The sequence below is a fragment of the Ambystoma mexicanum genome, chromosome 11 (genome assembly GCF_040938575.1).
Source record: "Ambystoma mexicanum isolate Mex_15411 chromosome 11, UKY_AmexF1_1, whole genome shotgun sequence".
Taxonomy (NCBI): Eukaryota; Metazoa; Chordata; class Amphibia; order Caudata; family Ambystomatidae; genus Ambystoma; species Ambystoma mexicanum.
Genome location: NC_090934.1, coordinates 77,289,562 through 77,361,650, shown reverse-complemented (window position 1 = coordinate 77,361,650; position 72,089 = coordinate 77,289,562). Strand labels below are relative to the sequence as shown.

General features: G+C 45.7%; 1 protein-coding gene and 1 long non-coding RNA gene across 2 annotated transcripts; both read left to right on the top strand.

Moving 5' to 3' along the window:
* Positions 1 to 41,113: 41,113 nt before the first annotated feature.
* Positions 41,114 to 62,893, top strand: SMIM12 (small integral membrane protein 12). Its single transcript, XM_069622567.1, has 2 exons — positions 41,114 to 41,240; positions 62,170 to 62,893. Exons 1-2 carry the CDS (start codon positions 41,129 to 41,131, stop codon positions 62,448 to 62,450), a joined length of 393 nt encoding a protein of 130 aa, XP_069478668.1. The 5' UTR covers positions 41,114 to 41,128; the 3' UTR covers positions 62,451 to 62,893.
* A 2,327-nt stretch (positions 62,894 to 65,220) lies between these two features.
* LOC138503079 (uncharacterized) lies at positions 65,221 to 65,991 on the top strand. The gene is made up of 2 exons (XR_011279570.1): positions 65,221 to 65,727; positions 65,767 to 65,991. It is a non-coding gene; the product is annotated as an uncharacterized lncRNA (long non-coding RNA).
* Positions 65,992 to 72,089: the final 6,098 nt, after the last annotated feature.

Below are 72,089 nucleotides of genomic sequence, written 5' to 3'. Positions count from 1 at the left end.
TGAAACAGGAGGGCGGGAGGATGTTTGCAAAAAGGTGAGAGAGTGCCAGGCTGAATTGAAACGTATAAACCGAACTGGGAAGCGGAGGATCTTAGGACGGGTAGATTGTTCAAAGAATTATTGGAAGTGTTTCTCCCAGGGGCCCAGCTGGTCCAAGTAATGGCACCACTGAGGGAATGTGCGCCCATTGTTACAGCAGCCCACGACCCAAGTGACAAGACCCTCACGGTAACCAAAACATATGTCTATGTACCCCTCACTAGAGCAGAACTGTTCAGTATAATAAAAAGCACCCCAGACCCTACGACCAATGCCGCGGGATTCTACAAAGAGTTGAGAGCGCTATTTAAAATGTCTACCCTGACTCTGCAGGACATTGATCATGTAATGTCCGCTGTGACCCCGGCTGATGTATGGGAACCTTTTAGATCTCGGGACCCCCCTGGGAATGCCATCAATTGGACAGAGTTAGAAAAACAGGATACAGACCGGAAACCAACTGACCCCATTCCAGAGGACCTAAAAACGCTAGGGATAAGAATATTAAGGGCACTGAGTAGCGTGTTGCCAGAGGTGGATGTGAATGTAGAAAAAATTGATGCAGTTATACAAGGCCCTGCAGAAACAGTTGGGGACTATTTTCTGAAATTTGAGAATGCATTTAAGGCACACAGTGGCCAGTCTGTTAGCAACCCCACGGGTCAGAGATATTTCGCCATGGGCTTTGTGAAGGGTTTACGAAAAGGAATTAAGAAACCACTTAAATTGGGCGAGAGTACTTGGCAGGCAAGCACCCCATCCCAGATCCTAGAGATGCTAAATATTACGAGCGACAGGAAGAGGAAGAAATGGAAGGTAAGAAACAGGCAGATAGGAATCTAAAAAATAAGGTGCTAATGCAACAATTGGTGCAACCACCTTACAGTAAACCAAAGGGCCAGAAACCCCAGGTAAGAAACCCTACAGGTAACACTACGCAATGGACACCCCCGCAAATAGACCAATGCTCATTTTGCAAGCAGACGGGACATTGGAAAAATGAGTGTCCCATATTGATGCCGCGGAATGGTCCACCGGCGGGTGGGAGAGGAAGGGGCTGAGGTGGGCCCCCCGCGGGACCACCTCAAGGCCAGGGAAGGTTTGTAAACCCCGAAAATAATGTATTCTCAAACAGCACAGCGCAGCGACAAATGGTTAGAGTGGATGGCAATGAGTTTGTGGAGGATGAACTAAGTGGAATGATGTTCTTTGATAACACAGCAGCAATGAGTTGAAACGCCCCTAGTGAACCTGAGGAGATGGTGTCTGTTCCTATAGACCAGAAACGACCGTATGTTAAATTGCAGATAGGACAGCACCCCACCGTTAGATGCTTGGTCGATACCGGAGCAGGTAACAGCTCGGTTGACGCCAAGGCCGTCCCCTCAGTTCCACTATCGGGTGAAAACAAAGTTTCCGTAGGGTTTGGTGGGGAACCCATATGTACTCCAGTGTCCCAGAGAGTTGAGACGTCTATATGTGGAGTGAAATTGACTAACAAATGGTTACTTACTAACAGGTGCCCCGAGAATATCCTTGGGTTGGATCTTTTGAAAGCTTTAAATGCGACTATCTATTGTTCCCCAACAGGCGTTCGTATGACCATATGTAAATCCAAAATTGGTGGTTGTTATTTGGTTGAACCATTGCCACCAGAGTTACAGGAACTGCCCGCAGAGCTTTGGGCTGCTGGTAGTAATGATGTAGGTGTTTTGAACATTCCCCCTGTTGTGATCAAGGTAAAACATGGGGTCCCTCTACCCCGAACCTCGCAGTACAAAATATCTCCAGAAGGGGAAGCAGCATTGGTAAGGATTGTACAGGATCTAATGCGACTTGGGGTTGTTGAAGAGTGTGATGACAGCCCATGTAACTCCCCGATTCTCCCGGTTCATAAGAAAGGAGATGAAGTGACCCCGTATAGATTTGTCATTGATCTTAGGAGAATTAATAAGGTTGTGGACCCCAGGTATCCAGTTGTCCCCAGTGTAACAAGTATTCTCACCATGGTCCCTCCCACGGCCACTCACTTTAGTGTCGTGGATTTAAAAAATGCCTTTTTCTCCATACCCATAGCTGAAGAATGTAGATACCTCTTCTCCTTTGTATTAGCACAGCGACAATACAGGTTTTGTCGAGCACCCCAAGGTTACAAGAGAGCCCGGCTATTTTTAGCCAAGCACTAAAACAGCAGTTGGATGAAATTCTGTTACCCTCTGGTGTGATGCTCATACAATATGTGGATGATATTCTCATTTGTGGAGATACTGAATTAAGTTGTAAAGAAGGTACCCTGATTGTGTTACAGCATTTGGCATACCATGGCCACAAAGTGTTGCTCAAGAAAATGCAGTATGTACAGTCCAAGGTTGATTATTTGGGATAGGTCCTCACTGCAGAGGGTCGATCACTGTCACCTGAGAGGGTACGGTTAATACAGGAAATGGCCTATCCCAGCACCTTTAAAGAATTGAGACGACTGTTAGGTAATACCTCATATTGCCGTCATTGGGTCCCAGAGTTCTCCCTGATAGCTAAGCCCCTGTTACAATGTTTGAAAACAGAAAAGGATCAGACACCCTTCACTTGCACGCAAGAAATGAGAGAAGCCTGCGATGCTCTGAAAAGCGCATTGTGCAGTGCCCCAGGGCTCGGGACACCCAATTACGGCAAGCCTTTTACTCTTTTTGTACATGAACAGCAAGGTTGTGCCCTATCTGTATTGACACAGGAACAAAATGGAAGGCAAAGGACTTGTGCTTATTTTTCTGGCACCTTGGGTAGTGTGGCTGCAGCGCTTCCCCCATGTATGCGATCAGTTGCTGCAGCAGCGGTAGCTCTTAAGCAAAGCGCTGGTTTAGTGTTGGGAACTGCCATCATTGTAAAAGTTCCCCATGCTGTGGACGTATTGCTCAATAGAACTCAGACTCAGCACCTCACAGCTGCCCGCTCAATGCAATATGAACTGACATTGTTTGCACCAAATGTAACTATCATGAGATGTAATACTTTGAACCCGGCTTCCCTTTTGCCCTTGCCGAGTGGGGAGGGAGATCAAGACATGCATGATTTCCTTATACGCACTGATGAACAGACCCGAGGTGGGGTCGATCTGAGTGACCTTCCCCTAGAGGGAGGTGATGGGATTCTATTTTGTGATGGCTCATGTTACAAACTGGAAAGTGGGTAGACAGTGGCTGGGTACGCAATAACAACTGAAAGTGAAATTGTCCATATGGAACACATACCCGAGTTATCAGCGCAAGCTGCAGAATTAAGGGCATTAACAAGGGCTCTGGAATTAAGTAAAGATTTAGCTGTGACCATCTATACGGATTCAGCTTATGCACATGGCGTGGCCTTTAATTTTGGTCTACTGTGGAAAGAGCGAGGGTTTCTTACCTCGCATGGAACAAAAATAAAACATGGCAATTTGATAAACAAACTATTAGCGGCATTGGCTGAACCCGCCCAGGTGGCTATAGTGAAATGCTCCACCCATAAAAAGGTGGTAGATTTTGTGGGGCAGGGGAACTATTTAGCAGACCAGGTGGCTAAATATGCTGCAGAACACTGTAAATTGACCGTTCCAGAGTGTAACATGCTGCAAAGGAATGTGGAAGGGAAAGGGGATGAGGGCGGTTTGGAAAAGGGCCCTGAGGAGATAGTAAAGGACATTCAAAAGGAAGCGGCAGATTGCGAAATTAAAGTTTGGACTAAAGACAGTAACAATGGACAAACTCCTAAAGGGGTGTGGCTGGACAAAATCAAAATGAGGTGGTTGCTCCCTGACAGTTATTTACCCATGGTAGTCGATATGGCACATGGGAATGCCCATGTTAATGCAGGTGCAATGGAGGACATTCTGAGCAAAGTATGGAAAAACCGGAAAATTGGATCCTATTGCAGGAGATGGGCAGCACAGTGTGCTGTCTGCCTCCAGCATAATGTGGGCAAATCTGTGAAAGTACCAGCAGGTCATAGCAGACTTCCTACGCAGCCATTTGAGGGGGTGTATATGGACTTCATACAAATGAAACCGGTTGCTAAATTAAAATATTGTCTTGTTATGAGGTGTGGGTTCTCTGGTTGGACGGATGCTTACCCCCTAAGAGACAACACTGCTATTTCCACAGCTAAATGCATCCTGAAATACTGGGTGCCCCAGTACACAGTGCCCAGCTTTCTGTATTCCGACAACGGAGTACACTTTACAGGTCAAGTTGTGAAGTAGGTATGTACTGCCTTGGGTATCGATCAGCGATTCCATTCCGTCTATCATCCCAAGAGTGCTGGGATTATTGAACGATCGAATGCCGTAGTGAAAAACAAACTGGCAAAAATATGTGCCTCTACAAACCTGAAGTGGCCAGATGCCCTTCCCTTGGCATTGTTGAGTATGCGGACCACTCCAAAGGGGACGCACACATTGTCCCCTTTTGAAATTGTAATGGGCCACCCTCCAAGTGCATGGTCCATCCCAAAGCCAAGAGTTATTGGTAATATTGAACAACCACTGTTGAGGGATTATTGTGCTGAGATCACGCATAAACTGTCTATTATCCATCAACAGGTGAAAGACGCAGCCCCGTCAGCTTTGGAAGGAGAAGGCCACGCAATCAAACCAGCGGACTACGTCCTTGTGAAGAGTTTTGATCGCACCAATTGCCTGCAGGCCCGCTGGAAGGGGCCATTTTTGGTCCTACTGGCGACGCAAACTGCTGTGAAGGTTGCTGGCCACAAAACGTGGATACATGCCAACCATCTTAAAAAGGCACCACCTCAGATAGTCCATCCCCCGACCAAGGACACAGACCACTTCGCAGCCGAACCTACGGAAGACACTCCCAGGTATCACCTATGCCCTAGGAAGCAACATTGATTGCCTATGTTTGAACTCTGACATCTGGCTGAGAAAGGACTTGGTAAAGGGTCGGAACAAACAAAGGACAACCGAGACACAGATGAAGTGGCCTCAGCAGCCCCTCCTGGGTATGAAGCAGCCCCACCGAGACACAGATGAAACGGCCTCAGCGTCCCCTCCTGGGTATGAAGTAGCCCCACCGAGACACAGATGAAACGGCCTCAGCGTCCCCTCAAGGGTAGGAAGTAGCCTCAACGAGACGTGTCAAGGTAAGGTGCCAGAAGCGGTGACTGCAGGACGGGTTATACTGTGCAACCCTTGCGATTTAGTGCATAAACGGACGGCACCGTTAGGGTAATTGTTAGGGACTTTTTGAACATTTTTGTGTAAATATAGAATATATATATAACGTGTGACATTTAACGGCCAAGTTCCGGAATTCAGCCATTTGGGATTAGCCCTGTGCGAGGGAACAAAACAGGTTGTTACAATGAATGACGAGGACGCAGGGCAGAGGCGTCCACGAGTTGACAGATATGCATGCACCCCAAAGGAAAAGCTCTTCTTATCCCTTGTCTGTATTGTTATAACAGTAGGGTCCGCAATATTCCTCTGGTACCTGGAGCACCATGATATTTATGCTGCCCATAATTGGCTGCCTCCCACGCCTCAGCCTCCAACACCAGAACTAGTAACTATTCCTCATATAGATCAGGAGTATCGGAAAAAGCATCCTAGGAATAGCATCCTCACATGGATGAATGAAACAAACCAGATACTAAATAAAACCAACTGTTACATATGTACATATGTTCCCCATAGCCATGAAAGCAGACCCGAATGGTACACGACTCCTGCTACAAGTGATACATGCGTGCCTTGGCGAGATTATCTTTTGCGTGCCTCCCGAAACTATACCGAAAATGTGACACTCACATTTGTGAATAGGAAAAATGAGACAAGCACTCAGACTAGAATACAGGGATGAATTTATATTCCTCTAACACCCAATGTAACTAGATATCTTAATAGATCCATTTCCTGCCCATCTAAAGAAATAAAAATGATTCCTCTAACCGACTATATGAGAGACAACAAAGCAGTACTACCACACCCAATCCCTGTACAAAATATAGTTCTTAGGGCCCCCTTTTGCTACCAGCGAAACAAGACACATGCTCAGGCTGTTTTCATAGGTAGACACAACTGCCAGAATATAGTAGATTTGAATAGTATATCCGCACCTTTTAGTGCCCCTAAGGGGGCAATGTTTATTTGCGGGGAGGAAGCATACCTCTGGTTACCCCGCTATTGGAAAGGTAGATGTACCGTTCGATACGTAATGTTGGGTTTGCATTACAAATCTGTGGAGGAAGTGAACTTAAAACCCAAGGCAAAGAGAATAAAAATGGGTACACGGGATTACCAGCGAAGGAAAAGAGGTGTTATTACTAAAGAAGACACCACTTGGGATGAATTCTTTGATTTCCTAAAGGGCATAGTGATGCCCATGGGAATAGTTATGAATTCCAGAAGCATTAGGCACTTGGCTAGATTAGTAGAAAAGGAACTAAATGTGACCGGTGACATACTGGCAAACCTCACTAAAGAAGTACAAGCAGTCCGGATGGTCGCATTACAAAACCGACTAGTATTAGATACAATGCTGGCAGAAGTAGGAGGGCTTGTAAAATAACTGGCACTTCTTGCTGCACTTTTATACCTGATTATAGCACCGATATCTTTAAAGGGATCGATGAAATGCATAAAATAGCAGCTCAAATACATTCTGAATTTGGGCCTGGGGATGGGACATCCTGGTTCTGGGATATATTACGGAGCTGGGGATGGAAGCTCCTCACCCCTCTTCTTGTCATAGGAGGATTAATAGCTGCTTGCTGCTGTTGCATTCAGTGCTTTCCCTTATGTATGTCCGTCATAGGAGATTGCTGCAGGAAAATGATGGGAGCACTGGCACCCAAACCCACTAATGCCATGCCCACCAACGAGATGATAAAGTTAGAGGAGGCAATCGAGGGGTTACAAAAGATTGATGTGTCGGACAACGACAATGAAAGAATGAATGAATACAAACTAAACCATGTGTATTACTGATAAAGTCTTGCTGACGCAAAAGGGTCGTTTGTAAATACCAAATTCATGTAATTGTCATGTTTCTTTGCCTCAGCAAGACTTAAACCCATTGCCCATGTTATAGCATTATTTCCATGTTAAACCAACTGCTTTTGTGTCCGCACACGAGGCCCAGGGTTTTCGCCTGGAACAGATATTACTCACAGGCTTAGGAATGTCCCCTCTGTTCTCCGTTCCTGTAAAGGCTACATAAATAATGTCTGTTAAAACTCTTGCACTTCCCGTCCTGTCTAAAGCTGCCGTGCGAGTCAGCATGCATTCATTGACCCTGGGGTCTCCTCTATGAATGATGATTGCTAGCATCCGCACTCTTTCCCGAAACATAAGCATAAAGCATATCTATATTCAGAGTTGTTATTCTCTGGGATATTTGGGAAGGGGAACTTGTGTCAGAGCTCGTGCGTCATTCTGTAAAAGATATGTCCTGCTATTGTCCAGCAGCCCATGAATGGATATTATTATCACTACCGCGGCAAGATATGTGTAGTTTGCAAATTCCCCACTGTGTCAAATGTGATGAATTAGCTTGTTTTTACCATCACGCATGTTAAAGATTACACGTGCATCCTGAAGGATATTTTGACTTGCTTAGATAAGCTATATGAGTAATGACCATTTGCAAATGTCCGGCCTTTGTAAATTGTCACCGCAAGGGCTGGAATAACAGCCAAAAGTGTTTTGGCAGGAAACTGTATGCCAGGACGTGCCTGGGCTTCGCACCAGTCATAAGACTCAATGTAAACGTTTTCCTATAAAAAGCCTGCTCACTGTAATGTTAGTAGCTCACTCTAGATAGCATCCCTATGGTGTATCTTGCAGTCAGCCCTTCCGCGGAAGTTTTGCATTGCAATAAATGATTGTTGAAACTCACTTACTAGTGTGTTTATTGATGGAGACCTCCGCCTGGTGAATTTTAGCATTGACTGGTTACCTCACACTCTGTGACCAAAGTTCCTCCTTTTGCGCAACGTTGAAGGGTCGGGAGCTTGGCACACAATTGAGTCCTGGTTGGATGGGGATGGTGGGTGCTGCAAGGCTGGATCGGGAGGCAAAAATGAAGGTGATACAGGAATGTCAGAGACACTAAAAGGCAGTTTTTGATGAGACTGATATGGTGAATTCACAAGACTGGGTGGTTGGTGATTTGGTCCTAATCAAGAACCCCAGGATCAGTCTGAAGTTTCTTTAAAGCAAATGTTTGGGTCTCAAAGGGATCACTGCAGTGAGGAAGGGACTGCTTGTGGTGGAAGGTAGTAAAGTGTGGTCAAAAGGAAGGTTGGCGCCATTCAAGGGCCTGCTGGTCTGGGTGCAAGTGTTGCTGAGGGGGAAGAATTCGAGTGGTAATGAGCCAAATGTTGTATTCACATATTTATTAATATTTGTACAATAAAACAACACAGGCAAACAGGTCAGGTAAATAGATCACAGTTCAATGTAAGTCACACTAATTCCAAAAACCTCCCCCAGATTCCCTCAAATTAATTTTCTTCTGCTTACATAAAATAAACCTTTCCAGCAGTGACATTTTGTGCAGGTCCTCTCTTCAAGCCGACCTAGATGGAAAAACAACACTCTTCCAATCTGAGCCAAATGTTATCATCACAGGGGATGAGTGGTAGAGAGAAGAGCACACCTCAAGGATTTCATGTGTTATTATCCATGATATGATATGATATGATATGGCATTTATAATACGCCTAGACACAAGTGTTTCAAGGCGTGACAAGGCAAGTGAGGGCAAACAGAGGGAAGACAGAGACAACGATCCTACTAGGGCAGGTGACATTGAGATCGAACAAGTTCAGGGGAGGGGGGAAGAGGAAAAGTGCAGGGGGAAAAGAGGGGGCAGTGCAGTACATAGGATAACCGTAAAATAAATAAGACAATAAATAAAGGTGCAGCCAGCTGGTGGCAAGTGCAAGGGTAAGTGCAGGCATCAGATGTCAAGTGCTAGCAGGGGCTGTAGAGATACAGAAGCAGCCCCTGAGTACCAAGGTTGCCATGGGGCAGTGCAGGTGTACAACTGGTGGGTGGGGGGTCTCCTGGGCCCGATATCAGAGGGTAGCCAGGTAACCAGTGCAGTTTCAGCCAGGGGAGCAGTAGGGGAGAGGAGGAGAAAATGCAGAAGCAAAGAGGAAGGTCTTGAGGTGCTTCCGGAACCGAAGATGGGTCTCCTCCATTTTCAGAGAGGCCGGGAGGCTGTTCATAGGGAGGCCGAAGAGAGCGATCTACCACCAATTCGCTGCTTGGAGAAGCGACCATCCCTGAGGGAGTTGGAGGCAGATGAGCGAAGTGTTCGAGAAGGAAGATATTTAGGAAGAGAGAGTTGAAGGTATTGAGGTCCCGGCCCCAGAAGGCCTTGTGGACAATGCAGACGTTTTTGAACTTTGAATTTCAATCCATGAATCATAGCTGTTCGACAAGCTGCTTGCGTTGCATCTTGGCTCTTGTAAAAAGTTTACCTGTTTGCTCTGCAGTTTTGCATCTCAGTTTTCTTTGTAAAAGGTTAACCTGCCTGCATTTTATTTCAATTGTGATGCGTTTGATTTATGGTTGCTCCTCTTTCTGGCCTTCCCTGTTCCCTGTTTCCTTTGCACTCCTTGTTGCTTTTTTCTTTTCTCTCTGCTGCTCTTCCTCACCTTTTCTTCTGTATATTTGTTAGAAATTGGGGGAGAGAGGGAGGGGAAATGTGTTGTGTACTAATGCTCAGCTCAAGCTGCGTTCGCCTCGGTGCGCAGGGCTTGTGTTTTAGGCGGTTGGTGGAAAGCAGTGGCATGGCACAAAATATGGGGGGTCCCCTGCGAGCCATGCTGAGGAGGCCTCCCCTGTGAGCCATGCTGAGGGCCCCCACAGCCCAGCTCGGAAACATTTCATGGGTCCCACCATACTCTGGGCCGACCTAGACTACCACGCCCAGAATTACCTCCACGTCCCTCTTCCTTGTCCCAGTGCTTACGTATGAGGTACCTTGCTCATAGGTAAGTACTGGGACGAGGAAGAGTGGGACTAGGAGTAATGAATATTATAGGTAAACCAGGAATTACCTCTGTGCCTCTCTACCTTGTCCCAATACTTGTGTAAGAGGCAAAGTGCCTCATACACACGTACTGGGACGAGGAAGAGTAGGGCTAGGAGTAATGAAGATTACCAACAAGAAATCCAGGCAAACAAAAGCACACAGATCATTCGCCATACACTCACACAACCCAGCCACCCGTATATTACATGTGCACCCTTTAACCATACACACCCAGGCAGCCACCCATACATCATGCATTCATGCACATTACATTATGTATGTATATACACACACACACTGACATGCACACACATTTAAACAAAATACATTTTCTTACCTTTTTGAATCTGTTGGTTCAGAGAATGAAAGGCTCTCTGCAGCAGGAAGCTTGTTCCTGGCATTGCAGAGCAGCTGGAGGCCTCCATGTCATGGGGTGAAGGGGTGAGGGCGCGAAGGGGTGAGGGCTATGACTGCAAAAAGAAATAGTCTCTTTTTGAAGTTACTCTGCCTTCTGAACAGAAATAATTTCCTTATGAATGCAGAATGACTTTAAAAAGAAACTTTTGATATCCTCCCACACGGCCCCATAGCGTTCTGGCAATTAAGAGCGGACACATAGAGAGAAGGACGCAACCAACTTATTTGCATCAGTCCTTAACCATTACTGACTCCTCCTTATCGTGTTCCTCCCCTTCTGCCCACCCGCAGCCCATGCCTGCAGGCTCCCTCCCCGCACATACAACCTCCTGTTATGCTTCACCTAGGACATTACAACCCCCCCGACCATTTTCAAACAACACGTTAGTTCTCAGTCCATTTCCTCATGAGTCTCTGTGGTCTATTCTTTGCCTCTGAGGCCTACTAGCACCTGTGAGAAACCAGAGGGTGTCTCACCGACTAGTCCCCGGGGGTCTCTCTCTCAGGTGGCCAGGGCACGGCCTTTGCCTTTGGATCCAGACCCTGGGGGTGGACCAGTGCGAGAGGATCACCTGGCAAGGGGTATTCGGGGAGTGAGACATCTGATGGTGAGGCGTGGTATCTCTCTCCCTGCAACACATTTACCCCATCCTACCTGATAGGATATATGGGACCTCTACCCCGCCCCTTTTTCCTTCACATACACTTTCAAACAGACAGCCCGCTCTGGGAGAAAACAGACTCACGCCAGAGCAGTGTACCTGACATGTCCCACCACTATGGTCAGGCAAGGTCAGGCAATTATTAGTAACCAGTCACACGTCAGGCCCTCTGCAATAAGAGATTGTCATTGGGGGAGAGACTATGGCAGAAGGTGCTGATACCTGTGCTTTGAACTGGTTCTTCCTGGCCAAGAAGCCAGAGGGTTGTAAAGCTCAAACGTGCCTCCTTGTACCGTGCTGAAAACGTGGGGAAGGGAAGCCAACTGGTTAACTATCCCGACATATCATTTCTTGAACACTTTTCTTTTGGCTACATTGTTATCCCATTTAGAAGTAAGGATTGGCAATGGGTTTATTAGTATATGCCCTTTTATTTTGACAGAGACTCCATTAGGACTGCGTTATTATTATTTAATGGTCGTAGCTTGCTCCCATCTTTAGACAGACCCTCCAGTTTATACTGATTTTGCGATTCTGCAAAATGCTGTGAAAAACTGCTGTTTTTTTTAAAAAGCGCAAAAACAGCCGTTTTTGCAAAAACACCCACAAAAATTGCTGTTTTGCAAAACAATTTATTTTTTTTTAAACCCAAGGGGCTAGTTTCTCAACTCTTTTTTTTTTACTCAAGAAATGAAATGCTCAAGCACATCTCATCACTTGCGCAAAAAAAAGAGCAGTCCAATCAATAAAGGACATCTGAATGGATGCTTCTTATATGCGCCCATTCAGATGTTCTTTTTCACCCCTTTGCGCAAATCAGGGGGTGTTTCTGCGCATTTAAAAACAGATCCCAAATTGACAAACATGATGCACTTTTAATCATTGTCACAGGCTTTCTGTGTGGTGTAGGCTCATCTCTTCATGTTCTCCTTAGCTCGTGTGCTTGTTCCCGCATTTCACTGTCTTTCTCCTATACCTCTTCTGGGATCATGACATGGGGAAGTTTTGTCTGAATGTTGCGACCAAACATTACTTCTGATGGTGTTTTTCCCATGGTACTCTGCGGGGTGTTTTGATAATCCCTCAATAGTTGATAAAGGAACCTCTGCTGGAGGACGTGGCCAGGCGGCATCCGAAGCAGTCGTGTCCGCCGTAAACTCTGTCGTCTGGCAGCACATAGCCCCGTAAAATGCTGAACTGGATTGCGATTACCCCCGGCAACTGAATTGCATCACCCGCTCAGCATCTGGAGCCGAAATAGTGGCGGTCTGGGCTCAGTATCGTGCTCCCTGCCACCGTTAAAGCTGCCTGCACCAAGAAAGAAAATGGCGGCTCCTGCCGTGGAGCAAACATCCAGAGGAGCACTCTGCCTTGTTTCCAGGGAGGCTGCTATAGTCTGTGTGGCCGCAGGTGAAAAGGAACGAGATCAACCGCCTGGTGGATGCAACCCGAGGCTGGAGTCAGAGTGCCTGCGGGTGACAGCAAAGCCTAGGCTAAATGAAACCTGGCATGCGACGTGCTCGATGACCCGGGAGCTCCGACATGACTGAAGCCTCCTAGTGTACAGAGGTAGGGAGAGGAGTGGAGGGGAGCACTAAATAAACAGCCCAGAATGAAAGGTACTAGCGCCCGGGGAATGGAATAGTAAAAGCCAGACATTGCATCATCTGCTATCGTGGGCAAGCAAAGGAATCCCAACACAGGAAGAAACAGACAGTTACATGGGCAGAGCATTCCATACATACAATCAGCTATAGCTGGTGAGCACTCGTGATTTTTAGAGAGGTCTGGACCCTGCCCCAATTTTCTTGGCAACAACACAACCCTAGGTGCAATCAATAACCTGGGACTTCCTGCTAACACCACTGGGTCCTGGCTAGTGGAAATTGGCTACACAGCCCATTGGTTAATACTACAGACCCAGACACCTTGGGGCTGGGTACTCTTACAGCTGGGACAATAGAGACGCAATATACCTAGGGAAATAATTGGGAGCAAGGCATATATGAAGAGGATGGCAGAGGCAGGAGCAAAACCTAAGGCGTGAGATATTAAATCACTACTGGGCATTCAGGAAAAAGAAAAAGAAAGGAACACCAAAGAGACTTGGGTAGAGATTAATTTGCCACCTCCGGGAGTGGTCAGTTTGAACACCCCATCCTCATTACCAAAGAGGACCTTAAGGAAATGCTCTCCACGCTGAAGCAGGATCTAACAATGGAGATCAAGGCTACGAAGGAAGCTATGGTCAAAACTGTTAAGAAGCTCAATTCTCATATGATAGGCATAGAATCACGAGTCAATGAGGTTGAAACCACGCCATAAGAACAAGCCCATGACCAAGCGGAACTCAGTAACATGGTGTTGGGCATTGAAGAGCAGCTGGAGCCGATATGGCAAAACAGGAAGACCTAGAAAACAGGTCGCACAGAAACACCATCCGGATACGGGGCATACCGCGTGACATCCAGGTTCAGACTCTTGCCGAATATGTGCATGATTTGTTCTGGAATCTCCTAGCCCTCCCAGACAATACAACTCTGGAACTTGACAGGAAGCATCACGTCTATTCTTGATGCAACAGTGCCGTAATTTGCTGCCCAATGTTCTATCCAGAGTCCATTACTGTCAACGGAAAGAAAGGATCATGGCCACGGCGCGACTAAAAGAGCCAGTGGACTTCCGGAGCTCAAGGATTTCCCTTTATCAGGACATGGCACTGCGTACCCTAACAAACAGATGGAAATTACGCATAGTAACGGCTTTGTTACAGTCGCAAGGGGTCAGATATCGCTGGTGGTTCCCCTGCAACCTCCTATTCGAATACAGAAACAGCGATACACGAATGGTTTAGAAGAAGAAGCGGCAGAGCTGATGAGTGGGATCCCAAGCAGTACTAAAAATTATCTGGGAGAGGCAAGGCCAAAAACAAGCTTGAGCTGGAGTAGCAAGAGTAACGCAAGGAGACCTAGAAGGGGGCGACTCACGGGGACAACACCGGCTGGAGTGGGGACCAAACTGGGTCAGAGCACCCCTTCTTGACAGACTGACTTATGGAACTTGCGGTTTCAGAATATCTATGGTCCAGGTACACCAGGCCCTTGGAACTGGCGGTAGCGGACTATGATCTCCTATGTTAGCAAAAATAGTGCAAACGTGTAAACATTTGTTTGCAGCTACAGGGGGTAACTGGAGAGGGGGTGGAGGGTTGCCATGATGAAATGGCACCCATGGGAATGTCATTGCGAGTAACAGAATGTTGGTTCTTTAGTGTTAAAGGTAATGGTTTAGTTCTAGGGGAATCGAGCATTTCAGGTTTGTTTATTTCTTTTGGTTCTGGTCACTCACAAGTTCTTAGGCATTACTTCTTCAAAGTGTTACTCAGAGAAACTCCTACCGATTCCCAGTTTCATTAGTGATGACATCCTGGCTCGAAATGACACGAGATGGCATCCCCTGATATCTCATATCTGACCCTGAATGTTCGAGTGTAGAGAACGTCCCAGATATGACCTGCACTCCAGCCACCCATTTTGAAATATCAGGAACATACTCGCCGAGATATGTGACATATGAGGAGCAAATAAACCAACAGAGAGCCACACTAGGGCTCTGCCCAGTGCCCATCGGAAGAGCAATATCTGTTGAAGTGCCAATAAGCAGACAACCATGGGTGGCACGGTACCCATTTAGACAACCATACCAACAGCTGACACGACATGAAAACTACTTTCAAACTGTCCCAGAAGAGACCCAAAGGGCGTTAATCGAAGGCGAATGGTGACGACACAAGGGCCGGACGAACATACAGACGAACGAACCGACAATCAAAAGATGACATGCAAAGACGAAATGTATAGAATAATGATGTAATGGACTTGGAAGAAGAAACGAGGTTGAAATATAAAGAAACATAACCAGTAAGTAAGATGAAAACATGCAACTAGCTAACGCCTGTATATAGGCTTGTAACGCAAGAAGCTAAGAAAACAGTGTGGCTTGCTATGCTTAGTAGAAGAATAGAGCGGCAAGCGCCAACTATATATATATCTAACTCAATGAAGCACATTAAAGTGCAGTCCACTTTAGATGAAAGTAGAATTAAGCCTAGGATGATAGAGGTCATACAGGCCAGGATTCATATGCAAGCACAAAGCAGACGAAAGAGCGGAATCGAAACTTAGCAAGAAGCAGGTCATGATTGGGAATTCAAGGTCAACCTAAGGAAGGGAGGAGAGCGGCAACTTTGCAGAATCGAAACTTTAGAGCATAGCAGCCTGCCCGTGAAGGTCGAGATAAGGAGGCCCAGGCAGGTGGCAAGGCCGAAGGGAGAATCAAATATGCAAATAGGAGGAAAATGGAGCAGATTCACGGTGTACTAACACGTGACCAGCCAAGCGCGAAGAGGTACCAACGTCTGATGTCACCCAAAACCAGAGGATGCCATAACTTTTCCTGATAAGAAGCTATAGTTTCGAGGCCAACCTCAGCCAACTAATTGACACATAGCCCTAAAGTATTGATTGATGGAAGGGAGGCAGGGTGAATCGTGGGGCACACTGCATCTGGGTGAACATTCTGCATGCTGCTAATTAAAGTGGAGATTTATGCTTGGGGGTGTAACTGACCCAATCACAATGGACCAAATAATCTAGGGTCCTATAGTTAGTAGAACCAATGAGACGTCAGACTTGTAGTGACGTCTAGCACGAGTGATGTAGAGGGATGGGCGTAGACGCCCACCCGATAAGAGTTATCCAATCCTCACACTCTGTTACCATATACAGATATAGCACCTATATTAAGTTTTCTTTTTAACCAATAGAAATGCATGACAAACTTTTCAGTGCTACACATCAATGATGACGAGAATTTACTATAACTACTGCTGTCTGAATGCAGAATTTGGAAGTTGAAGCGAGACGGGCGATCGCATTACTGTTGATTTCCTATTGTTTCCCCGTTTTCTGTACTTGTCATTAAACAGACTTCCGTTTGCCAAACCATTTGAGTTGTCCTTGTTTATTGGTGTTGGAGTAAGAGAATCCTGCACCCCGTCTACCTCAGGGTGCAACTAACTCATCTTAAAGTACTCAAGGGTGAGCTCTGATCCCATGGGCCCATCAGAGGTCGCTCTGCCCTCCTGTACACGGGGTCTAAACTCCCCAATGAAGCGGAAGGCCTTAAGACAGAGAATCTTCTCTCTGGAGGTGGATTTGGATTTCCTACAAGAGACCCATTTATTAAAAGGTGATGAAAAGCATCTCATTACTAAACTGTACCTGTGTGCATATTTTTTGACTAGTGGCCTTAAAAACGGGGAGTAGCCATCATGGTTCACAAGAGCCTACCATTGCGAATATTGGAAGTCTTGCGGGATGTAGAAGGGAGATATCTGCTACTTAAAGGTTACCTGGGGGCTCGCAAGCTCACATTAGGTGTACTATATGGGCCTAATAAACAAAGAAGGCTGGGTTTCTGGGAAAATTCTGAGACCTTGGCAGACTTCATGGAAAGGGAACTCATATTGGGTTTGGATTTCAAGTGTGTGGTAGACTCCACCATAGACAAAACACTAGCCCCCACTTCTAATGACAAAAATAACTTCTACGCCATGAAGAATCTTTTGAGAGAGTTTTCCTTAATAGGGACAAAGTGCTTTTTCCACTCAGGGGAGAGGGAATATACTTTTTACTCTGCTCTGCACAAGGGCTTCTCCAGACTAGATATGTACCTGGTCTCTTTAAAACACTCATACCGCTGGTTAAACAAATAGAGATCCTACCAAAAACGGTCACAGACCATTCTTCCGTAAATTTGGAGTTAGACCCAGGTCAGGGCATGCCACAGCAGAACCTCCATGGAGATTTAATGAAGTATACTAACAGATACGGTCATAAGGGCTTACGTAGAAGAGGCTATAGCCGACTACTTTCGGGATAATGTTGCAGAGGGTATGAATATGCAAACTCTGTGGGATGCAGGAAAGGCTGTCTTTCAGGAGGTCATAATCAGGCAATCTGTGGCTTGAGACAGAAGTCAGAAACTACATCGGTCCATGCTGGAGGGGATAGATCAAGACAAGGAGAAGGTGCATGCAGCAAAGGGGAATAGGGCTCATCACAGGACCTCAGAATAGCAAGACAAGCCCTGGAGACTCACATAATGGGGAAGGCGGCACAGTCTATTTTTAAGATGAAACAATATTTCTACTCTAGGGGCAACAAGGCGAATACATTATTGGCAGCCAAACTTAAGAAAGCGGCAACTCACAATTATATTGGAGCATTGAGGGGTGAAGATGGAACGCAAGTAGTTATGGAAATATGGAAGTTGAAGATTATGGAAGAATTCTCACGTAATTTGTCCACACCACATCAGGGAACCCCTACCCATATTCGAGAATTTATTGAACAGGCCCAACTCCCTGAATCCCTGACACTACGAGGGAAACATTAGAGAACCCCATATCCGCCAAAGAAGTAGCCCAAGCCATACATGCTCTCCCAGCAGCAAAGGTCTCCGGGCCAGATGGGTTTGCCAACAGATTTTACAAAGCATTTGCAGGTCCCTTAATCCCTCAACTCACCACTCTATTTAATTCCTTCTCCAAATATGGGAAGGTAACAGATTCCATGGCAGAATCTGCAACTACACAACTTTTGAAACCGAAGAAAGAACCTGAGATCTGCACTTCCTACCACCCCATAGCTCTCCTAAACACTGACGCCAAACTTTATAGCAAAATACTGGCTACAACGAGAGGTCCTTCCTCACCTGATCAACGAATACCAAACAGGGTTCATTAAAAATAGAGGTGCTCATGACAACATTCGGAAGGTGCTTGACTTGGTAGCATTGGCCCCTAAAATCCTGGGGGGATTATCACTCCTTTACTTAGATGCCCATTGAGCATTTGATAGCATGTCATGGGATTTTTTACAAGCATTACTGCCAACTTTTGGTTTTGGCCCCTTTGTTTAATAAACTAATGATGGCTAACTTCTAAATTCCATCCACCATAACCAAAGTAAATGCTGCTAGATCAGTTCCACTCCCTCTGGGTAGGGGCCCGAGGCAAGGATGCCCGTTGTCTCCCTTAATATCTCAATGTTTGCTTTGGCTTTGGAGCGCCTGGCACAAATGATACAAAGCAATCCACACATACGGGGCCCGACATATGAGGGTAACACGCATAAAGTGGCGTTATACGTCGATGATACTATCAGTTTCCTTCAGCAGCCTCTCTTTCGATCCCACCTTTACTTGATCTCCTAGAAAGATTCACCCAGGTATCAGGCTTCTGCATTAACCACCAGAAATAATGGGGCTGTCAATCATAGAACCACCTGAGACCCATCTGGCTCTGCAGTCATCCTTTCCTTTTCGGTGGGTGGATAATGAAATCGCATACCTAGGGGTTTGCATTACTAAATCATATAAAGCCCTGAGGGGAGCCAACATCCCCACTTTGTGGAAGGGGACCAAAAACACTCTGAAACATTGGGAATGTAAGAAATCTCATGGGTATGGTCAGTGCAATTAAAATGACAATTCTACCGAGGCTCCTATTTGTCTTGCAAGCACTACCAAGCCTCGTCTCAGGGAGAGACCTTCTAGAACTACAGAAAGCAAAGGTTCAATTAATATGGAAAAAGGGACCACCTATCATTTCGCGCCAAGTACTCCTGAGGTCGAAGGGGATGGGGGAATTGGGGGTCCCATCTATACAGCGCGCCTTCCGAGCAGCACAGATTGCAACATTGCTGGAAGGGGCACTAGAGGCCAGGCGTTAGAAATGCAAAACAATAGAGCAAGGATGCTCCCGCTTGTCCCGAGCCCAATTTAGCTTTGCTACCAAAATCTGCCAGGGTCCATTTGCTAGACTCCTCCCAAGCTACCCTCACTACCTGGGGAAAAAAGCTTGCTCGCAATTGGGATTTAAAACAGGGCTTGGGCCTTTATCGCTGGTGTTACAGAATCCAGAATGTGTCCCCGGAATGGTGAGCGGGGTCTTCGCACATTGGGAATCACTCAGGATTTTGCGACTCAGGGCCCTATACAAGGATGGGCATCCTCTCACATTCATAGAATGCAAAGAAAAGTTCAACATACTTGAAACTGAACGTTTTAGATACTTTTTGATCAGACACTGGGTGTCCAATGGGCGCGTTATCCAGGCAGGTTCACGTCTCCCTACAGGGATTGAACTTCAGATTGCGTAAGGGCAGGAGCTTCGGAAAATCTCTAGTTGCTACCGCCTATTAGAAAGAGCCTTCGTTGAAAACAATCTTCCATATATGACACACTGGGAAAGGGAATTAGGGATAGAGATCCCAACAGATTCTTGGCAGAAAATATGGGCCCAAACTCAAAAAAGCTCATTATGCACATTGTTCAAGGAGTGTGTGATAAAAATATGTTATCGCTCGTACATGACCCCACAGAGATTACATGCAATTCTACCCGCATATCCGTATCGCTGTTGCCAACGGGTGTGGACAGCTGGAGGTTCTCACACATATGTGGTGGATTTGCCCTACAATACGAACATATTGGCAAGAAATCCAGTCGAGGATATAAGATATAATATATATATATATATAATGCTGCTGGAGGACGTTCCTGACAATGGCACTTTCCCAGCATCGGCCCCGGGGCAGGGCTCATAACACAACTATTACTGGCAGCTGAACAAAACCTTGCGCGCTTTTGGAAAACAACTGAGGGGCCATGTCGGTCATATTGGTGGGTTAAGATATGGGAAATAGTGGCTTTGGAAAAGTTAACTGCACACATCACAGGGAACATGACTCGATTCTCTCGTATTTGGGCCCAATTCTTTGAATTTGTGCAAGACAAGGAGCACATGTTCGTTAGGCCACAGATCGTGTGCATTTATTTGAGAATTACAGTAATGCGACACAGGTGGGGACCCCTTTGGGAGATGGGAATGTTCAGAGAGGAAATGAGCACGTGAAGTGTTGTTTGAGATATATAGAGGAACACTAGAATAACTCGTAGGGCCAATTGTTACTAATATTGTCTGTTAATTTGTTTTAATATTTGGGGGGATTATGGTCATGAAAATGGAAAAGAAGCTTGTTCCCCTTTTGAATGTTATATCACAGTTCATCTCTTGCTATGCTCATCGAGATTTCACTAAAAAGACAAATTTGGAAAATAAATAGTTGATAAAGTATTTTCTCAACTGGTTTTCCTGTCAAATGGGCAATCTAAACGTTGCTCTTAATGTTGCTAATGAAACATTCCATCGTCCCATTAGCTTGTGGCCACAACGGTGTGATTCACCTGTGCTTAAATTCCATATACTACGGAAAAGTCTTGAAGTCTTGACCCGTGAACGGGGCCCATTGTCCGATTGGACTACTCTCTGCATTCTATATGTAGCTAACATCCTGTCCAGCGCTGGTTTGGTGTGGTTTGCGGCTGTTGAGTGCATCAGCTGAAGGTCAGGGAGACTAGAGTATCCATCCATTGCCACCAGTATATATTCTCCTCCCTCGATGGGTCCAAAGGGATCAATTGCTATCTCATGCCACGGCTTTTCTGGTAAGTCTGTCATGCACAGAGGATCAGGTCTGGTGCGAGGGCTTTTGACCACACATGTGAGACATTGCTTGAGACATGTTTCTACTTGCAGATCCAGTTGAGGGAACCATACCATTTGCCTTAGCATCCTCTTGGTGGACACTATTCCAGTGTGTCCTTCGTGCGCAGGTTCTAAGATCATTCTTTGCAAGGTTCGAGGAATGACAATCTTCAGCCCTTTTAGTAGTAGTCCATCTTCTGGCTTAGCTAGTTCTTCCTTGACCGACGCTAGGCTTTCAAAGACTTGTGCTTCTGGACTTGCGCTTTCTCCCACCCTTTTGGCTTGCTTCCATCGACCCAACTCAATGCACCTGAATATGATCAGGATAGCTTGGTTGTTCTCTGTCTCTTGTGCAAGGTGTGCAAGCTCGACTCCCTTCGGTGCAGCTGCCTGGACGATGTAATGTATGTATTGGTCAGCCACTGATGGTTTTGAGGCGGCGGATGTAATGGGATGTCGGGATAAGAAGTCTGCAGGATTCTCATCTTTTCCTGGTCGTTGGATGATACGGATACTGTAATGCTGAAGCCTCAAACCCCCTTGTGCAATTCTGGGAGGCATTCTTTCCTGAGTGTTACCGTATAAAAACACCAGAGCCTGGTGGTCAGTGACCACTGTGAATGGTTTACCATAAAGAAATAAATGATGGTGTTTGCAGGCCCATACCACTGCCAGGCCCTCCTTTTCGGCCTGTGAGTAGGCCTGTTCCGTTCTCGAGAGGCTTTTGCTGGCGTAGGAGACCTTGTGGCACTTACCGCTGTCAGCTGGGTCTATTTGTGTTAGTATGCCTCCAGTCTCACAGGGCTGTTGTTGACCACTAACTCTGTTTCTCTTGCAGTGTTAAAGTATGCCATATTTTTGGAGTCTGAAATGCACCAGTGAATTGATTCAAGAGCCTGTTGGGAGGAATCGGACCACACAAAAGGCACTTGCTGTTTTGCGAGAGCTCTCAATGACTCGCTCCACGATGCAAAATCTTGGATGTACCGGGTGCAATAGCTAGCAATTCCCAAGAAGGATCGTAGGTCCTACACGTTGGTTGGAGGGTCTGCAATGGTGAGGGCGGCTACCTTCTTGGGGTCATGCCCTGGGCTGAAAACAAGTGCCCAAAAAATCGAAGAGTGTCTTTCCAGAATTAGCATTTTTCTCTATTAAGCGGATGTTGGGCCGCTTCCAAACCCATACATACCCATGTCAGCGTGTTGTTCTTCATCTCTTCAGAACACTAGTGCATCGTCGCTATAATTGAGGCAGTTGGGAATGTGCTTGATGACGTGTATTTCTGCTTGAAATATTTCTGTAGCTAACATTACCCCAAAGCTGAGGCGTTTATACCTGTAAAGGCCCAGGTGTGTGACAAACTGTGTTATGTTTCTGGGCTATTCACTTAGCTCTATCTGGTGGCAACCCTTATTTAAGTCCAATTTTGAAAATACAGTGGCCCCATTCAGTAAATTGATCATATCTATAATCCGCAGGGCTTGGTAACGTTCTTTCAGGATGGCTTCAATTTGGCGGCGCATGTCTACACATATTCTGATGTCCTGCAAGTCTTTCTTGGGCACCGGAACAATTAGTGACACCCATGGGGTGGGCCCCACCGCCTGCTCGATGATATCTTGTTCCAGTAGTTTGTGAAGTTCTTCTTCAACTTGCTGCTGTATATTTACAGGAATGCTGTGGTAGTGTTGGGCCACTGGGGGTATTTCTTGGTTGATTTGTAGGCTGATCTGTCGGTTCTTGAGCTTTCCCAACCCTTTGAAGATTATGGCCAATAGCTGTTCTATTTTTGCTGATGGGTCAATATATTTGTGAGCCATGAGGCGCTATAGTACATGTATCAGTCCCAGGTCTAATGCAGTTTTGAAGCTTAGGATGCATCCACTGTCGGTGGAGGCCTCCAATATGTGCATGGGTATTCTTTTCGATTGTGTTTTGTACTTGCAGTGTGCATGAAGTGCCCCTCGCATGGTAGCGGCATCTTATATCCATACAGGTAAATGCTCACTTCTGCCAGTCCTAGTTTAGGGGCATTTGGGAGGTTGCTGTAGACTTCCTTGCTAATGACATTTACTGTAGCTCCCATGTCAAATAGGAACTCGGCTGACATGTCGTTCACTTGAAGCAGTAGTATCTGGCTTTTTACTTTCGCTGTTGGATTTCCTAAAGCATGTAGATAAACTTTTCTTCTTGGTTCTTCATGGGAATGTTCTCTACTTTGTGATTCTTCCACCGATGACAGACTGCATCCACTGCCCTTCTGTGACTGTTATACCAGGTAACTGACATACCTTTTGGGTATCCTCTTGGATCGCGATGCAGATGGCAGGATTGATCGCCATTCTGGTGGCTCACTTTCCTGTGCCTTCCTTTCTTCCATCCTCTCCTGGTGTCTTCGATAAGATGGTTCGCAGTACTGACTCATCCCTCCTGGGAGGGTCTGTGGTTGTTTTTCTAATAAAAATAATAATAATAATAATTTGGCATTTATATAGCACTACGAACCCTCAGGTATCTGAGCGCTGCTTAGTATTACCCACAGTGTGTGGTGTTAATTTATCGACCTCGGAAGGATGAAAGGCTGAGTTTGGCCCTTAGCAAGCTCTGCACGGATGTCAAAGCGAGCGCTCTACTCGCTGTGCCACTCGACCGGCAATTTCTATTGTGTGTATTGTTCTGCCACCATTCCCTTCACCCCACACCTGACTGCTTTACATGCAACATACAGCTTTGAAGTGGTTTTCTCCACCGCATGCTTAGCATTGTTGTCCTATGGCTGGGCATGCACCATCATGTGGAAATTCGTATCCCCAACTGTAGCAAAAGGTTTCTCCATTACCTTTGTGTGGGGCGTGTTTTCCATTTTGTTGACAATCTCCAATTCCCCATTGGAGATTGTTACGTTGCTCAGGACCTCTACCTGAAGGGCTAACGCCACATCTGATCTTGCTAGGCGCAGGATTTCTTCAGGCGACTGTGGTTTTTGGGGCAGCACATTCACAACCCGCAATGATTTTAGACCACAATGCTTCTTCGTTCGAATAATTGTTAAAGTCACAATGTTTGTGCCGGATGCGGAGATGCATTACAAAAGTATCCATGGATTCTCTTTTAGTTTTCTTTTTTCGTGTGGAAAACGTGACGTTCGTAGTCAACATTTGTGTGTGGCGTGAAGTAGCCTGTAAGAGCTGTTCTAAGCCCTGTATAAGTGTCAGTGGATTCTGCTTCAAACTCATCCACGATATCACGTACATTTGGGCCGATGGCTAATGCTAGTAGACTCTGCTTTTTCCATCTTCCAGGGGCCCTATGGCCTTGATGTATACCTCAAAGTCCCTTGTCCATCTTTTCCACCTGGACCGCAGACTGCTGGTTTCAGATAGATCGATATGGGTGGGTATTTGCATGACTAGGTTATCCTGAAGCTTTGAGGAAAGCTTTGAGGAAAGAGCCCCAGGCAGCATGATGGGCACCGTTAGATTCTCTGCATCAGACATGATGGCTGCGTGCACAGTAAAGATTGAGGCAGCACAACACTTGACAATCATTTTGTGTCTGGAAACTTAGTTTTCCAATGGTGAGTTGTGCTTTATGGTCAACTGGATATGAAGAAGCCACCACGTGAGTGCTGTTCCTAGAATTTGGGACACGTCCCTTGTGTGTCCCATGAATGTGTGCAGATTTGGGCCTCTGCACTCTTTTTGCCGCTGTGTTTGGCTGTTCGAGCAACCCTAAACCAATGCTTGATCTGAGTGTCCAAATAATTTGTTTCAGGTGGCACGTGTTTTGCACTCGCCAGATCGCCATATTTGCTCAGCTCTCCATAACTGAGCCACGTTGTGGTAACACGCGTGTGCCCTTTCTTCACCGGAGTGATACCATCCTCTCAGCGCGGCTCCACAGCAGGCGCCCCGCAGATCTTCACTCTGTCAGATGTGAGGACTGCTCTGCTTCATGTTGTACTGCTGCGAACAGCGGGGATATAGGCCGCCACACCGGCAGAGTCGTTCTCAGCGTCGGCACCCCTGATGACACTCTTGCTTGCTGAATCTCCGCCACCAGGTTTATGGCATGAGCAGGGCCGACCGCTCTTATCGACAGTTTAATATCCTCCCAAACGGCCCTGTAGCTTTCTGGCAATTAGGAGTGGACACATAGAGAGAAGGATGCAACCAACTTTATTGCATCAGTCCTTAACCATTACTGACTCCTCCTTATCCCGTTCCTCCACTTCCAAACACCCCGCACCCGCAGGCTTCCTCACTGCACACTATGAAGGGGCCCCTGAGGGACCCTTGGATGTGGAAACAAGGCACAATCACCACACATGAACTGATACACCAGACACGAGGTTGTATTCCCAAAATCTAGGGTTTATTGCAAAACAAATAGTCCCAGTTGGCCAAATGGTCCCACGCCCCGCGACGTGTGTCTAGCAGACCTTGGGGGATGCAAGAGAGCGAAAATTGTACATCAGTTACATATATACAAAATGAGCATCTTATAATCAGTAATGACACATTCAATGCCGCCCCTAATTCATTCCCTGTGAATTGGAGGCGATGATTGACCATGGTGACGAATATGACACCTTAAACCACCATAGTTAGTAACAGTTTGCAATCTCGAATTTACAGACACCATTCCTTATTTGAGAGAATGTCATGATGCCTACCCCCGGGGATCCAGACCAAGTCCAGCAACCCCGGAAGCAGGCATCAAGTTATTCCAAGCAAGCCCAACAACCCATGCTAGGGACTATTTGGGTGCAGTCTTGGCGCCATAGGCGCCAGGCTCATAGATTAAAACTTAACTGATGCAGACCATGCAGCAAGAGCTCCAAGCCAAAAGAGGCTTGGAAGGGACTACTTTACCTAGGGACTATTTTTTTACTCGGGTGGGGTCGGGAGGAATACTTACCTAGGACAACTTTGGAGGCTATTTAAACCACGCCCGAAGAGCAGCACACGCTTCGCGTTACTCTGCATCCAGCAGCGTAATGCTCACCGTGCCTGCAAGTCTGCATCCAGTCTTCTGCCACGCCCGCCTCGAGTCTGGAGCTCCTAGAAAAAGGGAGAAAGAAGGAGAAAAGGTTAGAACAAGAGCAATACCTTTGATCCTTACCTGAATTCCCGATCCACCACGCCTTCGAGCTGGAAGAAAGAAGTTATTTTATGCGCGTCGCCTCACCCGCTGCAGCGCCGCGCTGAACTCACCGGCCTTCGCAGCATCTTCACTATAAACCGCATCCTTCTGCATGTTCCCGTCGCACTCCAGCACCTAAGGGGAACACAAGAACAGCAAGGTGAGCCAAGGGAATAAACAGAGGCAATATTAGTTACCCCCCCATAGACTTACCTGATTTTACCGCTGGGAGTACTATTCCTCTTAACGGGTCGGCGCAGCCTCCACCGCATCTTCGCCGTACCCCGGCCCCTAAGGGGAACAAAAGGACAGCAAGGTGAAAAAAAGGGACAAACAAGGGGAATCCTTCTCACCAAAATAGACTTACCTAATTTTACCGCCGGAGGCATTATTCCCCGAAACTTCATAATTTCTCCAAGCACCTTGAATAAGGGAGAAAGCAACAGGTTACATACTGACATTATTTTATCGAACTGTGTTGGATAATACAAATCCTTACCTGAATGTTACCGGTTACCACGAGGAACTCTTCGCTAGGGTCAAGCTGCAGCCTGCAAGGAATCGGACAAGAGTGAAAGTCAGACATTTGAACTCTTATGAACTATATACTTACAGCGTATCACCGGAAATCTCAGAGTCAATATTGTTCTGGAACTCACCAATTCCTTCGAACCAGTGAAGCAACTGGTTATCTATGCGCCCCTGCGCTCAATGCAGGATGGAGAGCTCATCTTTCCAAACCATCAGGTGAGACTATAAGAGGGGACATTAATGGTGATCAGTGGGGAGAACAGCGGGGGTGGGGGTTAACACTCAACTCCACAGGCGGTTAATTCCCTTTCTCCATTTGCAGAAGAATACTCCTACGGGCCAAGCAAACAAAGCTAGGTGGGCCAGTCCAGTCTGTCATCTCGGCACTACGCGTCACATTGGTGGAGACCGCAGCTGTCCAGTTCAGATCGACGTCCCTGTGGGAGCCAGGTGAGTGTAACAGAGAACACAGCGCTTCTGTTTTCATGGGCAAGCTGCGCGTAGGGGACTGCCAAATTCCAGGCCTCACTATGGGCCTCATTCCGACCCTGGCGTTAACCAAGGCGCTATTAGCGCCTTGGTTGACGCCGTTATTTTTCCAACTCCGCCATGGTGAATATCGTAATTACCGCCCCATTCCAAGGTTGGCGGGGGCGGTAATTCCCCATTCACCATGGGCCCTTCCCCATTCCCATTTTTGCCCCATAGGGCTCAATGGGAATGGGGAAGGCGCTAATTACGGCACCGTAAATTACGGTGCCGTAATTAGCTCCTAGGTCCCTTTGCGGGTTGGTTTTTTTAATGCCTGCAAAAAGCAGGCGTTAAGTACCAACCCGCAAAGGGAACTCGGAATAGGGCGGTAAGGGTTTAACGGCACCGGTCTCGTTACCGTGACCGTTAACCCTTACCGCCCTACTCGGAATGACCCCCTATCTCCTGGTTTCGATTCACGCCCTAGAGGTCAGCTTGCTCCCTGGGGCCTCACAGTGCTCAGAAAGGGGGGCCGTAAGAAGAGCATAATTCAAACCTTTTAATATTAGTTTTGTACATTGCTATTCTTTTAAGGAGACTCGCTGGCATCCATACACTGATTAAAATGCCTTGCTCCTTGCCTTCAAGGATATGTGAGGTAGGGAACCAGGCATTTCTGTCTGGCTCTCCAGCGTAATGTTTCAACATGTCTTTAGTAACATTGGACCATTGAAGCGAAATAATATCTACAGCAAAGCAGTTTACATGAGGCAAAGTGGCAACGTTAGAGAGAGCAGAGAGAGAAAACAAAATGGTGATTCTGATCATCTTAAAATGCCCGCCCTCTAGTTGAGCTAATATCTACGTAATGACTAATGAGCATATGTTCTTAACACTTTAAATGAGGCGGTTGGTCTTCGGCCAACCAATTATCATGCATTACCTTCCGTTCGAGGGGTGTCTAGTTTTTCTAGACTGACAATCCCTTTCTTGGCCGTATGCCCAAACGCCTCATCCATACATAGCATCTTCTTCTGACCAAGTGTTTAGATTAGACTCGGAATCTGATTCGAACTCTGACTCACATTCACTCATTGTCTCCTCCTTGTTATTATCAATATCGATTGCCATGAATTCTTTAATGGTTTCGGATTCATTACTATTGTGAGTGTTTGGTCTAATAATGTTTTTTCGTTCTACCATTTGTACACATTCCTCACTAATTTCAGTGCATACTATGGGGAGACAATGTATGCAACAACAACATGTCAAGAATATTCCCAGAATTGCTACTAAAATTGCAAATAGCTTCCATCCGCAGGACCGCAACACTTCCCAGAACCAGGAGTTTATGTTCAATTCCCAGCCTCCTTCAGGGGGGTAAAGATCAGAGCTTAATACATGCAATTTTCTTATTGCTTCGAAAATCGTGGGGGAGGAGTCACTTACAAACACACAACACTCTGATCCCACAATTCTGCAAACACCACCGCAATCAACTGAGATTATATCAAGGGCCATTCTATTCTGTAGTGAGATCAATCTAATTCCTTTTTCCTCAAGTGTCATGTTATATAATATGTCGGTTGTTCCATTTATTGTTTCTTCTAATAGTCTGGACAGTCGTCTTATATTATAAGAGTTTATTGCTTGGCCCCAAAATGGTATAAATGGTTTTGCTATATCTTCTACAATCAACCCATCCTCAATATTCCGGTGAGGTCGTGACCTGGTCAATTTGGCTATATCTACTGTTTTTGAAAGACACACCCCAGGAAATAGAAAACCTAAATAACAAGTACCTCCCCAGTTTCTAGGTAACCAAGGATATGCTTTTTCCCCACATATAAAGTACACAGGATCTCCCACATATATTGGTTCCACTTCTTTATCAAGGAATGCTATATTTTTGCATCTAGTGAATGTCCCCATCTGAAAAGAGCCCTTTTTCTGTAAACAAAAAGGGACAGAACGTGGATTATAATTTACTGTATAGGAAGGGGGCGTCACATCCTTGTTTCCTTCTGGGTTCATATGAAACGTGATCACGGATGATTTATAGGGCACAGACAATCTATCCTGTGGCATTATTGCTGGTGTAATTAATCGTGTTTTATGGAATATGGAGCAACCCACCGGTTTCATAATCACTTCCTCGAATTCATTCATGTTTGTTTTGTCTAGTTGACCAGTTTCACTTCCGTTCCATTTCCCATAATATAAGGCACTCAGAGAGGCATAGCATCCAGAAGTCAATGGCAGGGGCTGTACATACCATCCTATTCCCTTACCACCATGCCGGGGCAAGTGGGCACAAACCCAACAGTTGTTTTTTCTTAGTATTGAGTGTGTCATGTTCATTATCAATAGTAACGTGTTGTTCCCATACCCTTCCATTTGTCTCTCTTCCATTGGGGACAAGGTATAGGAAATCACATGAACTGGGCTTTCTGTCGTGGAAATGTTCACAATAGGCAAGAGTACCTCTAGAGGGTGCATTTCCTTCAGGTACCACAATACTGATACGGTCAATATCGGGGCTAGTATACTCATTATATACATTATTATTGTTAGACCCAGCATACAATTCTTTCGACCATGTTCTTTTTTCACCTTTCTATGTACTGCGTTTAACTCATTATCAGCATTGGTGCAGGAGGGGACGTTTGCTGGTTCCGGCATCTTCTCTCGTCCTTCTTCTTCCGCCGTGCTCATCGTGGATATCTCCTGTCGATGCGCTTCTAGGAATGTTAGAGAGTTTGATAAATGTCTACAGTCTTTCCATGCCAGTTCTTATCAGTCTGGATTGCTTAGTCGCTTGGCAAGATCTCCGTGCATTTGCACATTGCTCTAGAGTTTCAGAGCAGTTGCCTTTGTACCATGTGCGCCCCGCTTGTCCGCTCGGGTTCTGGACACATGGATTTAGCACCTAGGAGTTGCGTTTGTTGAGCTGTCTGGCTTGCACAACCCTCACGCCACTCTCCTCTAGGCCTCTGGTTCCTACTTCATCCGAGAATAGGAAACAGAGGCGATAAAACCACAAAAAGATGAAGATGCGATCACTCCTTTTTTCTGCTCCGCAGATTATACCGATTTGCTCCCGGTATCGTGAGATCGACAAATAGTGCGGGTGCACTTCCGGTCTCAAGCTTGGAGTCAGTCTGGGGCACAATGGCAGATGATGATGGGTGCCCAGGCGACGATGCAGGCTGTGGCACAACGGAAGATGGTGGGCGCCACAGAGGTATGCGCTTGATGTCGGCCAGCAGTGATGCAGAATCTGCTGGACAACGTTGGGACACTGTTTGCCCTTCCTCCTTCATGGCAATCTCATCAGGCTTTGTTTCAGGATCAGACAATTTCTGTGGCAAAGAACTGGCAATTGTATTTTTCGTTTCTGGAACCGCTGTCTCTTTCTGGTCATTCTCCCTATCAGTCAAAGTGTCAAGTGGTGGTGGGACTTTCTTGGCGTGCGTGGCATGTATCCACGCCTTTCGCCCATCCACCCGTATTGCCGTCTGCGTAGTCAGGAGAATCTGGTAGGGCCCACGCCACCTGGGTGCTAACGATGTTTTCCGTTCCAAATGTTTCACTAGCACCCAGTTTCCTGGCTCCAATGCATGTCCTGGGCCAGTGTATCTGATAGGCAGCGCCTCCTGCACCTGCTGATGAATCAAATGCAGTTTTTGTATTAACAGCTCACAATAAATGCTGAGTATAGGATATTCCACTTCCCTCAGCCTTTTCGGCTGAGGTGCACACCAAACATTTGCCGGTCTCCCCATGATCATTTCGTATGGGGAGAGCCCAGTTCTCGCCTGCACAGATGTTTGCATACACAGTAACGCTATTGCAATGCATCTATCCAACTTAGCTTGCTTCCTGCACAGATCTTGCTAATCTTGGACTTCAAGATTCCGTTGTGGCGTTCAATAAAACCGGCCGACATTGGATGTCTCGAACAATGGAATCGCTTATCAATCTGTAAACCTGTGTAAATTTGCAGTATTACTGCACCTACAAAATGCGAACCATTGTCCGACCATATGACACAGGGCAGACCAAAGCGACAGAAATACTCTTTCAGCATTACTTTCGCCGTGCTCATGGAGTGTAGTCTTTCAATGGATATGCTTCCACCCACTTGCTGAACGCACATATGACCACCAGAACATACTTCAAGTTTTGGCATCTCTCCATTTCTATGAAATCAAAATGGATCACCTCAAATGGCATAGAGGGAGGGCCAAAACTGCCTGTTGGAGTCACCGTTCCCTTCCCTACATTGTGTTGTAGACATGTGATACAATGCTGTACCAACCTCTCGGAATTCTTTTTTATGAGTGGATTTTCCCAGACTGTGGCTAGATGTTGAATTATTTTCTTTGCACAAATATGTGTGGGACTGTGAGCCATTGTAACCATTGCATTTACATAGGCATTTGGCAACATCCAATTCCTGCTCTTCTTGTCCACCCAACAACCCTCCAGATCCAATTCTGCAGAGCCCTCAGCCCACCCTTGTATTTCATCGACAGTGGCTTCCGCCTGCATCTCTTTGACAGTGACAATTCCATTCTCTATCATCCAGGGTACTTCTTCCGATTGTACTGTTAACATTTTCGTGTTCAAATCAGTGGCAGTTTGTTTCGCAATTCTGTCTGCAAATGCGTTTCCCTATCCCACCTTGCATGTCACCTTTTTATGTGCTTCACACTTTACTATCGCCAAGTGCTTTGGACACGTAAGTGCAGACAGCAATCGTACAATCAAAGGACCATGTTGGATTCTAGCCCAATGTGATGTTAGAAAACCTCTCTCGGCCCACAGTCGGCCAAAATTATGAACCACGCCAAAGGCGTATTGGCTGTCAGTGTATATGTTCATGCTTAGATTTTCAGAAATCTCACAGGCTTTCGTTAAGGTAAGTATTTCCGCAGCTTGGTCGGAGTTGTAGGGAATTCTTTTACTCTCTACAATGCTTTTTAACGTGGTGATGGCATATGCGGCATTTGATGTGCCGTCAGGTAATTTAAAGCAGGAACCGTCACAAAACAGTTCTCCATCTGGTTCTTTTAGTGGAGTATCACTTAAATCAATTCTTCCTTTTGTATTTTCCTCAGTAACCATTAAACAATCATGGGGGGGTGATTTATTTCCACCAATGTCTTCCTCGGGCATTGGCATCAATTCTGCTGGATTCAAAGCGCTACACCTCATAATTTGAATGTGGGGTGCGAACAACACTATTTGATATCTAGTTAATCTAGCAGAGGTGAGGTGTTGCGTCTGCGTTCTATTGAGTAGAACGTCTATGGCATGTGGCACCATCAAAATTAAAGTGTGCCCCAACACCATCCCTTCTGTTTGTTTCACTGACGCAGCAGCCACTGCAACAGCTCGCAAACATTGTGGTAGCGCGCACGCTACAGGGTCCAGCACAGAAGAAAAATAACTGCACGGCCTATTTCTTCCACCTTGTTCCTGCGTTAAAACAGATAACGCGCAGCCTTCATTCTCATGCACAAATAACCTAAAAACCTTTTAATAATTTGGTGTGCCCCAAACTGGAGCAGAACACAGCCCAGTTTTAAGCCAATCAAATGCTTTCTGACATTCTTCATTCCACTGCAACGGCATCACTACATCCTTCTTTGTCAAATCCACCATTGGCTTCACAATTAATGCAAAATTCATAATCCACTGACAACAATAAGAAGCCATGCCAATTATAGCTCTAACTCCTTTCTGTGTCTTTGGAATAGGCATAGCAGAAATGCTCTCTATTCTCTCCGGCGTTAGTCTTCTCCCTTCTTTTGAGAGTAGGTAACCCAAATAAGCTACCTCCTTCTGACAATACTGAAATTTCTTTAAGCTTGCTTTATGGCCATGCGCAGCTAGATGAGTCAATAACAAGACAGTACCTTTTTTACAAATCTCTTCTATGTCAGCAGCAATTAATAGGTTGTCAATATATTGGAGCAATACAAAACCTGTCGGAAGTTCTAACATGTCTATCTGTTCTTTTAATGCTCTACTGTATATACTCGGACTTTCAGTGTAGCCTGGTGGAATGCGTGTGAATGTGAATGATCGCCCTCCTAACGTGAAGGCGAACAAATATCTGCTTTCCTTGTATACTGGAATGCTGAAGAAAGCATTCTTCAAATCAATGGGCCTCATTACGACCCTGGCGGTAAGGGGTTAACGCCAGCGTTAGCTGCGCCAACCCCTTACCGCCAATTCCGAGTTCCCTTTCCGCCATGGCGGATTTTACACCTGCTTTTAGCGGGTGTAAAAAACCATGGCGGAAAGGGACCTTGGCGTTAATTACGCCACCGTAATTTACGGTGGCGTAATTAACGCCTTCCCCACTCCCATTATGCCCTATGGGGCAAAAATGGGAATGGGGAAGGGTAAATGGGGATTGGGGATTTACCGCCCCGCCAAAGTCGGAATGGGGCGGTAAATCCCCTTACCGCCATGGCGTAAACGTAGTTTACGCCATGGCGGTAAAGTGACGGCCCTGGCGGTAACTTACCGCCAGGGTCGTAATGAGGCCCAATAACACTAAAGTATTCTGCTGAAGCAGGAATCATTGTCAAAATTGTGGTAACATCTGGAACTAACGGGAATTGGGGATCTACTACTTTGTTTAATGCACGCAAATCAATTATGAAACGGTACGGTACCTCATTACCCCCTTTCTTATACACTGGAAGAATGGGGCTGTTGCATGTGCTGCCTGTAATCTCTTCAATCACTCCCAATTTCACCAAATCAGAAACAATACTTTTCAATCCTTTCTCTCCTTCTGTTGAAATTTTATACTGCGGGATGCGCGGTAACGTTACTCCTTCTTTTAAAACAATTTTCACTGGCTCCATCTTCAAGCATCCCACATCATTGTCATTCACTGCCCAAATACAAGTTGGCACCTTACTCAATTCCCCTGTTAAAGGTTTAGACACAAATTCAGATGTTGGCATATTCTGAGGAGAAATCGTCAAGAATACCCCATCTGGTGTACAGTGGATAACTGCGCTTAGTTTTTTCAATAAATTCAATCCCAGGAGATTTTCCCCACAATTCTCTGTTAAAAGAAATGGACAATGTTCAGTAAAAGGCCCTATTGTCACTGCTACTGATTTGGACTTGGGATTTATTACTGGGGTACCTGCGAACTCTACTCAGATATTTTCCCGCCCTGACAGAGGTATATCTGGAACCAAGTGTTGGTCTATCGAGCACTTCTGTGCCCCGGTATCTACGAGGAATCTATGCTCTTCATTCCCGACTTTCATCTCTACGTAGGGTCCTTTCTGATTCACGGGAATAGACACTGGTTCCGACCCCTGTCGTGGGCTGTCCTATTGCGGTAACAACACATCATCCGAAGTGTAGTCACTGCTATTATTGTAATATGCACCCGATTGAGTATCAAAAATGTTCCCACCTCTTCCTCTATTTCCATTTTGTATACCCTGCTGATTTTGACTCTGGGTAAAAGTAGTTTGAATCGGAGCCTGGCCTTGATTCTGTACCCCATTCCCTTGATTATTCTGGTGCTGCTGCATATGGTTTCTGTTGTGGCCATTTGTTCCTGGGTGCCCTCTGTGAGGCCTTCTCTGACCATACCCGCCTCTATTTTGCAGATGTGGACATTGCGCTCGCCAGTGTCCTTCCTCTCTGCAATATGCACATTGATTTAATCCCAAAGGCCCTCCATGCATGTTTAAATTATTCCTGCCCTGTGCATTTACCCTTCCCCTATTGTGTCCCGATACTTGCTGGAGTAACACCCTAGTTTTCAAATTTGTTCTATCCTTCGCTTCTCTTTCTTTTTCGGTATTTACTCGATTCTCGTAATATTGGGCCATGTGTAATACTTCTCCTAGCGTTTTTGCTTGCCATGCACTTTCTGATGTCATTATTAAATTTTGAATCGGGAGTATTAATCCTTAAACAAATAACCTTTTTCCCGCTTCCGTGCTTACATCCTGCCCACTGAAATCTGTAAATATTTCTTCAAATCTGTTAAAATAATCTGTAGCCAGCTGGTCCTTACCTTGAACACACGCAGTCATTTTATCCCATTGAATTATTTTCTCTGGGACACATTCTTTTAATTTTTGTACTATTTGTGCCGGCAATGCTATCATATTCGGCCCTGGCTTTGCACCCACTTCTTTATCTTTATCCTCCTGTATTAAATTTGCCCAAGTGGCGCCATAGGCTGTCTCAACATCTACCTTCCTTATTCGTTTCCATATACCCGCTGGCAGAATTACGGGGAATATTAGATCTATATCACTCATAGTGAACACTGAGGATTGCAATAAAGACTCTACTTCTTTATAGAAACTCAATGGATTTTTTCGTATGTCAGGGATCATTTGTTTTATATTATCCACTTCCTGTCTAGAGAAGGGGATGTGCACATATTGGGCTGTGTAATGTGCTGGAGTTACCTGAGCTGGCATAGTGCCTACCACGGGAGTCTCTACCTTTGGTACAAAGATAGGGGGCACTTCTCTCATGGGGAATGCCACACTCATTGTTCCTCACCCTTCTCTCATATGCAACCATATCCCCAGATCGAGGGATAAGGCTGTTTCGCCCGTCCCTCGTTCCATTGCTCTTTTATATACTGCCATTGTCTCGGGGGGGCTGGCTTTCTCCTCGCTTATATCTCTGTTTATCAGATATTCAACCATCATCTGCAGTGCTTTCCTTTTCATCGGTAAAGAATATTCATCAAATATTCCATGTATTTCCATTGCGGGAATACTAGGATCTGAAATCCACTTTAAGGCTTCACGTGTGCATACTTTTAATACACCACTAACCTGACCTGTTGGCAGCGAAGATTTCTGCATATAAGGTCCCGCCGCTTTCTTCCTACCTCTCTCAATATCCTTCCTCCTATACCCTGGTGTAGCAAGTACTTCGGAATGTTCCTCATCAAGTTCATTCTTAAGTTCAAACAGTCTGCTCACATGTTCTTTTATTTCTTCATCTCTCCCTCTACAATGGGCTAATGTATTCAAATCCAACAATCGTTGCAGTGGTAACTTCCCAAGCAACTTTTTCCATTTTGCCGACAAATATTCCCCCATGCATTCCAACAATACCTGTCTTTCATTGCTCCTTCTGAAGTCATACAGTGACGATAGCGTGGATGCCCCATCATTCTCGTCTATATACATTTCTGCCTGTTCTTGCAGCTCACGCTTTCTCTCCTTGCTGATCGCGCTGCGGGTCACTCTCATACATTCACTTTGTTCAAATTCTCTCATGGGGGGGCGGTCGGGACAGAGGCACCCTCTTGACCGGGAGGCGCGGAGGGGCAGTGAGAGTGGAAGATGTCTGTTGGGGCTGTGGTAATTGCAAAACACTCGGGGCTGGTTGACTAGTGGGCAGTGCAGTTACTGATGCCGCCTGTGGCTGTGCTGGGGTTCGGAGGACTGAGCAACGGGAGGGGGTTGAGCGGCAGCTACTGACGTAGTCATTTTAGTCTCTCCCCTCGGGCCTTGTTTTGTTTCAGTTAATATTGTGTTTATTAATTTGTCTGATGAGTGTAGCTCTCTTTGTGGATATATTTTTTCAATATTCAATTGGTCGCGTCTATTTGCCTTCCTCAAACTATTACTCCACTCCTCCTCCTCCTTTTTCTCAGCTTTCTCCACTTTTGACTTATGCCTGTGCGCATGTTTCTCTCTACTTCTAAATCGGAGCATTGCTTCCCTCCGCCAGTCCCTAAGCATATCAAGTGCTGCAGGGCGTGCTTTCTTACTTATCAAAACCTTTTCCAGGTTATCTATCCGATCCATCTCAAAACTATCATTTGTCAGGATCGGCGGGTGGAGGCTTTGGGACTACTGGAGGCATTAACCTGTTCAGAGTCACGCTCTAGTCCTCATCCAGCATGGTGGCTTGCCCTATAACTTCCGGCTCTGCCCCCTCCTCCAGTGCGTTGTATCTGTGTACCCTCCCGTTACTTCACTCGTACTCTTGTGACTTTGCTAGTAATCTTTCTTGCGCTTTTTCCTTTTTCTTTTTCCCTGTGCCTGTGCATTTTCAGTCCTACGTTATTCTTGTGTTGCTAATCGTCCCTTTCACACGGCGTTTTGCCGTGTTTCCTTGCTACCGTTTTTTCTTGCCTTCACTTTTGTATTTACTTTCACGGCGCTCGCCGTTTTTTCCCTTCTGTAGCTTCCTTTCTTCCTCTGCGTTGCAGCTCTTGCTTCCTTTCTTATCACTATACCTTCACGGCGCTAGCCGTCTCACCTCTACTGCCTTTATTTTCTGTCCACTTAAGTATTTGTTTCTTAGGTTTATCCATCCTTTCTGCCATTCCCGGATGGCAAATTATCAGCCTTCTCACTAATTGGACTGTTACACTCGCTGGACTATTGGTCTTTGGAACTACCATCCATCCATCCGAATATTACCTTATCCAGGGTTTTTTCTGCCTTTCGGCTTTTTCCCTGGGGCGAGGCTGGCCCCCTGAGGGGCCCCCGGGGGCAGGTTCTCAACTCTGTCACGGTGGCCTCTGGAGGGGCCAGACCTTACATACACGACAGAAGAGGTGGGAAGCTTAAGGAAGACAATCCCAAGAAGAAGAAGAAGAACCCAAAGAAGTCTGAAGCTACATTTAAGGAGAGCTCTTCGGAAGACTCAGGTGAGGAGAAGGGGGAGTTTGAACCTGAGCCTGACACCATTACTCGGCCACTGAAGATCTTCCTGCTTTCTGGTTTGCTTAGCCCAAATTACACAAAACATTATTGCTCCCACACCATACTTCACATACATATCATAAGCCGGCGTTCCCCCCGGAGGCGCGACCTAGCCAGTTTCCACAGATTATTCGCCGCAGCGGAAAAACCCCACTAAGGTGGACAATACCCCAGGCATGTTTTAACCTTACCCTTGGCTAATCAAACTTACTCTGGGTGTTTGATTTTGCAAAATCAACTCTCAACCAATATCAGGATCACTTACGAATCGGGGTACGACTCACCTGATTAGTCAATTTGTCTTTTCAAGACACAATTCGTCCGTATACTGACGCAAAAAATGATGTTGTGTCTGCGTATCTTGGCTCGGCCTCGTTTCAGGACCCTCGCATCCTTGTTCGCTGGCCGGGGACGTCGATCAGGGATCAGCTGTGTGCAGATCTGCAGCAAGGAATCTCATCACTTACGCAGGGCGCCCTGAACACCTCTTGATCCCGGCTCGATCGCTCCGTCCTCGCCGTTCTTACCGCCTTCCTTCTTTTGCAACGTACACGATGGAACAAGTGGGGGAGGGTCGCTATTCGGGCGCCATCTTGGAGGGGCCCCTGAGGGACCCACGGATGTGGAAACAAGGCACAATCACCACACACGAACTGATACACCAGACACGAGGTTGTATTCCCAAAATGTAGGGTTTATTGCAAAACAAATAGTCTCAGTTGGCCAAATGGTCCCACGCCCCGCTACGTGTGTCTAACAGACCTCGGGGGACGTAAGAGAGCAAAAATTGTACATCAGTTACATATATACAAAATGAGCATCTTATAATCAGTAATGACACATTCGATGCCGCCCCTAATTCATTCCCTTTGAATTGGAGGCGATGATTGACCATGGTGATGAATATGACACCTTAGACCACCATATTTAGTAACAGTTTGCAATCTTGAATTTACAGAGACCATTCTTTATTTGAGAGAACACAGCGCTTCTGTTTTCATGGGCAAGCTGCGCCTAGCGGACTGGCACATTCCAGGCCTCACTATCTCCTGGTTTCGATTCACGCTCTAGAGGTCAGCTTGCTCCCTGGGGCCTCACAGTACTCAGAAAGGGGGGGCAGTAAGAAGAGCATAATTCAAACCTTTTAATATTAGTTTTGTACATTTCTATTCTTTTAAGGAGACTCACTGGCATCCGTGTACCGATTAAAATGCCTTGCTCCTTGCCTTCAAGGATATGTGAGGGAGGGAACCGGGCATTTCTGTCTGGCTCTCCAGCGTAATGTTTCAACATGTCTTTAGTAACCTTGGACCATTGAAGCGAAATAATATCTACAGCAAAGCAGTTTTACATGAGGCAAAGTGGCAACGTTAGAGAGAGCAGAGAGAGAAAACTAAATGGCGATTCTGGTCATCTTAAAATGGCCGCACTCTAGTTGAGCTAATAGCTACGTAATGACTAATGAGCATATATTCTTAACACTTTAAATTAGGCGGTTGGTCTTCGGCCAACCAATTATCATGCATTATCTTCCGTTCGAGGGGTGTCTAGTTTTTCTAGACTGACAACTACTTTCCCACCAAATGCAGTACGCCCATTCCATATGGTCTCATTTGTGCCCCACCGCCCACCTCTGCCCCAATCTACTTTTTTGGTAACATTAGTGGCAGATGGCATTTTAACACAACAACAAAAATAAAACTCTATAATCATTAGAGATGCAGAAAAGTCATCTATTAGAGCTCTGTCCAGGCGCTAGGGGGCAAAATACATACAACCTCCTCATTTGCATTTGGATTGCACCAACAGAAGTGACTTCATAGAAAAGGACATCACAAGGAGCATCATCAGTCTTTGATACTTGGAGGCACCATGGAAGTGACTTTAGAATAAGTTGCCATAAGTACGCCAAGTGGTAAATAACTTTGTGGTTCAAAATACATAAATTGCACTATTGTTATTAATGGAGCAACTCTATAGGCTTATTAAAAAAAATAAAAGCATGATATATTAACATAAGCTCTGAAGTGAATCACTTAAAGGGCTGCAGATAAGACACAGTGTGATTAAATGATCTGCCCAAGTATCACACACTTTGGTTAAACGGTGAAACCGGGATGTGGACAATTTAAGCATCTGAGCACATCTTCACAGGTTTAGTTTATATAGATATGTATTAAGGTTTCCCTTTGCATTTCATGTGCTTAAATAATACTTTATTTATAGCATGGCCTTGGAAGCAAAGCACATTACATAATAAACTACCCTTTTATAATTAACTTTACACTATATACATCATGATAGAAATATGTTGAGCAATAAGAGGTCGGCTTTAATTTTATTCTACCCATCCTGCATGCAAAGTCACAATAGCATCATGCCGATTAATGTTAGCCTAACAAATCCCCTTTGGGTAAAGCCATAGCCATTATTTCATAAATCCTCAGCATTATGCACCCTTCTCACTGCTGATCACTCCCTCCCATGCACATTTCTAAAGGGACAAATGTCCCTGCAAATAATCCCTCTTCCCTCCCATCGGTGCCTAATGGCTCACATTGAAATGCTCTGTTGACACAGAGCAACGTAAGAGTCCCTCTGCTGCCCAGAGCTCCTTGAGACATTGTCCTAGCAGTGGGATACCTCTCTCATTCGGAAAGGGTAAGGTGTCCTGCTGCCAGGACAATGACCGTGCTGAGCAGCAATTGCTCTGCACACATTGTCCTCCCAGCGGGACACCTTTCCATACATGCCAACACTCCCGATTTAGGCGGGAGACTCCCGATTTTTTAGTTAAAAATACTGCTATTTTTCACGTTCTCCCGCCTAAAATAATTATTTCCCCAATGCATTCCTATGGGGAAATTGTTGTCTCCCGATTTCTCTGTAGAAATCTCCCTCCCAGGCATGTCAGAATGTTGGCATGTATGCCTTTCCTGTTGGGCACCCTCATTGAGGTGCTGAACGGGATCGGTATCCCACTGACAAAGGTCCCAGTCAGGCTCTACAAACATTCAAAAATGAGTTCCTATTGACAACAATGGGACTATCCGCCCCTCAGCCACTAAACTTGAAATTGTCCCCCTCACCCTTCTTGGAGAGTCAATGGGTTGAGAGGTATGGGTACATGGCGTTGCCCTACGCCCTATATAAACTCTTAACACTGCCCACCACACAGAACACCGTCCATCTCTTTCGCTCTAATAATCAGCTCTTGACATGGACTCTTAGTGTGCCATGTTGGCACACTATGGATCTTCGTTATCATTTGTAGGAAGACTGCCCTTCCCCTTAGGCTTCACTAGATGGCGCTGTGGTTAGCGATGCAATATTGATACAGTTATTTTGAATGTTCTGATGGGATTCCCCGATGTTCCAATAGATGGCGCTGTGGAAAGGTCTTTCACCCGGCTCACACCGTGACCCTCCTCTTGCCAGCTACTGTTCTCGGTTGAAGGACAGTGGTAGTAGCCAATGGGGAGGCAGCTGGGAAAGTTAATTGGCAGGAAGTCAACTAACCAGGAAGCGGGTGACCAGGCAGGCTCCGCTCGCTGCTCTATCCCGTGTGCTAGCGGATCTCGCGCAGGTGGGTAAGGTTCTGGGGTCCCGAGGCCCGATAGAGTCAAGCCCGGGGTGCAGTCCTTGGGGGGCGGGGTAATGTGTCGCAGGCGGCAGCGCGCCTAGTGCTTTTAACCTTGGCACCGGCCAGCCCCTCCCCGCTTTCCTTGTGGGCGATGTTTGGACACAAGCACGTCACCAGGGCCGGTGTAAGGTCGGGATTTGCTATCCGTCAGAAAATGTTATCTCTTCTGACTGCGCATGCGCGATGTGTTTGCGCATGCGCAGTCGTTCATCCATCAACAGGCTAGCATTTTCACCTGTTTACATTTTTGTTGTTGTAATTTTAAATAAGAACACAATGAGGTACAACAAATCGGTGAACTGAGAAAAGTACATCAAATATTCAAATAACATCTGACAGCGTCCCAACTCTTTTCAAAGCATTTATCAGACTCCATTGTGGCACTGAAGGTTAAACCAAAGCCTCCTGCCAATGTTCCTTTAGACATATGGCATACTGTATTTTCAAGCAAGTACTCTGAATAGGCCGGAATTACATAGACACAATGCGCGACAGGGCAACCGCATGCATCGCGTTTTGGCATTTGCTCTAAAGTTTTCGGCCCTCGCTGTTTCCGTGCATTTCTGCTGAAAACTATAACCCAGTCGCTGTAGTAACTGCCAAGCGCGGATCGCTGTAACAAAAATAAATAAATAAAAAAAGTGCTTTTTGGACATTACACTGGCTGAATATGTATCGTGGCGGCGCGTTTCATTCTATTTGGGGGAAGAGTCCACCTTCCCTAGAGTTCTGAAAAGCCATCTGAGGCACACGTGGGGTGCTTAAATTAGAATGCAGACAAAGGAATGCAGCGAGGATGTTAATTGCTGCAGATTTCCCAAGGGCAGGCAGGCAGCAGGGAGCTGAAACACTAAATGTATCCCGAAAAGCTATTAGCTCTTTATCAGCAAAGTGCAAATGTAGAGGAAACTGGTGTAAAGGCCAACGAGGGGATAACCAGCTGCTGGATGCCCGCAAAGTCAACCTGCACTGTGCGTGCAGCAAAGCGCCCATTTAGTATCCTGAATTAAAGAAATATGTTGCTGTGTTGTAAGTCTGCCTTTATGTATTCAGCAGCTCTGGCCCATTTAAACTGAGAATGTTGAAAGGCTCTGTAACCATCCCTGTTTGTAACCGATGCATGTTGGTTGGTGGTGGCACGCAGGAGCGATTTTGGACTGGTAAAGTTTTATTCCCTACTTTTTAGAAGTTGAGAGTAAAACAGAATTCCCAAAGGCCCTATTTTTTTTTTTTTTGGCAAACAATATTTGAACAATTTGTGTAACCCCTGCTTCTTTGCACTTAGTAAGTTAAGGTAAAAAGGAATGCACTGTTTAAAGCTCCTCTTCAGGGCATGCAGTACTATTGGAGTTTTGTGGGAGAGCAGGGGGTGTTGCTATGTCCTGAGTCTACCCAGGTTGGAGGGACTGCTGTGCAGTCTCTTTTTTATTAGCACATACTCTTCTACTAGAACACTCCAATGATGACAGGTGGGAGAGATGTTCATGCTCTACCCTTCTCATTGACTTTTATCTTAACCCCTTCATCATCTCTGCCCTTTTTCCTGCAAATCTTTCAACCTTTCTCTTCCTTCTGTTTCCCATCCACTTGCTTTTTTAATCACTCTTCCCTCCTTCTTCCTCCATCCACTATACTTTTTTCTTATTTTACCGCTCCATACTCTTCATAGCCTCTTTATCCTTCGCTTGTCTTTTCTCCCTCATTGCCTATACTCTTCGCTTGTGTCGTAATCTTTTTTCCTTGTTTTTTTTCTACATCACAATGTAACCTTGGAGAGGATTGTCTTTTATTTTTTATTTTTTTTATTTATTTTTTAGGCTTTGGCTTTCGAACTAGCTAATGTGCTTCCTGGCTTGTTTATAAAGGGTTCTCTACCATAAAGTTTTGATTTTGGTCCAGTTACAACTTGGTGTGCCTCTTGAGCAGGGAATTGAGAAACCAGGGCTGCATTTACCAGCATGCATTGGGTTGTATGCAGTTGAACTGGATCAGGAGAGATTTTGAAGACTGTTACCAAGGAAAACCTTCGAACTAACTAAATCCAAGGATTGATTCAAAACTGCCTTCCTGCTTAACCAGCCCAGCCATCTGTTTAAGTTATGGATTTTTGCTTCATATTCTCAGGTTTTAGCATGTTGAGCACTGCTTCCCTGCCCACATTATTTTTGAAAATTACTTGATAATTATATTATTATAGGTCTTTAAACCCAATGTCACAAACCTCGCATTTGATATATAAAGGCACACTCCTTTTTTAATGGACATCACAAGCCTTATTGCACTGGCGGTAGTTAAATGGTAAACCTTGCCTCATTGCCACTTGTGGCATCCTGAACCTATACCGATTGGAAAAATGTAAAAATCTTGTTTCCTCTCTCTCGGCGGGATCATCAAAATTACGAATTCGTCTGTATTTCGGGCAGACAAAGTTATATTTTTGATCCTGTGTAGATTACTTGGTCTCTTTTATGCATGCATTTTATTATCGAAGTAAGATATTGGTTTGGCCATATTAGTGCATAACGTTGTGCAGCGGCCTGAGAAGTCAGCTGTGGTGGTCTGATCAAAGTTCCCTTTTATGAAACCGCGCCTACAGTAGGATAAATAAAGTGAAGTGTGACTGTATTTCAGCCACTCTTATTATGCAACAGGTAAGCCGTTAGCTTATTTGCTGCTGCTGCTAGGAATTCTAAACTATTTTTCAGGTCAAATGTGTAGCCTCTGAACAGTTGGTCCTGCGAGTAGCATGACCACTTGTGGTAACTCATGTAGCCCGATTTGGGGAAGAACACATTTCCACGAGGCTGGATGTAAATGAAGGCCCATTTGTTTGCCTCTAATTTTCGGAATTCAAGCATTTCTTCTATTTTATTTATTTTTTTAACGTATTTTATTGCCATTTGTATTAAATGCATACAAATACAAGAAAATTAACTAAAACAATAAACATAAACAACAGTCTTCAAGGGAAACAGTTCCTCTTACTTGGGTGGGCATGGGTGCAGATGGGGGTTCCGACATCTCGGGAAGTGGGAGGGATCTTGGTCAAGGAGATCACCATATCCGGGCGAGTGTGAGGGATCCTATATGGCAGAGTAATGGGGTTTATCAGGGGGGTTTATGGTCTGCACTGAAGTGTATATCTCTCAGGAGGGCCTTCCAAGAGTCCAGGGTGCCACTCGCAAAGTCTCAGTCGGAGGCGATTCCATCTTGCCAGGCTCTGGTTTCGGCTGCAGTCCATCTCTCTAGTTCTTTTAACCAGCGTTCATGTCTAGGGCCCCCTGGTGACTTCCATGCCATGGCTATAGTTCTTTTTGCAAGGATACATGAAATGTCCATCAACTTAACGACATGTTTGTATTTGCTTGGTCTGGGGTAGGCCCCTAATAAGCATTCCCCGGGTGTCCATTCGTATCTGCTTACCCCGGCGTCAGTGCAGGTCTGTTTGACTTTGGACCACAGCGCCATTGTCCTGGTGCAAGTCCAGAACATGTGGATCAGATCAGCTTTGTCGTTTCCGCACCACGGGCAAGCCGGGAGGCCTGTTTGTTGAACGAGGCCACCCTGTGTGGGGTCATATACATCCGATACAGGACGTTTAGTTGTATCTGACCGAATCTGGAGTTTCTCAACATTCCTTGTCTGTAAGCGTAGTTTCAAGATCTGTTTCCCATTTCGCCTTCAGTGTCGCACTTTTGGGGTTGGGTTTATCGATGAGTCTCCTATAGAGTCGAGAGACCGGTTTCCAGCCATTCGTGAGGTCGTGCATCTCTTGTAACAGTGGGTCCAGGGTGGGTTCCTCCGGCCAGCTGCACCAGATCTTCTTGGCGGTTTGTTTGAGCCGATGATACCAGAGGAACTGGCCGCTTGATAGCCCCTCATTAGCCTGCAGCGAAAATCCCTCAATTCGCCCTCCTCAAACATGTCTCCCCATGTGTAAATTCCGGAGTCCTCCCACCTCCTAGATGTGGAGAGATCCGATTCTGTTTTGCACACGTCAACCAGAATGGGGTTGTCTGGAGAGTAAGGGTGTTTCACCTGTCTGATGTAGCAGGTTCTGGTCCAGATCTGCCTGCCAAGTTCGACGATCAGGGGGGCATCTGGGGATTTGTCGTAGAGGGTTCCAAAGAGTTTCCCTGGGGAATATTTTGGAGGGAGATTGTTTCAATAGTCCCAGCTCGGCTAATGGTTCGTCGGGGAGCCACTTCGTCACGTGGCTAAGCTGTGCCGCAAGATAATACAACTGGAGGTCTGGGAGTTGTATTCCCCCCTCCTTATATGGGAGGGATAGGGTAGCCAAAGTCAATTTATGCCTGGTAGGTCCCCATAGGAAGTGCCTGATAGTGCCTCTAATTTCTTAAAGAAGGGCGGTCTGACGTAGTGGCATATGTTGACGAAGAAGTACAGAAATCGGTGAGGACTATCATCTTGACGATTGCTGCTCTGCCCACCATTGCAAGTGGGAGTGTAGACCAAAACTTCATGGATCTGCGAAGGCTGGTTATTGCTACCTCCGTGTTGTGCTCGTGTGTGAGCATCAGGGTGTGACTCACATTAATTCCTAGGTACCGGAACGTGTCGCGTTGCCACTTTATCCCAATGTCTGGGAGGTCAGTTTCTTCTAAGCCTCTCAGGCTGGCCAAGGGAAAGGCAGAGGATTTCAGTCTACTGAATTTGATCCCGAAGTATTTCGCATAGTTGTCTAGTACATCCAATGTGATTGGTGCGTTGACCTGGGGATCTTTCAAGTATAAAAGGACATTGTCCGCGTACAGGGATATTATGTTATGTTCGTTGCCCACTTTGATGCCAGCGTCAAAGAATTGATTCCTAAAGTATATGGCAATCGGCTCAAGGCCCAATATGTATAGCATGGGCGACAGTGGGCACCCTTGTCTGGTGCCCCTTTGTATTTTCCAGAATTCAGACACCGTTCTGCTGGTTTTTACTCTTGCCTTAGGAGAATTCTAGAGTACTGTGATCCATCTGACAAAGCCCTCGCCAAACCCGAACCCCCTCAGCACCTCGATGAGCCACTCCCAGAAGATGGAATCAAAGGCCTTGATGGCATCGAGTGATAGTACTGCTAGGTCTTCCTCATTCTCATAGGTTTCGGCCATAATGTGTTGAAGCCTTCTCAGGTTGGCTGTGGTGTTGCGTCCTGGGACAAAGCCATTCTGGTCTTCGTGGATTAGGGACCCTACCACCCTAGCGAGTCTGCTGGCTAGTATAGTGGTGAGAATCTTACTATCATCATTTAACATGGCCAGAGGGCGATAAGAGTCAGTCAGTGGGTGGTTTGTTTGGTTTGAGCATGGGAATAATTATTGTCTCTTTCATAGTGTTAGGTAAGACCCTGTTTTCGTAGGCCTCCATGTAGACCTCGTGGAGGATTGGGGTGAGGATGGATTCGTATGTTTTGTAAAATTCAGGCGGGAGGCCGTCATTTCCGGGAGCCTTACAGGTGGCTAGTGATCGGATTGCACTAGTCACGTCTTCTGCTGTGATTTCCATCTCGAGTGCCTCTCTCTGATCGCTGGATATTTTGGGGAGGCCTATCTCATCTAGTGTTTCCTTTATTTCGTCTGTCTATTTGTGTTTCGTGGGAGTACAATCTGGAGTAGAATTTGGCAAACACTTCATTAATTCCTAGTTGTGTCTTGTGGCTTGTCTCATTCTCGTCTAGTATCTCCATTGGGAGGTGCCTGGGACTTTCACGCTTACACAGCCAGGCCAGCAGGGCCAGCAGTCTGCCGGGTTTGTCGGATTCCTTATGAGACCTGGTAGTGTATGTTGCGAAGTCAAACTTGGCATTTCTTGCGGGATTGATCTTCCTAAGTATGCCGTGGTTTCTCGCAATGATGTTTGTTCACTGTCGAGGAACAGATAGTCGATTCTCGTGTGGATCTTATGTGGGGCTGAATAATAAGAATAGATATTTTCAACAGGATGATGTTCCCTCCAAATATCCACCAAGTCGAGTTGTTGCAGTGTTTCTGTCAGAGCACATGTTGCGGGGTTACTTGGATGGGGGGTGGTGCAGACCTGTCCATAGAGCCATCCATGACACAGTTGAAGTCCCCCCACCCCCCCCCCATATAAAGGTCCTATTTCGGTGGTGTGCTATCTCTGAGCATATTGCTCTGAGGTGAGATGGTATCCCGTGTTGCGGGAAGTACGAATTAACTAGGCAGATTGGAGTCTGTTCGATGGTGCCCCACATTATCACAAACCTTCCTTCTTTATTGGACTCGAATCCTTGAAATTGGAAGGGCATGTTCGGGTTCACCCATGTGAACACCCCCCTTGAGTATTTGGAGTAGGGGGAACCTCTCCGGTCCCAGCCCATCGCTCTATTATTTTGGACATGGTGTCTTCCGTAAGATGTGTCTCTTGTAACATTGCAATTGAGACCTTTTTCCTGCGGAGATAGGATTGTATTTGATTTCGTCTCCGCTATGAGCCCATCCCTCTCACATTCCACGTCATGACCTTGAGTTGTGATGCCATCGGGTCAATGTTTTGAGACTGGCTGGTAGCTCATCCTCTGGAGCCTGTAGTAATGCCAATCTTAGGTTATTAGGCCGTTGACGGGATTAATCGGGTTCTTCTCCCCCCAAGTTGTGGCATGCACCCATCCTGTGTTTCTTCAGCGATAGTGGTAGGAAGACTGCATAACTAACAAAACTCAAACTGGTGCGCCCAGCGACTACATCTTCGTTGTGGTGCTTGGGGCGCTCTTGAGCCGTCCAGACCCATCCGGGTATCGGGCGTGAGCTGGGTCGGGCAGGTGGCTGTCCCGACCCGGATTGTCTGCGGGGGATAGGGCAGGTGTCTGGCGGAGAGGCCGAACGAGGGCCGTTTCTATGTAGCTAACTGTTAGTTGGATTACCTTCTAAGGTCCGGTTGGTTGTGTTTGTTGTGGTCATTTATGGCAGCGTGTGCCGACGGTCTGAGAGACTCATTCTTCCATCTGGGAAGCATCTTTACCATCTGCAAGGTTGTTATCTTCCAGCCACATGTTGGCGGCCGTTGGGTTTTCTAGGAATGTGGCTCGTCCGTTGAACATGACTTTCAGGCGTGATGGGTAGAGCAGCCTGTATTTCAGGTTTAATTGTCGGAGTCTTGCTTTTACCGGGACAAAAGAGTTCCTCTCCCTCTGCACTTTGAGTGTAATCGGGATAAATGGTTATTTTAGAGTCACCACGTTTGATGGGGCCTTCTTCCCTGGAGTGGTGAAGGTTAATCTCCCTATCTTGAAAGTTTAGGATTTTAGCAATTATTGGTCGTGGAAATGATCCAGGTGGGGGCCGCTTCTGGAGTGACCTGTGGGTTCTTTCGACCGCAAATCCTTGCAACAATTTCCCGGCCCCAATCTCTTGTAGCAAGGATTCTATATAGGCTGTAGTGTTCGGGCCTTTGTTTCCCTCTGGTACTCCTAGGATCCTAATATTGCCCCGTCTAGCCCGACCTTCAGCCTCCTCGGATCTCTCCTCTAGGATCGCCACTTTCTTCTCTAGGTCTGCAACCTTGGACTTCAAGACTGCCGTGGCTCCTGCTGTTTCTTCTATTGAAGTCTCGGTGTTTGTCACCCTCTCGGTTAATTTGCGGGCATTCTGACGCATGAGTTGAATGTCCATTTTAAATTCGTCGATCTTAGTGTCTGTGTGTCCTCAATGAAGCAATAGCCTCCATTATTTGGAAGTGGTTAACCGTGGCTTCCCCCTCTTTTGTGTGGGTAATCTCTGGGGCACAAGAGCGAGCCAGTGTGGGGGGTTTTTGGCTTGGCGGATACAAATGAGTCCATGGTGGCTGTTTTCGCTTTGTTCCTGGTGGCCATTTTGGAGTCTCAGTGATGCTGCCCCTGGGAGACTTTAGATGAGTTACCGGTGGGGGTATCAGCCGTCTCTCTGTGTATGAGTAATGAGTGACGTTCCCAAGGTGTCAAAAGTCAATAAATCTGAATCTGCAGGGGGTGGTAGGGGTGCCACCACTATATCTGTGAAGTCGCCGAACTGCCCATGCCTCTGAGCGAAAGATCTGGGGGCGCCGCAGTCGCGCTCTTGCAGCTGGTTCTCGATGTCCTGTGCCTCGGGGCGACGCTGGGGAGGAACCTCCGGTGGTAGTGTGCGCCCTCAGCGGGCCGTCCCCAGCGACGGCTAAGCCTGTGTAGTGTACCACAGGTGTAGAGGTGCCGCTGTGGCGGGCCTCGCCCAGTGGTGAGAAGCAGGATGGGGGCTCTCCCCTCCGATGTTCTGCATGCGATCATGCTCCGTCGTGGTGTCTCTGCTCGATCTGGCCACCTTAGTCCCCGGAAGCCGTTCGATGGCGGCTTCCTTCTCGGAGTTTCCGCTAAATGGCACCGGGCGCCATCTTGGATGCGTATGGGAGCGGGGAGGGAGTATGATTCGAGGACAATTTCGCCGACCAGAGGGTCCGATTTCCCGGTTGGTCAAGCAGGTTGCTTCGGGGCCGGCTTCTCCCACCTCTGCATCAGCTTTTCGTGGTCAAGGCACTTCTTATACCGGAAAAAAGGATCGAGAAACGGCATCTTGGCCAGAGCTCGGCTATTCAGCCTCTGTACGCCATCGGCTCCAGGCCAAGAATTTCTTCTATTATAAACAATATATATATTTTTTAAGTCTTGTGGGACACATGACTGGTAGCAAAGAGGCTATAAAGCCAAATGGCTTGATGCAGGTCGAGTTTTAAAAGTAATTGCATGGGGGTTAATGTGCATATGTAGTGAACCACGTCAGAGAAATGACATCACAGCAAAACAAAACATTCTTTGCACCCCTTTATAAGTCCCATCTGCTTGTCATCATGAACGATGTTCTTGATATCTCGACCTGTTTAATGCTTTCCGTGTTTACCTTCTTGGACTTGTAGGCCTGGATTTAAAACGGTCATAGGAAAACTACACCTGCCAGGTTTGAAAGAATAACATTAGAAGACTGGAAGAGCTATACCATTGAGTCTGGTTGACCAATATCTTCTCTCTTGATGCGAGACGTGATTAGGTAGTGAACGCACCAAAGAGAACATATCTTGCAGGATACAGTACATTCCAAGCCTGCTGTTTTCAATATTGTGATTTGTCCATTTGTAATGCGCCGGAGCCCACAGGCATTGGGGTGCAGAGAAGAGGAGGAAAGAAACACAGGGGACAGGGGGTCCGACAGAGTACGGGTTTACTCAAAAACAATGGTTTTCTGCACAAAAAGCAAATGCTTATTGGTTAACACTCAATGTTGAAGGAAGAGACCGTGTTCAATTCCAATAATTTTTTTGATTTTTTGACAGGTTTATACACATGAGTGATCAGGCCATGGAGATCGGCGAGTGAGAGTTGAATTTTTACCTTACTAAAGAGGCTCTTGCCGCCTGCCCCATTAGCGTTTAGAGACTTTGGTTCCTTTCCAAGATGGTTGCGGGATTCTCCAGTACTAACAGTTAGTCCATCCTTTATGTCGGGGTGAATGAAACTTGGGCGTATGGGATGCCACGCTGTTGGTTCACAGTGGACTTGGCCATAGTTGGCATACAGACGCGAGCCGGTTACTTGTTGAAATAAGAATAAACTTGCTTCTTAAGGTAAGGCACGCTATCTATATCGGAAATACAGACGGCTTTCACTGCCTATTGTAGAACGCATTTTGTGAGGGAGAGGGTTTACTTCCTTATTTTGGATTTCCCACAGAACTTACTTTGTCGGATAATGGATGAGCTACAGTCTTGATTATAGAAAAGGCCATTACATCCTTTGGGATATATCTAAAATAGGAGACTGATGACAATTCTGGTGAATTTATTCATTTGGAAGATGTGGAATAGCGACACCAGCATGGGGTAAGTCATTTAGAGCAGTGGGAGTATCTTGACAGATGAGCATATTCAGTATGAATATTCTACTCTGAGATAGCGCCATGTTGTTTACTGGTAGTTTCTTTTGTTACAGGTGTATATGTTGGGTTTGCAAGCACCTTCAAGCCAACTCGCTTTGTTATCCGTGTTCATTGTAAAGCACTGATTGAGATTGATTACCTTGAAGTGGACTAAAGCGGATTATTGCAGGTTCATTATAGTAGACCTCATGTATTTAGAGCTCAGACATGACAATACTGAGATTGCGATCACTGGTGTCTAACATCATTACTTATATTTCTCCCATTTTGTAGGATTGGGTTCCCAGTTCCACTGCATAAATACTTTTCTTCATTGATTATATGCTATTCCGTTAAGGTAAGCCCGTCTATTTTATGGGCCCTCCTCACACCAAGAGGTCACTAGAGTTTGGATTAAATGGAGATGCATGCCACCATCAAGGGGAGATTGTTACATGAGGCTCTTGGCCAACATTAATATGGGTTACATCCAGCTAGTTCTAAGTGCTGGATGGTTTGAACTGAAGAGTGCTGAAACTTGATGCCTACAATATTATTTGTGGAGATGGATTTTCATGCGAACATACGTTTACTAATCAGAGAGTACACAAAACTTCATGTGTTATTCTTCTTTCCAGTCCGAATTGCTCGGGAAGAAGGCATCAGCTGTCCTCGGACTTGCTGCCTTCTGGAAATTTGATGCTATTAAACCCAATCATTTTTTATTGGAATTGAACACTGTCTCTTCCTTCGAAATTGTGTAGGTTTGCCTACTGAATTTACCTAATATTGACTTATATTTTTTTTTTTCAGTATATGAAAGTGAGTAGAGGACGGGAGGATCCTACCTTCGGATCTTCATTGTTTCTTGTATGTTGTGATCTTGTGCCAGGATCATAGTTCCTCCACTGCACCTAGAATTGGTGAATTCTTTATTTTGATTTTTACATTTATATTTATTTAAATTAGGTGTGTGTAGAAATATGGGTTCAGGTAAGACTCGGAAATCATAGGATGTATAGGTGACTTCTTTATTAAGCTCCTCCAGTACATGACATCCAGTTTTTTTAGTCATATTTATAAGATGGCAACTTCAGGGGTACAATGACCAGCACTGGCACCCTCTCTCTCTGGGCTCACATCTCAACTGACTCTCTCAGAACACCAGTCATACCACAACATTCTACCTAGTAACATTCTGATGTCAGTCAATTTAACATTCCATCCATTCTACAAGGATGCCAGGAGAAGCCAAATCACTACAGTGTGCACGAACGTCGCCTGGAGTGGTATTGGTTAACACAAGCTCCACAATAATCTCTCATGGGTTAGTTATCTGGACATGTAAATCTGTCAGTTTCTGAAATTAGTGCCTGCATTTAAGACAATTGACATATGATGGCACTCCTCCCCCATCTACTTATGCCCTTCCTTTGTCACTCGCGATTCCTGCCGCTAATCTCTACAATAATAACTTCTTTTAGATAATACCTGCTAACTCAGATTTTCGTGCAGTGTAAATTAAATGATCTTTGCATAACTCAATTGTACTCCCTTTTGACTGTGAAAGGTAGAGGGGGCAGACGACTTAACACGTGCATGCAGGTTGCTTGCATACATCTCTGTAAGGATTTTAGGAGTACACAACTCTTAAGGTCACCGACACTAGTACATTTGCAATGTTATGCCTACTTTTCTCATCTCGCGTCACTCAGTTAGCACTCAAGTTTACCAAAAAATGCAGGAACGGGGTTCTTAAGTGATCGGCAAGTTATTTATCTCCTGTTATTTTGCGTAAAACACGTGGAGCTCCCACCTGACCAGACTGCAAAGCGATGGGATCCTAAAGCCCGGAACTGACTCCTCCTCCTCATGCTTGAAATGACACCGGTTGAGCTCCCTATAAACGTCTTGAGGGGTTCTACTGTCTAGACTTAAGGCCCTGTTCAAAAGTGTCGTACATTCAGCTTAATCAATGTTTGATGCAGGTGCGCCTATTGTTGCTATCCCTGAAAAAGGTTCATAATCGCCACAAAAATGGTGAAACCAGCGTGCATCATGTAAATGGAGGAGGTAGCATGTTACCATGTGATGGGGATTTTGGCATTGAAAGGAACACGTCCATCAAAGGCATACTGCTCAGATGTTACACTGTGGGCGGCGATTGTCTCCCATCACTAGTGCACCTGTGTCCATCCATGGCTGCAAGTGAGAGCCGCAGACACACTACAAATGCCCAAAACGGTGGGAGAGACTCCTAAAATTGGTACATGCCATCCCGCTGCAAGAAAGGACTGGGGATACCTGGCTGCGCATGCTCCAACTAAAGTGGACACAGTTCCCATTCCCACTCCCAAAAAATAGCAAGAGGATGTTGTCCCCTCCCCCCATCAATGTGTGCCCTGCATTGAAACCATCTGTAATCAAAAGTTCCTCCTTACTCGTAAAGGGAAGGGGTGATTGAGGAGCTCTGTAAATGCAGATACATGTTTCTGAGATTGCTTTGCCAGGTATTACTTGCCTCTATCGCATAAACCAACCCAAATTCACACTTCCACAGGAAGGATTCTCAGCATCGCAGAAGGATTTCTATAGGTTTCGTAATACGAAAGGTGTTAAAATGTATTTTATCGTTTTCTTGGTGACACAAAGGGAGGCAGATGAAGCCCAAGAGAGACTTTTATGAAGGATTAGGGAAAATGAATAGGGGTCTGAATACACACAAAAAGGGTTTTAGCCGCAGAACAACTAGCAAACTCCTCCAGCTCATCTACAAATGTCGCAATTTCTGATCCGAACATGTCCACACTTCTCTATAGCCAAAGAAAAGTTTCAAATGAAGTGGACTGGGCTCTTAAAGGGACATTTGGAATGTCTTGAAATAGTTGAAACCCTGTTTGTGACTTCGAATCCTCAGATTTCGGCCGCAAGACTCATCATGCACCTTAAGCCGAGGGAGGTTTTGTCCCACTGGCAATGTGGCAGTATTCAATGGAGGCTAGGTGAACCCACCCTAAACAGTTCTAGTACTGTGGGAGTATTCTAAAGAGGTCACAGCACACCTAATTCCCTGCTGGCCAGTTGGGCTGTTCTCTAGCATGGGCAGGTGGGTCCAGATTCCCAAACGGTGAGTGCTCTTTAGTGGGATAGCATCGGGTGATTTATTTATTTATTTTTTGGTAGTTTGTTTTATTTTTAAAAACATATATATATATTTTTTTTTTGGGGTCCCTTTCACAAGGTGGTGGGGGGCACGTGGACCGATGAACCTCACTGATGTCAACACAAAGTCCTTATTTAAAAAGAGGGCTTCCCCTGGAAGGTTGTGCTTGGTGTTGTTCGGGAGCCACGCATGAACTTTAAAATATGAATGGGTTACTGTTATTTTGCAGTAATGAGCCTGGAATGTCCTCGAGTCCTTCATTAAAGCTTTCAAGCACAACCAGAATATGGTCAACTTGCTATATGCATAGTTGGCACCATGCTTATAATCGGCATTTGCCGGGCCCATGATACTTGGAACGAATTGCATCCTTATTATCCTTAGTTGCCAACAGTTCATCCTACCTCGATATTCTGCTATGCTTTCACGCATCCTAATGCCGATGGCCTAGCTCATAGTAGAATTGGAAGCTTTACCAATTGGCTCTGTGCCTCTGCAAAGTCTTGTTTGGGCAGGAGAGAGTCTTATATGTCACAGGTTTCAAAATTGAGGGGAGCAGGGAGCTATTTTGGCTTCTGCTCGTAGCCCAAAAGAACTCGATCAAAGGCAAAATAAAATAAATATAATGCATTACATAAACAATGTGTACAATAAACGTAAAATAATACAATAATGGAGAAAACGTATATCGAGTTGAAATGAAGAGAAAAGCGTCATCCAATGAGTCAATATTTTCATAAGACCCTACAAAGACATAACCAACACGTCCATCATAAAATGTCGGGCGCGATGCGGCATGAGATCGAGGCTCGGCTTCCCCCGGTCGCCTAGCAACGAGTTATTTTAAACTCGTACTTCCGCCGGCAGGTGGAATAGCCGGCGGCCAGCCTAAGGCCAGTACAAGGCCCTGTTTTGCCCCTGTTTAGCGCATGTGAGCGCTACACCCAATCTACATTCCCACCAAACATTTTGCTGTGTTGGAGAATCCAGTACAGAGTCGAGACCTTCCTTGAACGAGCACGAAGGTTTCCTGACGGACCCCACAGAAAAAGAGACTAATCTAACCGTGGTACAGCCTCCGCTATGCCGTGGAAGAAGCAGTACTCTCTACCTGCATTCTCTGGATTCAACCCTCTGTGAGTAAAGCATAACACCCTTAGTCGCTTAGTCTACCCTACGGTCTTCATGTGAATGTCTACTGCTTACTGCTAGTATAAACACACAAACTTGGTGAATTCACTCTTGCTAACTATTTGTTACTCATGTGCATTATGCTACTGCTACTGTTCTCATGCAACATATTACGCCGCGCCCCACTAATGCCGCCGCAACCGTGCTGTGCCCTTTGGTCGCTCCTTGACCACAGTAATTGTGTTGTGCCCTTTGGTCGCTCCTTGACCACAGTAATTGTGTTGTGCCCTTTGGTCGCTCCTAGACCACAGTAATTGTATTGTGCCCTCTGGTCACCCCTAGACCACAGTAATTGTGTTGTGCCCTATGGCTGCTCATATACCATAGCAATTGTGTTGTGCTCTTTGGTCGCCCATAGACCACATTAATTGTGCTGTGCCCTTTGGTCACCCATAGACCACAGTAACTGTGCTGTGCCCTTGGTCGCTCATATCCCATAGCAATTGTGTTGTGCCCTTTGGTCGCTCCTTGACCACAGTAATTGTGTTGTGCCCTTTGGTCGCTCCTTGACCACAGTAATTGTGTTGTGCCCTTTGGTCGCTCCTAGACCACAGTAATTGTGTTGTGCCCTTTGGTCGCTCATATACCATAGCAATTGTGTTGTGCCCTTTGGTCGCTCATAGACCACAGTAATTGTGCTGTGCCCTTTGGTCACCCATAGACCACAGTAACTGTGCTGTGCCCTTGGTCGCTCATATACCATAGCAATTGTGTTGTGCCCTTTGGTCGCTCATAGATCACAGTAATTGTGTCGTGCCCTTTGGCCACCCATAGACCACAGTAATTGTGCTGTGCCCTATGGTTGCTCATAGACCATAGCAATTGTGTTGCCCATGGCCATATATACACCACACTGCCATCTGTCTGCGCCCTTTGATCACTGCAACTTAACACTATGTGCCTGACCTCACTCACCAGATAACAACATAGCAGATCTAGTAGCTACTCTGCCTGCACTCTACCTAAAACTAAAACTCTAGCCATCTACCTAGACACAGGATGCTCACACATTATACAATGCTCCTTATACTATCCTATCTAGTTTACCTGGCCTCCTCACCCGCCCCATGGGAACGTCTCACCATGTCGCCTCCAATAGCAACTATAATACAACAATCCATTACACAATGTAACATAGCTGACAGAACCCTAAGACTACGAGCAAGACTACCCAGAATCTTTGATCCGCTCATCAAATACGAAACTAACATCATTCGAGCCAAAAAGAAACCCACTCGCAAACCATCCACCCATAACTACATTAAGTACAACAACCACCAATCAAACAAAGAAACAAATGCCATTCCTAATGTTGCAATAATAAATACTGTTACACACCCTAACCGCACACCTAAATTCAAAGGAGCCTTAATAAACGCTAGATCCTTAGTCGCCCACGCCATAGAAATATCCGAAGTTATCTTGACGGAAGACTACGACTTCCTAGCCATTACAGAAACTTGGCTGCATGAGGCCTCAGGCCCAGCACTATCCCTAGCTGTGCCCAACAATTATACTATCCTCAGATCGGATAGGTGCGGAGCTCGAGGTGGCGGACTAGCCATCATCGTCAAAACTAAACTTGGGATGAGACTCACCCCCTCACCAACCATTGAATGTTGTGAGATAATGTCCACCAAGACACCGACAGCTAACTCTCAAACTCTTAACTTTCACTTGATATACAGACCTCCAGGTCCTATCAAGAATTTCATAGAAGACTTAACTACCATCCTATCAGAAAACCTTAAAGATACTACTCAATCAATACTACTAGGTGACCTCAATATTGGCTTCAATGATATCAACGACCTACAAGCCACAGCAGCCTCTAACACCCTAACAGAACTGGGTTACACACAATGAGTGCTTGAACCCACCCATATCAAAGGGAGAACCCTTGATTGGATTGCTGACCACACCTGCAATTTAGCCTCTCACCATCTCACCCCAAATTTGGTCAGATCACCATCTAATCTCATTCTCTGTGGACACCGCCACCCCCAAACTGCAACAACCGTGTGCACCTCCTGCACTTACCAGAAACAAAAAAAACATGACTTTAGACAAACTACTCCCCGGCATCATGCCCACTTTGGACGCTCTACCTGACAACCTACCTGACAACCTTAACCCTAACAGCCTAGTGGAAGAATTTAACAACATCATGAACAAAATCCTTGACGACATCGCACCACTCAAGCTCAGAAACAGCAAACCAAAGAGCCACCTGAACAACTGGTTCACCCCTCTCCTAAAAAACCTGAGATTAGAAAAAAGGAAATGGGAAAATACGTGGAAAATTAACCCCAGTCCTGAAAATAAACTGAAATTAGTTAACATCTCTTCTCATTATAAAAAAGAAATCATCCTAGCTAAACAAGAGACCTACAATAACAGAATCACACAAGCCAAATCAAGTACAAAAGAACTGTTCGCCATACTCGGAGAACTGGAAAACCCAATAACACCTAAAGATAAAAAATGGTGCTCTGAAATCCAGCATGCCCTCTCTAACAAAGTCCGAAACCTCCAAAAGAAAATAGAACTAAAACACGAGACCTTAGCACCCAACATATTACCGCCTATTAAGACACTTCCTAACTCCAAATCCACTACGCAATTACACTTCTCCAAAGTCTCCATACTAGAAGTAGAGAAAGTAATACTCGGTCTAAAACCGTCTAATTGCAAAGGAGACTTATGCCCAGCACAACTTATCAAAGATGCCGCACGAGATCTAGCACCATTTATCACTAAGCTAATTAATGCCTCCTTTACCACAGGCATTATCCCCAGTAACTTAAAAGAGTCCTGGGTGCTCCCACTCTTAAAAAAGGCTACTCTAGACCCCACTATACCCACCAATTATAGACCTATTACTACGGTACCGTTCCTTTTGAAGATACTGGATAAGGTGGCATATATCCAAATCCAAAACTTCCTGGAACAAAACCAACTATTAGGCTCCCGACAATCTGGCTTCCGCCCTCTTCACGGCACAGAAACTGCACTGATTGACCTGAAAGCCCAAATAGACAAAGTACGAGATTCTGGAAAACCAGCACTCCTCCTGCTACTAGACCTATCGGCCGCTTTTGATTTAGTGGACCATGAAGTCCTATGTAACCACCTAGATTCAGCAGCACACTTCTCCACTGAGGCTATTGCATGGATACAATCCTTCCTTAGTGACCGCACCATGAGGGTTTTCTCACCTACAGCAGCTGCAGACCCCATCCCTATTACCTGCGGTGTGCCACAGGGATCCTGCGTTTCACCAACGCTATACAACATATTCACTAAGCCCCTGTTTGATGATTTGGACCATCTGGGTATCACGTATACTAACTACGCTGACGATACCCAAATCCTCCTCCCACTCACAGGGGTTTACGAAAAAGATCTAGCAATGGTGAACAAAATATACAGTATCGTTCAGGTTTGGATGGCAACCCACGGCCTATGCCTGAACGATGATAAAACTGAGCTTCTTATCCTAGGCACCGCACCCCTCATCACTAAACTAAGCACAAATTACTCTTCCTTTATCATAGATGGGAACTGCATACAAGTTGCTAAAGAAGTTAAAACATTAGGGATCTACCTTGATTCTACCTTCTCATTCTCCAAACAGGTAAACTCCCTAGCTTCCTCAACAGCCTACACATGTAAGCTCATTAGAGCAGGAAAACAATTCCTTTCCCAGCACAGTTGTCTAACACTAGCCAGAGCCCTTATCATCGCTAAACTAGACTATTGTAACGCACTGTACATAGGAGCCACTAAATCCATCATCAACAAAATCCAGATACAGCAAAACAAGGCCCTCCGAGCGGCATTGAACATCCCCAGGAGAGCACACATTACAGCAATAAGAAGGAAACATAAATGGCTCTCCACCCATGAGAAAATCAAACTTAAAACTGCATCTCTCACATACAAATCTCTACATAACAAAGCCCCGCAATACCTTAAGGACAGATTCACCAGATCACTCCCCACAAGACAAACCAGACTTGCTTACACCAATCGCCTACAAGTACCTCGCTTTAAACTGACCACCATAGGCGGAGCTAGCTTCCCAGTCAAAGCTGCTCAATTGTGGAACGAATTACCCACTACCGCGAGGCTAGAACACTCTTTTTCCAAATTCAGGCAAATTGTAATTAACTGGCTAACGACAGCAACTGCTAATTGAACCCATGATATTGCTTACGCCTGTTTGCTACACAGCATCTGCACCATACGATTGTAACTTGTATTGTAAACTTGCACCTGTAACCGGTAATTTATGTAACTTGTAACTGTAACCTGTAACTTATGCTCTAAGCTGTACATATTCTTACTTTCTGCGCCCTTATACCCCAGGGTCCGGTGCGCATAATGAATACTAAACAAACTAACAACGTGCACAAGAAAACATTATCATTCAAAACAAAAATATAAACAAGCGACAGTGTCTGATCCTGTCTGGTCTCTGCTTGAAAACCTAGTGAAACCACAACTATACAAGCCTGCGGTAAAAGAAACTCTTAACCACGTCAGACAAAACCTATTAAGAAACAACATTTATACAGCATAAAAGTTGATCCTTTCCTGGCCACCTCGCGTTTCTGCTTGAAGTGTGTTTGGGAAATTTACAGTTGAATCAGACATCCACATAGAAACGACATCCGCCTAAATGGAACAAGGTGATCACGCTACTCTAATGAACAGTATCAGTTGCTCTGAATCCAGGCCTAGAAACAAGCGGAACACCAAACTACTTAACCGCATGGGAGCAAGGGTGTCGTGAAATAACTGATCTGTGTGGCAGATACATTTAAGAATATTCATTGTCTACCTCTGCCAGTCCTAAATCCGACAGGAATAGCTGCCCAGCTTGCTGTCCGAAACGACTCGGAAAGTAAATTGGTTGTTGTAGACGTGACCCTGTTGTATGTTCGTATGTGTGATGACCTTGCTCCATCTAGGTGGTAGTCCTTTGTGGATGTCTGATTCAACTACAAATTTCCCTCGGCCATTGACTTGAATTTTCTTCACCTGAAAATGTTTTGTATGGTCCTGATGAAGGCGGTGTGTACGGTTGCCCGACAGGGTTTTACCGCAGGCTTGTTAAGTTCACTAGGTTTTCAAGCACAGACCAGACGGGATCAGACACTGTCACTTTTGTTAATTATAATTTTGTTTTGTATGGGCTTGTACTTGTGCATGTTATTCGTTGGATATTGTACTTGTGCATGTTATTCGTAGTAGGGTTGTGTATGCAATATTGTACTCATTGGATGACGCTTTTTTTTTTCTTCTGTTCAACTGGATATGTTTTCTCCATGTTTATATTATTTTATATGTATTGCACATACTTTGTTTTTGTAATTCTATATGTTGCATTTTGCCTTTTGATGGTACGCAAAGGACCTCCTTGTTGTTTGTTCCCCGTTGGTCCTGGGCGTTTCAGACTACATTGGGGTAACCGTGTTTGTGTTGTTCTAATGTGTATCCCAACTGGTTGGTTTGACTCCGAACAGCTACCAGGAGCTACCTTTGACTCCCCAAGCCAACCGATACTGAAAAACATACCTATGTGACATTACCTTTGTGTGTTTTTGACACCTCTATATGACATAAAGCATAGGGGGTCAGGAATAATGGACAACATATTAAATTTGCATATTATATCTGTTAGATTTGCGGAATGCTATGTGCTAGTTCCTAGTTCCCCATTGGTAGCTCCAACTCACTGGGTAATGCTGATTACCTTGGCGCTGCTTTTAGTTTCTGCTCATCCAGTAATAATTTTGGTCCCTGTGTCGGGTAGCAAAATAATACACAACTGGGATGTGCCAAGCCCTACCAGTCTTTCCAGAAGCCATTATTCCCTTATAAACTGGTCCCCCTGACTTCAAAAAGGGAGATTTTAGGTCTGAACCGAAAGCTCGTTTTCTGATATTTAGATGTGATGTACTGACCGGATTTGAAGGACTGAGACGGAAGCTACAGTTAAATTAAATTGCCAATGACCCTTGTTCCTCAAACAAAAAACTTTTGGAGTGGAATTCTGTTTTTTTCTTGACTCCCTCCGCGGTTCCCACACTTCCCTCCTCCAGCTGCGCACATAATGGATGTTTCATCTACTCTTTCTGCCCCAACTGCACGACTTGAAATGCGTATGGTTAACCTAATAAACTTAACGTAAGCAAAGGCCATCTAGTTATCACTTACTGACGAACACTGCAGCGCTCAAAATGACCTTGAGCTGAAAGCTATTTAGCTCTTGCGTGTACTCTAGACTAGCCAGCTTTGACGGTAAGTGCAGTATAGGTTGGGAGTGGCCTGCATCCGTGAATGTTCTGTATGTGGCTGATGCTCCCTGAGAGCTGGATGGTGATGTATCTGGTGGGTGTTTTCTTAGTAAATTGGAAGCGACAATAATGAGGCAGAACATCCCTAATACTCTAGTCTGATTGTTTCCACATGCATACTACAAACGCTCCGTGCTTCAGTCAATCCCTTCAGCACTTGACAGCAATCCCTAAGGACATGTGACCTATGTCATCGAGTTGTCAGCACTTCTCTGCTGTGTGTTTTTACTATTGCTACCTGATTGTGACTTGTTGTTTTCTTACAGACGCCATGTTGCCGGTCGTGTGGGCCCTGGTCCGGACCTATGCCCCCTACATCACCTTCCCTGTGGCGTTTGTGGTTGGAGCGGTGGGTTACCACCTGGAGTGGTTTATCAGGAAGGACATGCCGCTGCCCAAGGATGAGAAGAGCATCCTGGAGCAGCGGGAGGACCGCAAGCTCCAGGAGACGACGGGCCAGGACCTTACGCAGGTGCTCAGCCTGAAGGAGAAGCTGGAGTTCACCCCCAAAGCTGTGCTGAACCGCAACCGTCCGGAGAAAAGCTGAGGGCTGAGGACAGAGTCCTCCCTGGAACAACCGGGATACTTCTTGTTGGGCCTTGCTGGGAGACCCTTGGTCCATTGGTGAATGCAGACAGTTTTGTGAGGCTCCATTGACATTTTGGGATATCCCAGAACCCTTTCTGTCTGTGGATCCTATTGCTGGGCATCCTAGTCCTTTGAGAACATCCAGAAATGCTTGAAGGAATGTGGATCATGTCCTTGGAACCTGGCATCCTCTTGGCTGCATCTTTCAATGCACCAGAGGGAACCAGCTTCCCAGAAGTCAGTTTAGCGGAGCGCGTCTTGATTTCCTTTTTCTTCGCTCATCCACTAGCCTTGGTTTATTTCGTCCTCTTTGCTTGGTGTCATCGTCACCCCTTTTCTGTTGAGATTTGTACAGCACTCGTTGGATAAGACTTGTACAGAATACACAGAACGTTCTCCTTGGTTTGCCAAAGCATTGATTTGTTTCTTGAGTTGTGATTTTCACGTTCGTAACTGAAGAGCGGAGGATGCGAGAGCGCAAGTGCCTTGTTAAGCGCCCCCTCTTCAGTCTGCCAGTTGCCTGTAAGATGATGGCAATGCAGGGTAGTTGCATGCAGTTTAGGGAAGGGGGGGGTTGCACAGAGCTTGGGGAGGTCATCTACATGCCATGTTGGTGGGTTGCAATGGCCAACGTTGCGTTACCTGCCTCTTTTCTACGCTTTCAGAAACCAAGCTATTGTTTTGTGCTGCAAAGACTGGGTTCCCATGAATACAAGCAGACAGAATGAAACATGTTGGTCCATTAATGAGATCTGGATTGTCGGCACAGTGCTTTTAAGATCCCTAAAGCTGTGTGCACCTTCACCAATACTTGTAAGCACTTAGGCTCAGCATGTGTGTTACCCACGAATCTTCACCTACAGCACACACTACACCTAAAACTACGGCCCTTCTTTGTGTTTCCTCTGCCTGGCCATTATTGTTAAACCATTATAGCATCCCTCCTCGCCCCTCTCACTCCATATCACTGTCTCCTCACCCACTCACACTTGTATAATGATTTGTTGGTTTGAAAGATGCGGTCGTGGTAGTCGTGCCAGTTCAGATCTCGTTTTGTGATCAGGCATTGGGCATAGCTGGTGCACAACTCTTTCAAAGGTCTGGATTAGGCATTCATCTGAATATGAATTTGCAACGATGCCAAAACTATTGTAGAGTCCCTTTGCCCTGCATTAACAGTTACAGTGCTGCTTAAAGACTGCTGAATAAGTGCAGTTTAACATTTCGAGGGAGCTGGTATGAACCCACCTGGACTTGCTTGTTTCGGCCTGCTGCTTTAGATTGTGTGTTCTAAATTCCCCATCTGGTTTTGTGCTTCTGAAAGGTCAGTAGGCCAGTGCTTCATATGGCCGGCGGCAGTGTCGCAGGTCATCGACTATCTCGGCCCTTACAGTCTTTGGTCGATGGGTTGAACTGGCAGTCTTTCAAAGTGGCACAGACTCCACGTGGTATGACGAGAAAACGCTGGGGTGGTGGAGGCAGCACCGCCCTGGCAGTAGCCACCTCGGAGCCATCTGTGTCAGAGGAGGCGAATGCAGCTTCAGCAGTTTGATCCATTTATTGAAGCCAAAAACTGTACAAGAAACCGAATAATATGAACTAAAACATTTAAAACCCCGCCCCTTTCTTTTTTGGAGCAGCACTCCGCATTTTTCGCACTGCCCCTTTCTTCTCAGGCAAAGGTTGAGCCTTAAGATTGCCACCTCCCCGCCCAAAAAATATTGACTTGGCACCCACGCAGGGAGCACTAGTTGCTAGACAACTATGTAGATTAGTACATTTTGTGTTTGTGCAAAACCAAAGACGCAATGAGTGGATGTGTAGTCTGAAGCGTACAAATGGAAATGTTCATGCACGAAACCTGCGCTTCATCTATGCCCCACTGGTTAAGTCGCTCTACATACGTGAGCTTTCTTTTCAATGGTTGCTGAGACTGGCATCACCCCAAAGTGATTGTAAAGGGCCACAGAACATGTCTTGTGGTGTACTAGATCATTATCTTGTATAGTCTGGTTTATGGTCTTTGCAGCACATTTTTTCCATCGAGGGTCTTCATCGAAAAATTAAACCTTTACCCCACAAAAAATATGCATTGGATGAATATTTTTCAATGAAAAACCATTCGATGCAAATACCAGATAACTCTGTAGTGTAGCATTTGGTGCGTGGTTGTCTGGGTAAAGGGTCTACCTTCTAGCCTTTTTGTTCCTGGGGCAGTGGGCCCCATCGGTGAAACTTGCTTAAGCCTCAGCCTGTCCCCTGCCACAACTTTCTTTTTGTTCATTCCCCTCTGTCCCACCATCAAGTGCAGGGAGGTGCACTTATTGCTCCCACTTGTGCACCTTAAGGGGCGAGGTGCTGCTCCTCGAGGCTGGAAACATGTTAGCAGCCCCCCCCCCCCCACTCCCTTAACCCTGGCAAGGAATGGATCAGCAAGCGTAGATGTTTGATGGGCTTTGCTTGCTTATCCATCTTGGAACTCAGATCTCTGCATCGGGAACCAACTGAGGTTCCTATTCTATTTATTCTATTTAAATTATCTTCTTTGTGCAATTACCTGCTTAAAGAAAGTGTTCATACATTGGGGGTGGAAGGAGGGAGGTTGTTCTTGAGGAGAAAGCTTGGGGGAATCCAAAACTGTTGGCTGGAAGACTTTGAAATACTTAAAGCCACAAGTATTGCTCTGCGCATCTTCCATTCCATTTTTTTTTTAAATTTTTTTTTTTTAATTTTTTTTTTATCTGGGAGTTGCTTTTGAAGTAGGGGACCAGCCACGTTACAAATAAGTTGTGACTGTTGACCTCCAGTCTGCAGAACCTTTCTCAGGGCTCGCAAAATCTACCAGCCCACTCACATTGGCGATGAGCTTTTATAAAGTACTTATGTTTGAAACTTTTATTTGGCATTCACTGCAAACAATGAGCTTGCAGTAAATGACAAATGCAATTTCACTTTGCATGGCTGACCTTTTGGGTGGCAGCGTTTTGTTGATTTGCTGCATTTTACAGTAAGCACTGGTAAATATTTTGTTGCCGCTTGCATGTGGCAACTGCATTGCTCTTGGGCAGAGTATGTAAAATAAGGAACTCGTCTTCCAGAACTGTTGGTATTTTTGAGAATTTGCCAGGCCTAAATCTTCATGGGAAGACTAGCAAGCCTAGATCTGTTTCTGCAAATGACCGTTCAGGTTCGACTAGACTCTGTTTAGTTGCTGGATCAAAGCTGATTTGCATAAGGTGATGTTTAGTTGCTGGATCAAAGCTGATTTGCATAAGGTGATAGGAAAGCATGGCCAGAGCAACGCTAATGGTTCTAACTGAGCCAATGCCTTCATTTCTGCACTGTGTGACCTAAGTGATTGAGAGGGTACCTAGACATGGGGATTGTGTTTAGAGCAGTGGAAATGAATTGCACCGCTCTGAGGCCCAAGTATTCTCTTGGTTTATGTTCTGTGCAGAGAGCACATTACCATAACAATTCTGTGTGACCTGCTCCCTTTGGTGGCAGAGAGAAAAGCCTGATCTGCATATTTTATCCCCTTCTGTAATGGTGCACATAGACAACATTTGTATGGCAGATTGGTTAGAGCAATGCCCGTGGCTATAATTAATTCAAAACATTCATCATGTGCAAGCAGTGTCATTTATAATGTGGCCTAGCTGGTAGGGTTGCCTGCCGGGACTGCTTGTGATTGGATTCTGCTTAATGGTTCCAGTGACTGGGGATTGGGGGGTGGGGGTAAGGATATGCTTTAAGGTTCACCCCTGTCGGTCTAGGAAATTTAAGTAGCTGCTCCTGGCTCTGAGCCAGATAATGTATTTGTCCTTTTGGAGAGTTCTTTGTCTCTGATTGGCCATTCGTTTAGGTGCATCTCTTTACTGGACAGGGCCCTGTCAGAAACCAGTCTTTTTCGCAGTGCAGTCTTTTCCTGACAGCACAACTCCTTAATCCGTTTCCCAGGTGAACGTTGTTTTGCCATGTGCCCCCATCATCTTAGTCTTCCCAACAAATGCGCACAAGATGGAAGAGTGGGTTGAGTGCATGCTGCACAAGTGTGGCTGATACACATCCTCGTAGGACCTACACAGCCTTTAAACTGTCTGGGGACAAGCAAATCGCAGGCATTGGTTATTAAAACGTAATTTGTATTGCTTCAAAACTGAGCGAGCATCAAAAGGTGCTATATTGGTACTGTGCTGAAGGTACTCTGTAGCACACATAACGGAAGGTATTGCCTTGTCAAAGTCACTAGAAGTCCAGGAAAGTGTTGTGGACAGGGGAAAGCAATGACTCTTGTTTGTATTCTGGAAAGCACAGAACACTGACTTGCACTGGTTCATAAATACCTGTGTGCATCCTAAAGGCCCAGACTAGACCGCTTGGCATACAAGCAAAGAACCTGTTTATGTACAGTGCTACAAAGTCAGAAGCTACGTTTATTATGTGCCGTCTTCATGGAAGGCCAGATCTTTGGCGCGTGTCAAGAATCTTAACTCGGAAGTTGGAACCCCATTGAGAACTTGGCCGACGTAAGATGTCCCCTTTTGAAAGTGACTGTTGTTGCTGCACTACCACACATTGTGTGACTGAGGAATTATTTGGCTCTATTGATATCGGAACCTTCTAGTGCTGCTAGAGAGGAATGGGTATTGACTAGGCCAACAATGTTTTGAAACCTGTTACACAGGTTTTTTGGTAAGTGGTCGGTGCCACTGCCATTCTTTAGTATTTAGAATCCAAGATGTATAGAGCCTCCCCTCTTAGTGATCTACTCAGCAGGCTGCATAACGAGTGGAATCTTGTGCAAGGAGGGCCTCAAAGCCACCCGCATCCCCACCTTTCCCACTGGCATGGAGGGACCAGCTTGCCATCATTTCCTTCTGAATACACCACTGTACATCCTTCAAAGTTGTGAAATAAAATAAATGCCAGTCCACAAGCGAGCACCAAGTCATTCCACGTAGACCATGTTAACCCAGCATTGGGGAAACGGTCCCGACGTCCTGCTTTTCACTGCCTCCTCCCTACCCCCCAACTCCTCTTCTCCCGAGAAAGAAATGAAATGTGCTCTATGTTGAAATGGATCCTAAATGCTTTTGAGATCTGGCCAGCCTGCCTGAAGTGCTTCAAGTCACATCTTCACGCCTTTTCGGATCCTTCTACCGACACACAGGATTGACACTGAGGCATGCATGCAGCTTGCCATTTTAAAATGGAGCACAAGCAAGACCTGTCTCTGAAGATGGATATTCGTTATCCGAAATGCATTGAGCAATACATTGAAAGTTTGTCTGCTATTAAAAAATTGCCTTGTTTTGATTTTTCTCATAACGTTCCACTAGTTTTCCTGCCAGGAAAGAGTGATTCTTCTAGACTCTCTTGGTGCTTGTGAATTCTAGCGTGAACCATATATCCTTTTATACCCTGAATCTCATTTCTATTTACAAAGAGAAGCGGTGCCTGCTGAGAATCATCTCATATCTTTAAACAAAACACGAGCCACCGTATGGTGTGCACCTGAACTGAATGCACTCCCGAAAATCCACTGGAAGATGGAACTGATCTGTAGCAACATTAAAGCAACACGAAAGAAGCGCTGACAACCGACCATTGCATTACAGAACGGCAGTCCTAGGAGCAAAGAAATACATTATGCACACAGTGGGCCTCCAGAATGCTAACAAAAGATATTTTCAAGCTCATTGGGTGGAGGGGTTGGAGGGGGTGGGGGGGGGATGGGAGAAGGGACCAAGGCATCAAACCCCATCATCCTACAAACATGGTTATGCTTTATGTGACTCTCCTAATGCATAGCACCTCAACGCTTTGTCAGCCCATGGCGGGTGAAAACGCCCGATTTTGCTTTTGGCGAGTGAAGGCCCATTCATTTATATGGAACAGTAGAGTGATTGGCGGGTGAGAGGGCTACTTTCAGAGCGGGTGACACCCTCCAGAAGTGTGTGAGTTGAGAGGTATGCCTAATGTTTTGGACTTCAGCTTGTATCACCCCTAGCCAGCATAGTGAGTAGTGAAGGATCATGGGGGTTGTAGTCCCAAACACCTCAAAGGCTAAACTCACGATGATCCACCAGACTCCACATAAGGTATCTTCCAAGTAGCTGGCCCATTAATGGGAACACTGGTATGCTAATGTTGCAGGCCGAGCAGAACACCACACCTATTTGTGGTTCGTGCTTCTATGCATTTGATCCAGAAGGGGTCAGCTGTCTGGCTGGTGGATCGGTTGCTCGTCTTTGTTTCAGATACTTGCCCACATGGTTGTAGGCAGAAGTGCATGTTTGTCTGCTCATATGTTCTATTATTTCAGTAGGCACTTGCCTGGTCGGGTATTGGTATTTCTGTGACTATGGCTGGGTTTCAGATGTGTATAATTTCCACTGGTGGACTGATTTTCTACGGGCTGATCTGGAATGCTTTCCAGAAGATAAGTTTGGTTCAGCAGGATACAGGTTCATTGGAGCAACAAGCCCCAAGTCTGGTGCTCATTAATGTGAAATATGAGCCTCGTTGAAGGTTCCTGCTGCAGCGAGGCACTCTCAGTAGTACAGGGTTGCTAGATCTTCCTGGTCTTGTTGGATTGTTTCTGTGTGGTGCTCTCAGTAGTGCAGTGTTGCTAGATCTTCCTGGTCTTGGTGGATTGTTCCTGCTGCAGTGAGGTGCTCTCAGTAGGGCAGTGTTTCTAGATCTTCCTGGTCTTGTTGGATTTGTTCCTGCTGCGGCGCTGTCAGTAATTTAGTGTTGCTAGGTCTTCCCGCTCTCAGTAGTGCAGTGTTGCTAGATCTGATTGTTCCTGCTGCACCTATGTGCTATCAGTAGTGTAGTGTTTCTAGATCTTCCCGGTCCTGTTTGATTGCAGTAGGTGATTTCTTTTGTGCCAGATCTGTCCTCCGGTCAGGTAAGGTGCAGTGTGCGATGCAGAGCACTTTGAACGGTGGCAAGTGTACGGTCTATTAGAACTGCTATCTTGTCCAGTCGTCGTCGTAGAGGTGGTGGTCTGTATTCTCTACTGCTTCTCCAGATGTCCCTCCATGCTAGAGTTGATGCTGTTCACGACATCCGGCCATGATAGTACCAGTAGATGACAGTTGGGTTTCTGCATGGGCAAAAGGCAGGCTGTGCATCAGTGTTGGCTGATATCTAATCACCTTTTATTTCAGGCTGCACTGTGAGCCGTGTAGCCATCCTGACTCCAGAGGTCTTGACTACTATGAGCATTCGTGGGCGTGTTCTAATCCCCTCTGGCCAGAGGTTGTGTGTGGGGCTCTTGGTTGAGGTGTGTTGTCAGTGGAGGGCTTGAAGATCAGGACTTGGGTAAACATGTTAGTTAGAAGCTAATAACTAGCTAGACATACAAAGTTACCTGCTACCTCAATTCTCCACATACACACAGCACACCATGTTTTACTCTCCAAGAGGCAATTATCACTAGTGAGTGGCTAGTGGCGAGTGTACGTTTTTAGGCCAGCTAGAGTGTTGCTTGTGTGGTGTAGCCTGAAATGCCAGGCTGTTTGGTAAGTCTCAGCAGTGGCCCATGTAGGCTTGAAGGTGCGGTGTTCAGCACTGATTTTCAGGTCGTCCCACGTTATTATGGTATTGAGCGTGGACCTAGCTTCGAGAACCAACACAGCGCTTTACAGAGGTGCACAATACAGATACATGAAGTGTTTTACAGAGTTAACAACAGAACAGATATACAGTGGGGATAGGATACAGAGGGGTACAGCTGTACCGTGTGGTGGGGAGGAGAGGAACGGATCGGGCGGTGTCTAGCAAGTCAGGTGGTGTGAGGGACAACCTGATGCCCTAGGTTTTGCGAAGGAGAGATTCTTTAAAGATGTGGGTCTTGAGTTCTTTTCTGAATTGTAGGAGTGTGGGTGTGAGTCTGATGCTGAGTGGGAGGAGGTTGCATAGTCTTGAGGCATAGGCAGAGCATGCTTGTTTTCTGGTCCTTTCCTTTTTGCAGCAACAGATTTCACATCTACAGGTGTGTTGATTTGATCTTCGTGGCTTTAAGACGACTTGAGCCTCCTCCAGTATGTTGGTTTATACGAGGTCCATAAGCTGTTTGTAGACCTAACTCTCCAGTATAAAGCCATCTGCAGCTAACCAAGATGTGCCTGGCTGAGGTAACTCCTTTTTTAAATCTTTTTTTTTTCTTCTTTTTTCTGTCAACTTTTATTGGCAGTAATGCTGGTTTAAAGAATTTTAGTAACTTCCAAAACTTTATTTCAGACACCTTTACTTTCTTTCGGTATGCCCCATGTTATTGGGTCTGCTGTTTTCATGCCTTGCAGTGTTTTGCGGCCGGCAAGAGCAGGGGCGTAGGAGACACATACAATCTGGGAGTGGAGCTGGTGCACCTTGGGGCCTTTTGCTTTATTGTGTTTTAGTCCAAGAACTTGACTTTTCACAAAATGAAAATAGCAGTATGTATTAAATTACATATATCATCACTGTACAAAACAAGAGAAAAGAAGAAAATTAATAAAAAGAAGCAGTTCAGAGTATAACATCCTTCAATTTGGCTCTCACTTCAGATGCTCAGTTCACGTAAATTACTATTTCCCAGGTCAAAAGGCTTTCATGGCCTGAGCGTAGCTGGTCCCAAAAAGATGAGGCGTTCACCCACCATTCCTTGTCCACACATCTCACAAACTTTACAACCCTCTCAACGGGGGCTTTGCTGCAGACAGAAACCACAGAGTAAAATAATCTATTTTGTAGTGAGTGATGATCATGAGCATTTGTTCAAAAAACCTGTTATTGTTTTCTGGCGTTCGGTACGCATGATACATTCTGTTGCTATTGTTTGTATGTCAACCAGATCCATTTTATCTTTGTGTTTGCATACACAAACATGATTGAGTCTTTTCTGAGTCATAGTTGTGCGCAGCCATGTTTTCAGTCATAAAGCACTAAAGCGCCTCACAGGAAGATACTGGAACAGTTAGGAGGATCTGCAGTAGCTTCTCCACCTGTGCAAAGGACGCTCTTTCTATGGGAGGCATCCGTTGAAAGACCTCTACCAATTCTGAGATGAAAGAATATTTATGGACGCTTGATAATGTTGTTAATTGTGCAGAGAGGAGGAGATATTCAATTTCTGGGTACTTAATAATTTCCGTGCTTCTGCATGTTAGAAGCAGCTGTTCAATGTGTTCTTACATTTGGATGCCTTCTTGGTCAAAACGCTGCTTAAGTTGAACAGAAACGGTATCTAAAAGTTCAAAATACTGTGGTCTGTAGTAGTCCTTTATTTTTCTTGGATGAACATTTTCAGCTAATCCTTCATTAATACGTTTTGGAATTTGGCGTCATCTTGGCAGTTCTATCTCCTTCAGTTGATATCTTGCCACCCTATGGTTATTGTACATAAGTAGACTGGCAAAAGGTTGTTCGTTGCAAAGTCTTAGGATGGCACAGTGTGATTCACAGCTGCAAGTAATCCGAATACTGTTTGTTGGTTTCCTTGCATGGCAATATTCAAGCACTCAAGGAGCTGCATGATTTGGACAACAATCTGCAGACCTAAGAAAGTTATTCCCTCTTGAAATTATTTTAATAGGCCACGGGCACC

Bases quoted from the DNA above. Each gene is read 5' to 3' on its own strand.
- SMIM12 (XM_069622567.1), top strand. From the start codon at position 41,129: ATGGGGAGGCAGCTGGGAAAGTTAATTGGCAGGAAGTCAACTAACCAG. The intron at 41,241-62,169 runs GTGGGTAAGGTT...GTTTTCTTACAG, and splicing joins TGCTAGCGGATCTCGCGCAG to ACGCCATGTTGCCGGTCGTG.